We start from the raw sequence: 55,803 nt of genomic DNA on the forward strand, positions 1-55,803 counted from the left end.
TACACCACTCAATGTGACTTAATTTACACTTACACTTTTTTTTTTGCCTCACATTCTTATTACTGGGCCCCCATAACTTAAAACATCTTAAAATAAAAGAGACTTAGAAACATCTTTAACTGCGTTGTGAGTTGTTCTCTGAGTCATATTTTGAATCAGTCTGTTTACCGGTCTAACTAACCTACCAACCCGTGTTCGTACCTGGGTCACTATTTCAGATACATTAGGGGGTGCGCTAGAGATGGACAGGGTGCTGGTGGATCTCAACTGCTCTCTAGCACTGGGCATCGCACCAACTGCACGCACTTGGTCTTGAGAGTCTGTAAGATTCGATGAGATGATTTGGGAGTCAGACTGAGGGAAATTAATTTCAGACCCTGGATCAGAATCGTCTGATTTACTCTCAGGCTTTCCAGGATCCATTACACTCTCCTGTTCTCCCGCATCTAATCGCCCTCCCAAAGAATTATCTGTGTCAGGTAAGGAAGCAACCCACTCAGCAGTACGCTCTGTTTCAGGAAGGTCCCTCCCCAGTGCAGAATTATGTGCCAAAGCTTCACCTGACTGCTCCTGGCTGGCTAATGAGTCATCATGGAAAGACTCATCTTCATGTTCTCCTTCTTCAAGAGGCAGAAAGTTGGCTTGCAACATAAGGTTACGGTGTACTACCTTCTCTTTGACCCGTACTGATATTCTTAACACGATAAATTGGCATCGGGAGTCTTTAGAAACCACCACATAGGGCACTGATTCCCACTTATCAGCCAGTTTTCTCCGTCCTCTTTCACCCTTGTTGGCTAACAGTACTCTGTCTCCTTCCTCAATGTCGCATCCTTTACTTCTCTATTGGTAGAATTCAGCCTGTCGTTGCTGACTGTGCAACTAGCATTAGCCTGAGCAAGGTTAAGAGCCTCCTTGAGATCATCTCTCATTTTTGCAACGTAGCTGCCTAGTCTGTGATGTCGTCATCTCTTCCAACACTATGGAACATAACATTATTGGCAGACGAGGGATCCTTCCATACATCAGATAGAATGGTGCGTAACCCGTTGATTCATGAGCGGTGCAGTTATAGGTGAACGTCAGTGTTTGTAACATTTGAGGCCACTTTTGCTTAATTCTTGGGGGTAGGGCTCGTATCATACTGCCCTAGTGTGCGATTAAACCGCTCAGTGTGACCATTCCCCATAGGATGATAAAGCCGTCGTTCTCGACCTCTTGACACCTGCAATCTGCAGCAACTCCTGGATCAGTTCACTCTCGAAGTTTGCACCCTGATCTGAATGGATCCTCTCTGGGGAATCCATAGATGCAGAAATATCTGTCCCACAGTTGGCGAGCTACTTGCTGGGCTGTTTGGTTTTTGCATGCGAAGGCGTGTGCCATTTTGGTGAAATGGTCGGTAATTCACCAACACATCAACACTTCCACCTTTACGATCTTCTGCAGACCAAAAGTCAATGCACACCAGCTCTAGAGGCCTGGTTGTCTTTACACTCTCGAGTGGGGCTCTTGCTTCTGGCTCAGGTGTCTTGCTCACCACGCAGCGCTTACAGCATCTAACATGTTCTCTGACATCCCGCTCCATGCCTACCCAAAAGAACCTTTCTCTGGTCAAATGAAGTGTTCTGGCCTGGCCCTGGGTGACCAGCATCGTCATGTACTCCCTGCAGGACTTGTTCGGTGAGTGAAGCTGGACGATATTTGCCAACGTTTCTTTCCTGTTAGCTGGTCTTTGCACACACGATACAAAACTCCGTCCAACATTTTTAACCTCTCCCACTGTTTGAGAGTCTTCAGGATTTTTAACGAATCTTTTGTCCTCTCACGTCTTGATGGCCTCCTGCCACGGGAGACATAAGAAAGAACTCGAGCCAAAACAGGATCTTCTGACTGTTTATCCTGAAGCTCTTTCAGTGTAAATACTGGCAGCACACTTTGGCCCAGCTGGAATTAAGTTGTGCACATCCTGAGTAAGCCAATAATGCACTTCTCCCATAGGGCCTGCATTCCACTCAACCTGGTTCATCAGTAGGGTCGACACTTCATCTGAGGAGAACGAGAAACCATTTGGCTGTTGGTCAGAGACAGGGGGTTCGACACTTTTGACACTTAGCACTGATTCTGAAAGCATGCTGTACTACATCCTCTTTGAAGTGATTGGCCTCCTCCAGCAGTCTCTCGTAAGGCTCTGTTACCAACCTCCGACTTGCACGTCCTTTGACAAAAGGTTGTCGACTCATGGCATCTGCCACCACGTTCTTGCTCCGGGGATGTACTGGATACTAAAGTCATACGGTGCCAACTTGGCGACCCACCTCTGCTCACACGCATCGAGCTTTGGCTTCGTCAGGATGTATGTCAACGGATTATTATCCGTCCAGACGGTGAAGGAATGACCTTTCAGCCAGTGGCTGAATTTGTCACAGACAGACCACTTTAAAGCCAGGAACTCCAAGCGGTGGGCAGGGTAATTGCTTTGTGCACGTGAGAGGGCCTTACTAGCGAAAGCGACAGGACGTGCTCTAGTTTCGCCCTCCGAGACTTGAGAAAGTACAGCGCCCAATCCATCCAGAGAGGCGTCTGTTGACAGGATGAAGGGGCGGTTGAAATCTGGGTGTGCAAGCACTACTGACTCCAAAAGGGCTGACTTTAGATGATTGAAGGAGTCACGCTGTTCCCTCCTCCAATCGCTTGGGTTCAGCCTCCTGAAGGCAGATGGCTTTGTTCCGCTACCCTTTTGTCCCCTCGGTGCAGCGGTCAGTGCGAACAAGGGTTTAGCTATGCTAGAGCAGTTCTGTATGAATCGCTGATAAAACATAACCATGCCCAGGAACGACTTTATTTTTTTTTGAGACGGCGTAACCCCATCTTCCATCATAAGGTCTGTTTCGGTTATCGCTGCAATGGCTTGAACTTTGTCGGGGTCGGCCCGTTACCCCTCTCTCATCAATCACATGACCAAGGAACCGTACACTCCGACGTAGCAGGTGGCACTTTTTCGGGGCAAGTTTTAGACCATGGGTTCTCAGGCGGCTGAACACCATCTCGAGCCTTTCCATCATCATACTCTCATTTGGTGCAAATACTAGAAGGTCGTCTAGGTAACAGAGAATGGTAAGAAAGTTCTGGTCCCCGAATATGCCCATCATTAGACGCATAAAACTTGCAGGACTGTTGCACAAACCTTGGGGGAGTCGGTTGAACTCATAGAGTCCCATTGGTGTTGTGAACGCAGTGAATGTTTTATCTTCCTCTGCCATCTCTATATTGTAGAATCCTGAGGTAAGATCCATAGCACTGAATAGGCATTGCCGCCAAGCGCAGCTAGACAATCTGCCTGGTGAGGCAAAGGATGGGCGTCTTTAGTAGTGCGGGCATTCAGCCATCGATAGTCGACACAGATGCGTAAATCTCCGCTTTTCTTCCAGACGAGCACCAGCGGGGAGGCCCACTCACTTGAGGATTTACGAATTATCTCAAGCTCCTCCATTTCTGAAAGAACATGTCTGAGCTTGTGGTAATGGGCGGGTGGCACACGTCGGTAAGGCAGTCTAAAGGGGCGACTATCTGCAAGATGTATTCGGTGAGAGAAATCCTTTGCTTTGCCACAGTCTAATTTACTCTTTGAGAACACGTCCTCATATTTACATACTAGCTGTACAAGTTGTTCTTCCAATGCGATGACACCTCACAAGACCCAACATCAAGGTCGCTTAAACCGATTTTGCTCAGTCTATCGCAGAAACTTGAATCAGCGGGTCTACTGTCAGAGACTGAAACACCTGCAGTTTGGTTCATGACTTTTAGCTCATTACTGGCTAGATGCTGGGGACTGATATCCAAGTCCTCCAAAGCTACACAAGGGTATACATCAGCCAACTTGGGTGTTCCTCCGCAATGTTATGGCTTTTCTGTAGCATTTAGCACCTTGACTGGCACCCATCTGTCACCACTCATGGAGGCTACCACCCCGCCCAATGACAATGTTCTTATGTGACTGAGACTTTGCAGGCTCCACAAGGACAGCACTTCCCTCAGAAACAGGTGTGGAAGCAGGTAAGCGTCCCCAGACGAGATGTTCTTGCTGAGGACACAGCACTACGGCCTGGGTGAGTTTGGCCGTTCCTATCTTGTCGGGCATTTCGGTGCCTTTCCACCTGTGTAGGCCAGACAACATATCCAGAAACTGCATAATATCTTCATCTCCTGAACTTTCAGGTCGATTTAGGACACGCCAGTACCCATGTGTACTCTTCATCTGGCTGATGATGTATTTGATAACATTAGTGCCCAAGATCATTTCGTCTCGCTGACCAGGTACGACAAGAGTGGGAACACTAACCTCATGTCCATACACTTCCATTTCAAGCTGGTAGATACTCTCTGGTTGAATGCTAACACCACCGCAACCAACAAGGACGATATCAGGGCGCATTTCACTGGGGGTGAGCGCAACTCCTGCACTCTTCAACTTGCGTTCGGCCTCCACATTCATAGTACAGGCCATGGACCCACTATCAAGCAGAGCACGTAATGTAACTGGGGCCCCTGAAACGACAACATCAGTGTAAAACAGGCTGTCAGCTCTTTCTAACTTCATTACATTTTGATATAGAACACTTTTATCAGGAATTGCTTTGCAGCTTTCTTCATACACCCGAAGGTCATCTTTGCTGTTGAGGGTTTCACTTTTCCCGCTCACATAGTCCCCTCCCCAATGTGAGCAGGAAAGTTTTCCTGAGGGTGAGGCACCATGTTCGGCTGGGAGGCTGGTTCTGTAACATTAGGACAATCTTTACGCTGGTGTCCAACCCTCATGCAGACAAGACACCGTCTCTCTCGCATGCAATGTGAGTGAGTGGAGTGTGTTGTGTCTCCACAAATGCGGCAAGACAGAAAGCGAGCTCCATGTGTTTGGATGGGCCTTGAAGGACCATACGCCGGCTGACTAGTCCGTTCAAGCACTCTCTCTAACATGCTGAGGACACGTTCTAATGCATCAGGATTGACTGCATCACCTGTCTTAGGATGGCTACTTGGAGTGCATGCTGCGGCATTGATAGCAGTTATTTCACTTTCCACAACTTCAACGTTAGAAGTTGCTGTAGCTGTCGATACTTGAAGGGTGCGAGGCATAACTGTACTGGGTGCTCTGCAAAACTGACTTTCCCTCTGATGTTCATCAATGGCCTCCTGTATCTCTTCGACCCGACCATTTGCTCATAGGCTTGCATTTAAACACACTGGACAGTTCTGGGTCAGGGCAGTTTCGTATGAACATCATGGCTACTTCCACACTCATGTTCTCCATGTTACTCCCACTACGTTCTAAGTGACCCTTGGCTCGTTCAGCTGCAGAGTTCAATCTCACCCAATAGTCGACGGGGCTTTCCTTAGCTTTAGGCTGTGTTGCGTAGAAATCTGCCAATGGCAACAGTGACACTGGGTGATCGCTAAAGTAGTGTCTCAACATATCATAAATTTTCTCAACACTCGCTGGACTGGTAGAAGCTGTGCTTTTTAGTCCCACTTTGATTATATTTTTAGCCCTTCCTAGGAGGTGACTCATGACGGTATCGGCTTTCTCTGCTTCGGGGCAACTGCTTTTCTGCAAGTACAGTTCCATAACATCTATCCATTCTTGTACTGTGTACTTGTCACTCTGGTCTCCCTTGAACATGGGTGGCTCTTTGATGTCAGACCTCACTATAAAGTTGACTTTGGGGGATTCAGAATGGAGCACACTCTTGGTTAGCTCTGGTGGACTTGTAGGTAACGGGTTGACTACACTCTGACTGGCTAGCAAGTGGCTGATTATGGACTCACCAATCTGACTACCCAGCTCTCCTATTAACTCTCGTAGCTGCTGTGCGACGTTGGGGCTGGGGTCAGATGGAGTGGAACACGTTGGCTGTGCTAACTCTGGATGGGGATTTACTTTTGGCTCTGACAAGGTACTTGGAAATAACAGTTTTGGTATGGCCCCTGTATTCTCTCTTACACTATACAGACCCCTACCCCTACCCCCACCAGCTAATGGAGTGAATATATCAGAAGTGTTTCGACCTCTTCCAGCCATTCTGAATGGTAAGATAAAAATGAAACCCAAATAAAATAACAGAAATTTGTGAAATATGTAGATATACAGTGGTTACAGATTTCCAAAAATGAACTCAATCTTCAAAGGAATGTAAATGTGAATGTCAACGTCCAATTTGTGCAAATGTCCGATGTACGCTTGCGTGTAAAGTGTACGGCGCAGTCTGGAATTAAGTGGAACTTCACGGTGGACAGGTAAACACGTGTGTGTGTGTGTGCAAGTGCAAATGTCCGAATAACTTCACTTGAATATCTGCTGTGCAGATCCTCTGGCCACGCAGAACACGTCACAGCACACTGCTAGACCCCGGCGATCGGCTGCAGCTGACCAAGTGGATCCGGGTCACGGCACCAGTTTTATGTAGCAGACTTCAAGTGGTAACCACAGGACACCATGGAAACACGACCACTCAACGACTGAAGTGATGATATTAAGTGTTATTTATTCACCTTAAACAGAGAAGTGAGGCAAAATTAGGGACATTCAAGAAGGCCTAACGTTACTCTCTAATTCCTCCGCTTCCCCGTCTGCAATACACCATGCGCCTGAGTGCGAACGCTTAAAGGAGAAGCGATATATAGCATTTAACATGTAAACAATGTTGCTGAATTACCCCACATAACAGGACAGCACTCACAGGAAAAATAAATGGAAATAAAATAACAGAAAATGTTAACATACAAAAATGTTATAAATTCACTCAAATGCACATATAAATGTACTTTAAACTGATTGCTGAAACCACTGTGTGTATAATAAAGTTCCTATTTTACACAAACAGTCTCATTGTATGAAGATATACAACAAGGCATTTTAGAGTGAAATTAATATATACTGGAGGTACACAACTATCAAGTTAAACTCACACATTACATAGTAAACAGTCAAATAAATGATCACAGATTGGAAAAACATACCTTAAACAGAGAAGTGAGGCAAAATTAGGGACATTCAAGAAGGCCTAACGTTACTCTCTAATTCCTGCATTGAAAAGACGCACGTGAAAATGAGGCTCTAACTTTAACATGGTTAAAAGAGCAACTTACAAAGAAAATAATCGAATCACACTGATACACATTATGACATAACCTCTTAACAGTGTTTTGACATCATAAAGTGATTTCATTACCGAAAATTAGTCAATACAAGACAAATAGAAGAGAGAAAAACTACCTCCGCTTCCCCGTCTGCAATACACCATGCGCCTGAGTGCGAACGCTTAAAGGAGAAGCGATATAGTTAACGTAGGTGTCCCACTAATTAAAGCCCCACATAGAACAATTGATAAGAACTCTCGATCGGAACCATTGAAAACAGTACATTGAAAACAAGTTTTGCTGAAGTTAACAGTATATACTACATTTCTTATTACACAAAAAAATGATATCAAAAAAACAAAACAAAAAAAAAACAACTCAAATGTCTAAATTGACCGGCTACACACGCACGCATGCGAGATTCGCAGCAGCAGCAGAGATGGCGAGTCGGGAGAAGTCCGATGACAAGTTGGCATTTTCAAGGAGGAGATATAAACACTACTTCAAATTCATTGTGGTCAAAGGCAAGAACGTGCATGTAATGTGTACATGTAATATGTGACACACGCATCTACAAAGCTAGTGGCCAAAAACACTTTTCTTACAAAGATAATACTTGGAAGTGCAGGATAAAACTCTTGCTGTCTGTTGACGTGCAATAAATATTGAAGTTATGTACGAACACCTGTCGGTTCTACTCATTTTAACTGACTTGTGAAAACTGCTCCAAAAAATAAAACAATAAAATCTAATATAGCCTATAGCAACTTTTTTTTTTTTTTTTTTTTTTTTTTTTTTTTAACAGTAATGCAAATAGTTACTTTCCCTGGTAACGAGTTACTTTTATTATAGAGTAATTCAGTTACTAACTCAGTTACTTTTTGGAACAAGTAGTGAGTAACTATAACTAATTACTTTTTAAAGTAACGTTCCCAACACTGGTTATTACACTCCCTCCTCCACCATAAGAACTACACTCAACACAGTCTCACTTTTGTTGTTCCTACTGTCACTATCCAAAAAAAATTATGAATAATGAATGAACTGTGTAAATTCAGACAGAGAGAGAAACATATTTTATTTGATACCCAGGAAATGGACAAATGTCTGCTCAGGTCATTGATTCAGTATTAATTTATTGGTCTGCTATTTCTTTGCACAGTAGCTAGGTGTCACTAGTGAGCAATAATGAATGAAGCTTCGAGTAATGAACCTTTTGTCTGTCTGTCTATCTATCTATCTATCTATCTATCTATCTATCTATCTATCTATCTGTCTGGTGTGGGTTGTGTGTGTGGGTGTGGGGGGGGGGGGGAGGGGGCCCAACTGCAATGAACCAGCTTTGGGGGGGCCCAGCTTCCAAAATGTTGAGAACCCCTGCTTTAACCGGTTCTTTGTGACAAGCTTTATGTGCACTTATAGGCTATAGCCTATTTAAGTTATTCAATTAATATAAAGGGGCGACACATTTACTACTTTAAAAAAAAATGCAGGTTGGTACAATATTTTCTTTTTCTTTTTGTGTGATCAGAGTTGCGGGCGGGTTAGTTGAAAACGTCGGTCGGGTGCGGGTTGTTTATACCTTGACCCATGCATCACTGTTGTCTTCCTCTCTGATCACTTCAGTCTAATTAACCTGCTCTCTGCTGCATCCTGCTGGACTGGACGGCAAATAAACCAGATATACAAGAATAAAGTATAAAATGAAAACAAAAATGGTTTTGAAAAAATGAAACAGAAAAAAAGTAATTCAACTCTAAAGCAGTTTTACAGACACTCAATTTACACTCAATACACTTTTACTGTGAGTTATTGTCTCCTTAACATTTCAGAGCAACAAATGAGATTCACGATAACAATTAGAATAAAATAATTTTAAAATAGAGCTGATTGTGATGGAGCAAAGCATGAACACAATCACAGGTTTGGAGTCTCATATCACCCTGATACACACCACGACGAACAGAAGACTATTAAACCTTTACGGAAATAATAATAATTTAGAATGTTCCTTCACTGATAGTTTTTTAAAGAAAGGGACCTCAATCTGAAATTATGAATTCGCAAAAAGAATGACTTTATTAAATAAAGAAGCAAAACCACAACAAGATGGGATTAACCCTATTTCTCACAAATAAATTCTCTCTTCTCTGAGCATGGCAGATCATTCCAGTTGTTCAGGACCAGATTTGAAGGCATCAGTTCAATACAGTCCTCAGTTCTGTGTTGGTCATTTGGCTCACCTTGAAGCCAAAACCTGAATAACATTTATCATGTTTAGTTTTTCAGGACCACAACTTTATGAATCAACAATACTCACAGTATAACAGCATGTTTTGAGAGTAACCTAAAGTAATACAGAAGCCTAAGCAGAAGTGGAAATGCAGAAAATAATAAGACAGAAGAAAAGTTTTCTTAATATAATTTACAGGTTTTTTTTTCAGCTATTTTCTGGAGGTTCATTTTAACTCTTACCCTTGATTCAGTGGGGAATTATCCACCCATTTCATGATCCCCTCGTTCTCAATGTCAGACAAACCCATCCACACTCTCTCCTTGATGAATGAAGATATGTGTATGTAAGATATGTATGTAAGTGTGATTATTCTCATTCATTAACAGACACTCACACAAACTCACCTGCTTCTCTACACTCTTGATAATGATCAGATCAGATCCACGCTCCCTGCAGTACTGTCTGCTGTCAGACCAGCTCTTTTCTCAGTGGACATGAAAAACCAACCTGAACCACACAAAAGCATACATTTTATAAAACTGTGCACATGAAACATAAAAATGAACATTATAAAAATGTCAAAACGGACCTCTTTTAGATGCTTCTTTCTTCAGTTCCTCATTCAGAGACGTGACTCTGCGTTCTAACTTCAGTTTCTTCTCATTCAGAGAGACAAAATCACTCTGTAACTGGTTTTTCGCAGCAGAGTGATCTTTGACTCTGGTCTCAAGCTCCAGTTTCTTTAGACTCAAAGATTCAAATTTTCCCTGTAACAGGGTTTTCTCAGCAGTGAGATCATTTACTTTGGCCTCCAGGTCCAAATTCTTCTGACTCAAAGAGCTGAAGATGTTCTGTAGTTGGTGTTTTTCAGTCATTAGATCAGTGTAATTGTCCTGTAACTCTTCAACTGTGTTCTTGTAACTCTTCATAAGGTCTCTTTCTGCTCTGATGGTGTTGTGATCAACACTGTGATCAACACCAAACATCTACTTCCTCCTGACAAACAGGAAGAGAACACACATTTCATAATGATAAATACTAACAACATATTTTTGCAGATTGTAGACAAGCCTCTTTTTTTAAAGCATTCTCTTTTTATAAAATAAACATCTGCATTTCCTATACAGTAAAATATGTATACAGTAACATGTTTAACAGGTAGAAAAATAATCAATGTTAATACACTTAATGTAAAAGCAGAATCTCTGATATTGTTCCTAGACTAGATGTTAATTTGTATGTCACATTTTTCAGTTCTGCATTATTAAAATTATGTGTGACACTATATCTGGTTTAAAATAATGTTCAGCTTACTGTGCTTTAGATCTTTTCCTTCATCCTGGCCGTGACTCTGAGTTTGAGGTCCAGGTGTGTTCTGAATATCTCGGCGTTCAACATTTTTATAAATAGCGTCTAAATCCATTATTCACGGTGTGTGTTAGTATGTCTTCACAGTGAACTGTGATATTTAGAATGATTTGTTTTTAAATACTGTAAAATTTTCACAGGAAGCGGTTTTATTTCACACTGGCCTTTGACAAGAAGTCCTTCAGTTGCCCTTAAAAACTCTCTGCAGAGCCATACTACTCTTTGTGTTTTGTAAATTCAACAACATCTTATCAGATTCAGAAGTCAACAAGAGGAGTCTGTGAACACTCAAATAAACTAAATGAACCCTAAACAGGCCAAACTGGACCTTTATATTAAAGATGCAGGAAACTGATGTTCTGATGTTTGTTTTCCTCTCTGATCACTTCAGGTTGATACACCTACTCTCTGCTGCATCCTGCTGGACTGGAGGAAATATCTCAAAATAGTAATAAGGTAGATAAACAAGGACAAAATTAAATTCAGAAGCCATTTCATAACAGCTAAGATTGTTTTAAAAAAGCTGCTTGTGAGGAGCTAACATGAACACATCAGACTGTTTACTCTTTATTAACACTTATCATATGATCTTCAACAGTGGTGTCAATAATGTTTCACACTGCAGTGCATCTACACACGCATTTCCTATCATGTATGCCTATGAAAGAAGATCGAACCAATCAGAATAGGTACACGGTGGGTTAACATGTACACCCCTTTTTTCCATTGGTCTCTGGAATTGCCAGTCTGCTGTAAACAAAGCCAATTTCATTACTTCTATTATTATTCATTCAAAGCTTAATCTCATGCCCCTAACAGAGACCTGGATCAAACCAGAGGACACTACTACACCTGCAGCACTCTCCAATAATTTCTCATTTTCCCACTCCCCCCGTTTGTCTGGAAGAGGTGGAGGTACTGGTCTGCTCATCTCTAATGACTGGAAATTTAATCCTTTACCATCTTTGGGTATCAACAGCTCCTTTGAATCTCATTCAGTTACAGTTACATACCCTCTTAAAATACATTTTGTAGTTCTCTATCGACCCCCAGGACCACTAGGTAACTTTTTGGATGAATTAGATTTGTTGCTCTCAACCTTACCTGAGGATGGTACTCCCCTAGTTATGCTTGGAGATTTCAACATCCATCTAGATAAACCTATGTATGCTGATTTCCACACTCTGCTTGCCTCTTTTGATCTCAACTGAGTGTCAACTACTGCTACACACAAAGCAGGCAACCAACTGGACCTTATTTATACGCTCCACTGATCATGTTCTGGTTACTTTACTGCACACTTAGGTGTGGCGCCAATCCAAAAATACTACTGACCTTAATGTGTATCAGTCACTCCTAGCTTCTTTCTCTGCTAATGTCCCCACTGCTAAAATAAAATACTACCATAACAAAATTAACAATTTGTCTAACTTTGCTTTTTAAAACATTTACTTCACTTCTTTGTCCTCCTCCCCCTCCTGCTTCATCTCTAATAGCTGACAACTTTGCAATGTTTTTCATTAATAGAATTAAACAAATTAGTCCACAATTTTCCAAACCACAATCAATCAAGTTCATATCACCAGCAAACATACACCCATTTACATCCTTCTCTTCACTCTCTGAGTCTCCAAACTCATCCTTTCTAATCACCCTACTACTTGCTCGCTTGATCCTATTACATCTTATCTCATTCAAGCCATTTCTGTTGCAGTTGTACCTGCACGCACTCACATCATCAACACATCCCTCCACACTGGTGTTTTTCCCTCATCATTTAGAAAGATTCGTATAACTCCATTACTTAAGAAACCCACCCTCAAACCATCTCTTTTAGATAACTACAGATCAGTTTCCCTTCTTCCTTTCATTGCAAAAACACTTGAACGAGTTGTATTCAACGAAGTCTCTACATTTCTCACACACAACAACCTCCTTGACAGCAACCAATCTGGCTTCAGAAGTGGACATTTAACTAACACTGCCTTGCTCTCAGTTGTTGAAGCTCTAAGACAAGCAAGAGCAGATTTCAAATCTTCAGTACTTATCCTGCTTGATCTGTCTGCTGCTTTTGACATGGTTAAACACCAGATCCTCCTATCAACCCTACTGGCAAAGGGCATCTCAGGAACCACACTTCAATGGTTTGAGTCTTACCTATCAGATAGGTCCTTCAAAGGATCTTTGAGAGATGAGGTGTCCAAGTCACAACATCTAACTATTGGGGTGCCTCAGGGCTCAGTTCTTGGACCACTTCTCTTCTCCGTCTACATGTCATCATTAGGTTTTGTCATTCAGAAACATGGCTTTTCATACCACTGCTATGCTGATGACACTCAACTCTACCTCTCATTCCATCCTTATGATCCAACGGTAGCTATTCGCATCTCAGCTTGTCTAAGAGACATTTCTTGCTGGATGATGGACCATCACCTTGACCACCCAACTCAACCTTGACATTATAGAACTGCTTGTGATTCCAGCAAACCCATCGTTTCATCACAGTTTCACCATCAAGTCACTAACAAGTCTGAAGTTAAATACCAAGTCATCAAAGAGTTAAAGTTAATGAGATAATTAAGTGACTAGTTAAATGATGATTGTGCATTAGTGATGAACACCTGCTGTTATTTTGAATTACAGATGATCACATGTCAATGTTTTATTGGTTAAAATGATGCCACCATCATGGAGATCAGTGTTTGATTTAGTTGTGCTCTTGACTCTTTATTTGTTGTGCTAGATCTCTCTCTGTAGCTCTAGACGTGGTGTTGTGGAGACAAGAGATCAGTGGTATACAGTAAACATGTAGGTGCCATGTTTATTCATAAGTTTCAATTTTGAAAAATTGTCCCAGTGAAGCTACAGTGTGCAAAAAAGGTACTCCAACATTTACAGTAAATGATTTTTAAATCTGTATAATACATACAGAAATTTAAACTCCAAAGCTTTTTAGACACATATATATCAAGAACCAGCATATGAATCTCTGCAATGGTGAGAATCAACAAAATGCTTTATGTTGCAATACATGAAAAAATCCCATAATGCACTGCAGTATGATTAATTATTTGTCATCGTTGAGGATCAAATGATAAATGATCATCACTAAACGCATAATTCTAAACAGTTTTTTTTCTCTTAATATTGAAGTATTAGGGTGGCAACATATTGTGTGTGTGTGTGTGTGTGTATATATATATATATATATATATATATATATATATATATATATATATATATATATGTAGTTTTAAATATAGTTTGCTTCTACATTGCACAAATGTTTTCAGTGAAGCTGCAAAACTGTTAAAAGTCTCAAGTTCACAAATTAAGCAAATACTGACCACAATTAGGGTGACAAAGTTATTTTTTATTTTCCTTCCAACTGATTTCATCCAAGGCTGTGCTTAAAGTCACTTACAGCTAGTGATGACAAGATGAAGCCTCATGAAGCTTTAAGCTTTTCAGCCAAGTGGTTCACAAAAGGGTTAATTTCTGTAAACTTCATTTGCTCACAATAACACCTGCTGGCCAACAAGTGTAAAACAAGCAGATATATTACAGACAGAGGTGTAAAGTCCAGGGGTCAGAAGGTAAAAGTCCTGCTATATTTATGTTCCACCCATGAACTCAGCAGCTGATTTCATTAGAGGAGGAACCAAGTCATTCCTTCCAATCACAAATGAGTCTCAAGTTAAATCCCAAGCCCTAAAAGAGTTAAAGTTAGTGAGTTAATTAAGTCACTAATTAAATGATGATTGTGTATTAGTGATAAACACCTGCTGTTATTGAGAATTACAGAGGATCAGATGCTGATGTTTTATTGGTCAAAATGATGTCACCTTCATGGAGATCAGTGTTTGATTTAGTTGTGCTCTTGACCTTTTTAATAATTCAAAGTAATTTTCTTTTAACCAATAGCGATTTTTTGTTGCACAGTAAACTTTAACAAATTGCTGAAATAAAAGCTTGAGATAACAAATTAAGTTGCCCTTTATTTCTTTTAAAGGCGTAATATGTAATTTTTCTGCTTAAAAATAGCAGAAATCACTATATCTATGTTATATATATATATTTTAGTTGTGTACTTACACCATCCTGACAGTTTCCACGATCTTTCAAATCCGGAAAAAATTATAGTTTAATTAGAAAACACGGCACGTTTCTTTATTTCCGTTTTGTCGCTCGTCTATGGCGTCATATAAACTTTGACCCCTCTAGTTTATCTAACTTCCTGCGGAACCGCCAAATACAAAGGTGAACAGAAACAAAGATGAGACGAAGAAGAAAAAGTAGTAGCCTTGATCGAGACTATTATAGTTTATATTCGTATTTAAACCTCAATCAATAACTTAGTTATGGATCATGATTATGCTTTGTCTGCACGTTCTGTGAAGCGCAAACGTACGGGTGAAATAAATGACCCGAGATGGTTCTGGGACAAGAGAAGCTACAAGACACGGGTAAATATTGGAGTTGCATTTCCAAGATAGAGAGAGCTTCGTGACAAGCTGAGACTACAGAGAGATGCCGAACTCGCTTGCATTCTGATAAACAGGTATGCATCCATTCAGCTAACTGTATCTATCCGTATATTTTGTGAAACGATATGATGTCTTGTGTAAAACGCAGACGGACTAGCTCTCATGTAAATCTACATTTGTTCTATATCTAGCTGAATAAAGTAGCTTCAAATGCAGTTCTCTAACTTGTTCGATATCATAGTATAACGTAATTATAATTATTAGCGAAAGGCGGCCGTGTTTTTTAACATATATTACTACTAGCTAGATGGAATATTTATTTGATAGGGGTCTCATAAGACGGTTTCATCGGGCGCACGCGCCTGGACCTAAGTTAACTTCCGGTCTGTGTTGTGTATATCGGTCTGGCTGCAGTGCCTTCTACAAACGCAGTTAAAGGCAAGGTGATGAGTAGCCTGAAGTTGAGCTCAGGTGGTTGTGCTGTGGGATGTGTTTCCCATACATTAATTTATTTTTGGAGACTCACCACAATTTTAAAACTGATTGTTTTTTTTTCAAAAAGACTTCATTGAGTAACGTTAAACACTACACGTTTAATAATAATAATTCCTTACATTTATATGTTTAAATATCAAAGCGAGGCACCAGTGTTTTTATATCGCTGTATTTCTGAATGAAGACTTGCATGTTATATGCCTGATAGCAGCGTATGAGCGTACCAGCTCTGCTTCGTTTACAGCTGTTACTGGGGAAACCTCTATTTCTCGAACTTTATGTCTATGCTTTAAAACATCTGCTGTTGGCAAATAATGAATTGCATTTTCATTAAGTCCGCCTGATCCACGCAGCAAACATTTTGTTTGTTATCAAAAAATATCTACTCTAGAGGGACTTGGCTGTTGTTATTGATTCTATTTGGAAGTCTACCGGAAGTTAAGTTAGGTCCACAAAAGTGCTCATGTGCAGCACGTTTGTTTATGTTGTTGCCATTGAAACCGTCTATATCTCTCCTTTCGAAAAGACGTGATTGTCAAAATACTAAGTTAGAATGAGTTAGGAATGATAGGGAGCGACAGAACGTGTGTTCCAATGAACAACAACTCCCATGAGCCTTACGCTCTTTCCCGACATCATCAAAGTACGTCTTATGTTATTATTTTGATTGAGTGACCCCTGGTGGCCAAAAATTCCATACTGCGCGTTTAAAACATTTAAATGAATGTCATGAAGGGGTTTCTCTTTGGTTTGTTAAATGATGCTCAGCTATTTTAGAACTACAAAAAAAATCATATTAAAGAAAATATTATTGTAATGCTTAAATATTGGGGAGAAGTTGTACAGGCTTGAGAAAGCCAACTTACTGAAATCCTATTTAAACGTATTCTTCTTCTTCTTCTTATTATTATTATTTTTCTGGCCGGAAAATGTATCTATCTATCTATCTATCTATCTATCTATCTATCTATCTATCTATCTATCTATCTATCTATCTATCTATCATAGATCATAAATCATGGTAAACTATGATAAATCATTCTAGAATCAGTAAATCATACTTGAACGTGGTAAATAATGGTAAATTATGGTAAATCGTGGTAAATAATGGTAAACTATGGTAAATCATGGTAAACTATGGTAAATCGAAAGCAACATGCTAATAATGCTAGAAACATGCTAATCATGCTAGAAAAATGCTAGCGACATGCTAGCAAACATTCTAATCATGCTAGAAACATGCTAGCAACATGCTAATCATGGTAAAATCATGCTAGCAACATTCTAGTCGCATGCTAGTAATGCTAGAAACATGCTAGCAAGATGCTAATCATGCTAGAAACATGTTAACAACATGCTAATCATGCTAGCAACATGCTAGTCGAATGCTAGACATGCTAGAAACATGTTAACAACATGATAACAACATGTTAATCATGCTAGAAACATGCTAGCGACATGCTAGCAACATGCTAATTATGCTAGAAACATTCTAGCAACATGCTAATCATTCTAGAAACATGTTTGTCGCATGCTAATCATGCTAGAAAAATGCTAGCACCATGCTATTCATGCTAATATCATACTAGCAACAGGCTAGTCACATGCTAGAAACATGCTAGCAACATGCTAATCATGGTAAAATCATGCTAGCAACATGCTAGTCGCATGCTAGTCATGCTAGAAACATGCTATCAACATGCTAATCATGCTAGAAACATGCTAGTCGCATGATAATCATGCTAGAAAGATGCTAACAACATGCTAAAATCATGCTAATCATGTTAGCAACATGTTAGTTGCATGCTAATCATGTTAGAAACATGCTAATCATGCTAGAAACATGCTAGCGACATGCTAGCAACATGCTAATAATGCTAGAAACATGCTAACGACATGCTAGCAACATGCTAATAATGCTAGAAACATGTTAACGAAATGTTAATCATGCTAGAAACATGTTAGCTACATGCTAGTTGCATGATAATCATGCTAGAAACATGCTAGCAACATGCTAGTCATGTTTGAAAAATGAGAACAACATGCTAGCAACATGCTAATCATGCTAGAAACATGCTAGCCACAATGCTAGCAACATGCTTATCATGCTAGAAACATGCTAGCAAAATGTTAATCATGCTAGAGAAATACTAGCGACATGCTAATCATTCTTAAATCATACTAGCAACATGCTAGTCGCATGCTAATCATGCTACAATCATGATAACAACATGCTAATCATGCTAGAAACATGTTAGCAACGTGCTAGTCAAATGCTAATCATGCTAGAAATATACTAGCAACAAGTCATGATAACAATATGTTAGCAACATGCTATTAACATGCTAGTCATGCTAAAAACATGCTAGCAACATGCTAGTCATTCTAACAAAATGCTAGTAACTTGCTAATCATGCTAGAAACATGCTAGCAACATGCTAGCAGCATGTTAATCATGCTAGAAACATGTTAGAAACATGGTAGCGACATGCTAGTCATGTTAACAACATGCTAGTAACTTGCTAATCATGCTAGAAACATGTTAGTCGCATGCATTCTTTCTGTCAAACTAATCTATCTATCATTTTTTCTTTTGAACTAATCTATATCATTCTTTCTAACTAATCTATCTGTTATTCTTTCTGACTAATATATCTTTTTTTCTTTCAACTAATCTATCAATCTAACTTTACACTATAAACTTCTAACTTCTTTAAACTTCTTCAAACTTTCTGGTCAGGCTTTCTCAAGCCAACTTAAAGTTTGTCTTAACAAACTTTTTTTTCTAGTTCATGCTACAATGCATGATGGGAGTTTTTACTATGGTGTTACCCAGCATGCATTTCAGCATGTTGCATTTTGTTGATTGTCACTAGTGATGGGAAGATGAAGCCTCATGAAGCTTTAAGCTTTTCAGCCAACTGGTTCACAAAAGGGTTAATTTCTGGAAACTTAATTTGCTCACAATACCACCTGGTGGCCAACAAGTGTAAAAACAAGCAGATATATTACAGACAGAGGTGTAAAGTCCAGGGGTCAGAAAGTAAAAGTCCTGCCATATCTTTGTTCCACCCATGAACTCAGCATCTGATTTCACCAGAGGAACTGAGTCATTCCTTTCAAGTCACAATCTAGTCTCAAGTCAAATCCCAAGTCATCAAATAGTTAAAGTCAATGAGATAATTAAGAGACTAATTAAATGATGATTGTGTATTAGCGATGAACACCTGCCATTATTGTGCGTTACAGAGGATCAGATGCTGATGTTTTATTGGTTAAAATGATGCCACCATCATGGAGATCAGTGTTTGCTTCATTTGGGCTTTTGACCTTTGGCTTCTTATGCTAGATATTTCTCTACAAAAGTGCATGTGCTTTTGTGCAGTGCAAGTGCAATCAGTGCAGTGCAGAAAACTCTTACTAGCTATACATGGTGAAGTAATTATTAGGTATCAGCCTGTTTTTTTCCAAAAATAAATATTTAACATATGTTCAGTTTTTAAATAACCTACATTGTGGAACTACCACATGCAAATTAACTGTTGGTTTAAAATTGATAATTAATTTGAAATGTAATGCATATACATTTTTGAAACCTTTTCCTAATAAGACGCACAGACATTATGACCCAGCATATGAATCTCAACAATGGTGACAACCAACAAAACGCTTCAAGCTGAAGTGCATGCTGGGTAACACCATAGTAAAAAAAACTCCCATCATGCACTGTAGCATGGATAGTTATTGTATCCACTGTTGAGGATCATATGATAAGTGCTCTTGTCTAAAATCCTGAGCCTATGCAATTTTTCCCCCAATATTTAAGCATTACAATAATATTTGAACATCATGTAACAAACCAAAGAGAAACACCCTCATGAAGGTCACTTAAATGTTTTACATGATAAAAGGGCAGTTTAATTTGCTATTTCAAGCTTTTAATTCTGCAATGTGTTAATATTTACCATGTAACACAACTGCAAGTGTTTAAAAGCAAATTACTTTAAATTATTAAAAGGGTCAAAAAGCCCAACTAAAGAAAACACTGATCTCCATGATGAAGGCATCATTTTAAACAATAAATAATCCGATCCTCAGTAATTCTTAATATCAGCAGGTGTTAATCATTAATGCACAATCATCATTTATTAGTCACCTAATTATCTCACTAACTTTAACTCTTTTAGGACTTGGGATTTAACTTGAGACTCGTTTGTGTCTTGAAAGGACTGACTTGGTTCCTCTGGTGAAATCAGCTGCTGAGTTCATGAGTGGAACAAAAATATGGCAGGAATTTTACTTTCTGACCCCTGGACTTTACACCTCTGTCTGTAATATATCTGCTTGTTTTTACACTTGTTGGCCACCAGGTAATATTGTGAGCAAATTAAGTTTCCAGAAATTAACCCTTTTGTGAACCACTTGGCTGAAAATCTTAATGATTCATGAGGCTTCATCTTGCCTTCACTAGTTACAGCTCATGTGTTTCTCTTTTCTTCAGTGATGTTGATTGTTAATAGTAGGTGTTCATCACTAATGTACAATCTTAATTATCTCATTAACTTTAACACTTTGAGGACTTGGGATTTAACTTGAGAGTTGTTTGTGACTTGGAAGAAATAACTTGGTTCCTCTGATGAAATCAGCTGCTGAGTTCATGGGTGGATCAAAAATATGGCAGGAATTTTACTTTCTGACCCCTGGACTTTACACTTCTGTCGAGAAGCACCCGGCTGCAGCCTGCAGATTGAGGCGGGGCTGCACCTGGGGCAGGGTTGCACGTGCAGCCCCACCCCATACCTACTCTGATCGGTTAAATCGTCTTTCATAGACTTACACATGGGCGTAGGTTTGGTCTCAGCTTTGGTGGGGACACCCCCATACACCCCCCCCCCCAAACTCTTTTGTTGTAATATATCAGTGATTTAATGGTTTTCTTTTTTATTTCAAACTGTTGGCAATACAGAATATCACAGTACAGAGCTGAATCTACTTCATCTCACTATATTGTGCCCTGACCCCGATATACCATCCTGTATACTGTCCCTAAAGAGCTAGTATAACTGTATAATCTCAAAAATGCACTCTCAAAAAATGCAGAAAAATGCTAAACAACCAAACGTTTATTAACATAAAATATTATGTACATTAGTATTTACACTAAGAAAAAATACAAATCTAACAAATCTAAATAAATAAATATAATAACCTTTTTCTATTATAAACATATTTACCCTAGAGTAGACTCACGTTTATGTTGACTGCAAGATTCAAAGTTAAGGTAAAGGCTAATTGATATTCAGTTACTTGCTAACGTACTATTCTATCATCCTGGGTAATACTATCACAGGTTAAAACTATTTTCCACAGTAGAATCTGCATTTGAAAGCCTGGTCAGTCACTACTTCTAGTTTATTTGTGTGGCTAGCTAGTTATTTTGCTTACTTACACTCTGACTCTGCTTTATGAAAAAGATTCTTATGTCCCTTTTGCATAAGGCATCTACCAAGTAAAAAAAGGGCCAAAAAAACGGAATATTAAAATGTTTTTACTCTGGCCTTTGTATGTGGCAGAGAGACAGCCCTGGTAACTTACTGTCGGCGTCGTCAACATGCGTGCGCACACACACACACACACACACATCACGCGCATCACCCGCTCGCTGCTAGTGCAAGCACAAAAGTAGTCCCGGCCCGCGCGTGTAGCCTGTCATACCCCGCCGTCAATCAAATTACAGTGTTTCTTGTACTGTCGTCATCCTGGCCATTAGAATCGATCCAAATAGCAGTTCAAATGAGCTTTGTTAAATACTGGTGGGGACAAATTTGTCATCTCAAAATATTGATAGGGACTAGTACCTAGCGTCCCCCCCTAAACCTACGCCCATGGACTTACATGATAGGAAATGTGTGCGTAGTTGGTGTAGGACGGACAATGCTGTTTAAAAAGCTAAAAACACTGTACAGTTTTATAAAGCCTTCATAATGCACAAAAGAAGAAGAAAAAAAACATTAGCCTAACTCGCCATGTCCCTGAAATGCTTGTTTTGTTAAATTAAGCTGATCTTTAGGCTAACATATGAATATAGTAAATTAATTGGGTTGATTATCCACAGTAAGACGATCAGGTCTTCGGATAGAAGAATGAATTATGAATTAAATAATTTTAGAAAAGTTTATTATTTCATATCAGAGTATGAGAAAGGACTTTTTCTCCCCTTTATTTCAGGAAAATACGCTGCTCCTCGTTATTTGAAAGTGAATAAATCGATAAACTTTTATTTCTATCGGCCAGTGATGATTCTGAAAGGACATACCTGTAAACTGTTGCTATAGTAACGAACACAATTTCATGATAATTGTGCTCTTATTTTAGTGCAGTCTCACAGCCACTGTCAAATATTGAGATAAACTCTATAAAGTATCATCTATTTATATTAAATTGGTATCTTCTCCGATATCCATTTTGTGACCATTGAGCCAATTCTCTTCAATCAGCTGTACACTGAAAAAAGTAATAAGTAAATTTACTTAATTTTTATTTGGCAAGTTTTTGCACAAGCATTTTTCAAGTAAATTTAACACATTTGGAAATTAAGTAAATCTACTTAACTAAGTTAAGTAAAAAAATAAAATAATAATAAGTACATTTTATTGAGTAAAATTTTATTAAATAATATTAAATTAATGCATTTAGCAGACACTTTTATCCAAAGCAACTTACAGTGCATTCAGGCTAAAAATTTTCACCTATCATGTGTTCCCGGGGAATCGAACCCCAAACCTTGCACTTGCTAATGCAGTATTCTACCACTGAGCTACAGGAACACTTCAAGATCTTGTGAAAAATACGTGAAAACGTCACTTACTTACTTTTTTATTTCTGAAAAGTTTTTACACTAACAAAAAACCCGAAACAGATATTCTAGAAATTTCTAAATGTAAAATAATTTTTCTCAAAACAGTTTTATCAAATGAGGGTAAATAAGTCTCTCACTTCTGTCTCTTTAAACCAGTTTACAGCAAAGACAGCACGAAGGACTGGATGCACATGATAAATATTCTGCAGTTAAGAAAACAGACAAAAGAAATTGCACTGTAAAACCCGATAAGTAAACTTTACTCAAACCGTTTGAGTAAATAGATTGCCTTGATTTAAACCATGTAAGTTTTAAAACTTTGCATTTAAGTAATTAAGTGATTAACTAAGTGCTGATTGAGAATTAGTGATGAACAGCTGCTGTTAACAAACAGAATCACTGAAGAAAAGAGAAACACAAGAACTACTACAACTGACTTCAGACACAGCCTTAGATGAAATTAACTGAAATAAAATACATGAAATCTCTCAAGATCTGATTAAACAACCTCACCAACAGCATCAGCAGCTCCACTTATTAATAACCAGACTGACTTTATTTCTGTCAGACGTCTACAGAAGATCTTATTGAGAATGAACTAAGGTTTAAATGTTGATTTATTGTTTCATTTGAAGTAACCATGTTAGAGATCAGTGTTTGCTTTAGTTGGGCTCTTGACCCTTGACTTCTGTCTCAGCGTTTTCTCTGGCTGTTATAACCGTGTGTTTCTAAAACACATGTGTTGTAAACCAAAAGCCCAGAAGAAAAGCCATCAGGTGTTAACCTGTATCTAGATGTAGGTTGTTATACTTTAATCATCAATTATTTATCTGTATGGCGTCTAATGAAGTAGGTGTTGTGTAATTAGTAAAAGTGATTCTAGTAAAAGTGACATTAAGAGCCAGTGATTCTGTGATAATCAGTTAATATAAAAATGACTGTCTAAACATTTTGGTACACAAACATTTTTCTTCTATGCCAGTAACTGGTCAAACACAGACATTAATAATCAGAATATGAACCTCTACAATGGTGACGAAAAAAACATGCTGCAATGCATGCTGGGTACTATTGTAGTACAGAACTCATCCATGGCTCCCAGCATGCACTGCACCATTTTTTTTTATGGTCACCATTGTTGAGGTTCATATTCTGATTATTGATGTCTTTGTGTGACTGTTTGACACCGTAGAAGACCACACTGTTTGAAAAGTCATTCATATTAACTGATTATCACAGAAGCACTGGCTCTTAGAATCACTTTTACTATAATCAATCAAATTAAACACATATTTCATCAGAAACAAGACTTCATACAGTTCAATAATTGATGATTATCATCACCAATATAAAGTATAACAACCTACACCTAGGTACAGGTTAACACCTGATGGCATTTCTTCTGGGCTTTTGAGTTACAACAAATGTGTTTTAGAAACACACGGTTATAACAACCAGAAAAAAAGACTAAGACAGAAGTCAAGGGTCAAGAGCCCAACTAAAGCAAACACTGATCTCTAACAAGGTTACTTCAAATGAAACAATAAATCAACATCTAAACCTTAGTTCATTCTCAATAAGATCTTCTGTAGACGTCTGACAGAAATGAAGTCAGTCTGGTTATTAATAAGTGGAGCTGGTGATGCTGTTTGTGGGGTTGTTTAATCAGATCTTGAGAGATTTCATGTATTTTATTTCAGTTGATTTCATCTAAGTCTGTGTCTGAAGTCAGTTGTAGTAGTTCTTGTGTTTCTCTTTTCTTCAGTGATTCTGTTTGTTAACAGCAGCTGTTCATCACTAATTCTCAATCAGCACTTAGTTAATCACTTAATTACTTAAATGCAAAGTTTTAAAACTTACATGGTTTAAATCAAGGCAATCTATTTACTCAAACGGTTTGAGTAAAGTTTACTTATCGGGTTTTACAGTGCTATTTCTTTTGTCTGTTTTCTTAATTGCAGAATATTTATCACTTGCATCCAGTCCTTCGCGCTGTCTTTGCTGTAAACTGGTTTAAAGGGACAGAAGTGAGAGACTTATTTACCCTCATTTGATAAAACTGTTTTGAAAAAAATTATTTTACATTTAGAAATTTCTAGAATATCTGTTTCGGGTTTTTTGTTAGTGTAAAAACTTTTCCGAAATAAAAAAGTAAGTAAGTGAAGTTTTCACGTATTTTTCACAAGATCTTGAAGTGTTTCTGTAGCTCAGTGGTAGAACATCGCATTAGCAAGTGCAAGGTTGGGGGTTCTTTCCCCCGGGAAAACATGATAGGTGAAAATTGTTAGCCTGAATGCACTGTAAGTTGCTTTGGATAAAATATACTTATTCGTTTTTTTGATTATTTTACTTAACTTAGTTAAGTAGATTTACTTAATTTCCAAATGTGTTAAATTTACTTGAAAAATGCTTGTGCAAAAACTTGCCAAATAAAAATTAAGTAAATTTACTTATTACTTTTTTCAGTGTAATGATTCGGGACATTCTACGTTTAATGTGGCTTAATGCATTAAAACAGTGTTTTTAAAAGACAAAACTCAGTAAACAAATTAATAATAAAGCACTCTATTCACTGACAGGCAGATGAGTCCAGAATAAGAATGCAATGCGTTTAATTACGTTTTAAGCGTTTTCCTCCCATAGAAAACCATTAGACTAAAAGGAAAACGCCTAAAGTGGCGTAATGCATTTAAACGTGTTTTAAAAAAGACCAAACTCAGTAAACATTTTTAATAACACATTTTATTTACAGACAAGCAGGTTATGGGTTGGAAATTAAACGCTTTGTGTTCATATTCTGTGCTCATATCTGCTTGTCTGTGAATAGAATGCTTTATTAATAATTTGTTTAATGAGTTTGATCTTTTTAAAACACTGTTTTAATGCATAAAACCATGTACTTTTACGTCAAGCATGCTTTTTGAATGTCCCAATTATTCATTTGTGAATTAATCTGGTCAAGAAGAGTAAACTTGCTGCAGCTAACATCTCTTTATTCAATTAATCAGACATAGTGAGTCAAGTTAACAATAAAAAACTGCATTATAGTAAAGGCTTTGTAAAACTGTACAGTGTTTTTAGCTTTTTAAACAGCATTCTCTGTCCTACACCAACTACGCCCACATTTCCTATCTGATTGTTTTACTCTTGTTGGCCACCAGGTGGTATTGTGAGCAAATTAAGTTTCCAGAAATTAATCTTTTTGTGAATCACTTGGCTGAAAATCTGAGGCTTCATCTTGCCATCACTACTTCAAGTCATATCCCAAGTCCTCAAAGAGTTAAAGTTAATGAGATAATTAAGTGACATATAAAGTATGATTGAGCATTAGTGATGAGCACCTGCTGTTATTAAGGATTACAGAATTTCAGAGCTTTATGTTTTATGGTTAAAATTATGTCACAACCATGTAGATCATTGTTTGTTTTAGCTTGGCTCTTGACCCTTGATTTCCTATATCAGACCTCGTTCTGTTACAATTGTATGTAGCGTTTTTTATGTAATGAGGTAGCCGTCGAGGACTTATTTGTGACTTGAAAAGAATGACTTTGTTCCTCTTCTGGGGAAATCACTTGCTGAGTTCATGGGTAGAGCAAAAATATGGCAGGACTTTTACTCTTTGGCCCCTGGACTACCCACCTTTGATTACATCTAAGATAAGATCATATTAATATAGAGCTGCCTATGATGGAGCAAAACATGAAAACATCAGAGGTTTGTATTTGTATTTCCTTCTAAAAAATCACATAAACTGACAGTTTTTTAAAGACAGGGACCTCAATAAGAAATTATGAATTCACAGTACGAATGACTATATTATATAAAGCAAAACCACAACAAGATGGGATTAAACCTATTTCTCACAAATAAATTCTCTCTTCTCTGAGCATGGCAGATCATTCCAGTTGTTCAGGACCGGATTTGAAGGCATCAGTTCAATACATTCCTCAGTTCCACCTTGGTCATTCGGTTCACCTTTGAGCCAAAACCTGAATAACACGTACCACATTCAGTTTTTCAGAACAACAAATGTATGTATCTAACAATACTCACAGTATAACAGCATGTTTTGAGAGTAAACTAAAGTAATACAGAAGCCTAAGCAGAAGTGAAAATGCAAAAAAGAATAAGAAAGGAAAGCTTTTCTTTATATAATTTACAGTATTTAAAGTGGTTTAAGTTGTGGCATTTTGGAAGAGTTTTGTCCAACTATTTTTTTTAGGTTTATTTTTAACTCTTACCCTTGATTCAGTGTTGAATTATCCACCCATTTCATGATCCCCTCGTTCTCAATATCAGACAAACCAGTCCACACTCTCTCCTTGACCAATGAAGATATGTTTCTCTGTGTGAATAGGAAAAACAAAGAATAAGTGTGATTGTTCTCATTCATTAACAGACACTCACACAAACTCACCTGCTTCTCTTCACTCTTGATAATGATCAGATCAGCTCCACACTCCATGCAGTATTGTCTACTATCAGACCAGCTCTTCTTCTCATTGGATATGAACAAGGCATCTGGAACACACAAAAGCATACATTTTATAAAACTGTGCACATGAAACATAAAAATGAACATTATAAAAATGTTGAAACTGACCTCTTTTAGATGCTTCTTTCTTCAGTTCCTCACTCAGAGACGTGACTCTGCGTTCTAACTCCAGTTTCTTCTCATTCAGAGAGACAAAATCATTCTGTAACTGTGTTTTCTCAGCAGTGAGATCTTTGACTCTGTTCTCTAGTTCTAGTTTCTTCCGACTCAAAGAGTTGAAGCTATTCTGTAACAGGTCTTTCTCTTTTTGATCTCTTGAACTGGACTGTAACATGTGTGTTGCTTGTACTTCTCTCTCTGCCATGAGCTTTATATGCAGAACTACAATGGCAGCCACCAGGAAAATGCACATGAGGCTAAAACAAACGGTGCTCAACACAACACACTTATTTCCAATTGACAAACCTCCTGCCAAACAGGAAAACATCAAAATTCAAATAAAAATTTTAATAATTTCTTGTTGAGGTAGGCCTTTAAGAAACATGTTCGCTATAACAAATATCTTAAAGTGCACTACTGAACATACACTGTAAAAAATGTTGCCGTTAAATAACAGTAATTTTCTGGCAGCAGGGGTGCCAGTAAAGTACTGTTAATTTACAGCTCTTAACCATTAATTTACCACTCTTATTTTTTAACAGTATTTTACCGTAAATTCTACCATGGAAATTAACTCCACTCCCACTGCTTCAAACAGTTCGAGTTTTTAAACTAGCATTCCTACGATGTTAGTACTATGAACTTATTTCATTTGAGTCCACTGAGAAGGAATATTTCTTACACTTAATGTGCAGTAATAAAGTAACTAAATACATGACTTTTACTCAAATCACTGCAGCTTATTGTCAGCTGTATTACACATGTATGTGCTGAAGTACTTAACACAGAGATCACCACTGTATCAGTGACTCCACATTTACTGCCTTTATATAAAGCAGCAGAAAATCTGAATTTGTGGCTCATCATTGACTGAAGCACCGGCTCTACTCTACAGCACAATGGTGAACAACAAAACTACATTAAACTAAACGATCTCTCTTGTGCAAACACACATTAATACAGTCAAGTTCAGTATTTACTCTCATTATCAGTGTATGACTTTGCCTAATTTTTTTTCTATGGATGTTCACAAATATTTTAGTTAAATTAACTTATTTTTCATTTGGTAAATCTGACGTTTACATTTTACAGTATATTACTGTTTTTCCTTGACTTGACGGCAAAAAAACTGTATAAAAACACTTTTTTTTTGCTGGCAACCATTAATTTACGGCAAGAAACAGTAGAAAAACAGTTATTTACTGGCAGCAGGGGTGCCAGTAAATAACTGTTTTTCTACAGTTTGTTTCCTGTAAATTAATTACAGTTTATTACTGTTAAATTATGTTTCATTCTGTTTTTTCTTCATCTTAAATCTTTAACCCTTTAAACCACACAAGAAAATCCTCAGTTTTAAATGAACACTTATAATGTGTGCACACTACAGAGTGTTAGAGTAACACTGAATCAGTGAAGTTAATGAGATAATTCGGTGATTAATTGATGATTGAGCATTAGTGATAAACACCTGCAGAATCACTGAAGGAAAGAGAAACACAAGTGACTTCAGCCACAGCCTTAGATGAAATCAACTGAATAAAAGAATACATCAAATCTCTCAAGATCTGATTAAACAACTATTAAAACAGCTTCACCAGATTCACATTACTAACGAGACTGACTTTATTTCTGTCAGATGTCTACAGAAGAACTTATGGAGAGTTAAATAGGTTTAGTTGTTTTTTTCACTACCATGATGGAGATCAGTGTTTACTTTAGTTGGGCTCTTGAACGTGACTTTTCAACAACTAAGGTTTTTTTTTTTTTTTCATGCTGTAACAATGCGCCTTTGGAACCTGTTATAGCAAAACAAAAGTACACAGAAGAAAAAAAATCTGATATTGTTGTTTATAGGTTGACAAGAACAAATACTATTATTTCTGATCTAATCCCATATCTCTTCTCTTATTGAATATTGATACTACAGCATGAGAAGGAACACTGCCGAGCCATAAGTTATGAAAGACTGTTAAGAAAATGTCACTCATAATAAATAAAAAAAAACCTTCGCTGAAATTTAGACAGAAATATCAAGAATCAGCGTATGAATCACAACAATGGTGACAATCCACAAAATAAATGAACAGATCAGTTCTGAACATCACAACACATGCTACTAAAACTTAAAACAAATGCAAAATTATAAGCACATAAGAATTCAAGAAAATAAGTGAACAATTCAGGGGCATAATTTATTCATGCTGCAATGCATGCTGGGAATCATGGATGAGTTTTATCCTGTGCTGGTACCCAGCATGCATTGCATCATGAACCTTTTGATTGTCACCATTGTTGAGATTCATATGCTGATTGTTGATTTCTCTCTTTGAGTGTTGTGGGGACTGCTGCCCGAAATACTTTTTAACTAAAACTAGTCGTTAAATCCATAAATACTGGTTATCTCACTACTTTTCAATCTTACTAAATTGAAGTGTCATTGACTCAAATATTTCAACACCAAATTAATTCAATTCAAGTTTATTTGTATAGCGCTTTTTACAAAATAAATCGTTACAAAGCAACTTTACAGAAAATTATGTTTCTACAATATTTAGTAGTAGCTAGTAGTTTGTGCACATTTGACAGGATTTTAGAAAAAAAAAAAATAATAATACAAGACGTAGTCAGCTAGACGATGAACTATCAATATTATTAATTAAGTTATTATATGATTCAGTCACACATTTAGCAATAATTGTTAGTTCTGTTTGTTGATTCAAGGTTAGCATTATCTGGGGTCCTCTGAGGGTCTTTACACCATGACAACAACCATTCATTTAAAGCAAAAAGTCTACTGAACCTTTCGTGTCCTCGTCGATACGTGGGCAGTGGTCCTGACACGACGATCGTCGCCGCGGGCGTCGTGCTGCGAACCGTCTCGATCAGGCTCCTGAAGTCCCTCTTCAGCGTCTCCGTCTGCCGCAGCGTGGTGTCGTTAACCCCGGCGTGAAGCACGACCGCTCTGGGGCTCTCGCCGTCCTTCAGGATCGCGGGTATCTGCGCAGAAACATCGAGAACACGAGCACCAGGCAAACAATGAGTGTGCACTTTACCTTCGGCTAACGTAGCACTTACGTGTCGGACGATGGAGTCTCCGATGATCACAGCGTCGCGTACTGTCTCGCGGAGGGGAGCGAAGCGGTTCTGGATGGAGAGCTCGAAGGCAGGAGGGGGAGAAGTAGTCGCCCGGGACCCAGCTCGCGTCCTCCGCTGTGGATGCACCCAGGGTCCGTGGTGTTCCGGCGTCGCAGTGAAGGACATCTGGGAAGATCGCGTCCTGGGTGCACCGGGCCTGCGCAGAGAAACACACGGAGTAGACGTGGTGGGACTGTTAACAGCACGCTGTATACTTACCCCGGACTTGTGAGCGTCAGCCCGGGATGATTCCAGCGCGGCTCTCTGCTCTCTCAGCTGGGCCTGCCTCTGTTCCAGGTCGCGAATCTGCTTCCCCACGGCCTCGAGCTCGAGCTGCACAGAGTGGAGACATTCATCCGCCATTAAAGCAAGCAACAGTGAGTACAGCAGTGGTAATGTGTGAGAATAGAGTATTAGCAATGTAAGCGCAGTTAGCAGCAAACACATGCTTGCTGATGCTAACTGGCTAAAAGCTAATAGCGGACCCGGGAGATCAAAATAAAACTAGTGATAGCGAGGCGCTCTGATTGTTTTTGTTGTAGAATACAATAGAGGATATATTCACGCGTTATATAAACGGAAACAATGATGTATAAAATTGATTTTTAAGTTAAAAATAGTCAATGAAAAGAATATAGTGACGGAGCTCAAACGCAGTACAGGCGTCAACAGCAAACAGGAAGTGACGTTTAATCAGCGCAATATTTGATTATTATAGCAACATTTTAAGTCAGTCTAGTAGATCATGCCTGTTAGAAACAACCATAAATTAATACTGCTGTAACAGATGCATCATAAAGATACAAATACAGCAATAAAACAAAATGTAAAGTGTAAAAGTCAATGGTCAGGAGCCCAACTAAAGCAAACACTGATCTCCACAATGGTGACGCTAAACGAAACAGTAACATTATCATCTAAATCTCTTTAATTCTCAATAAGATCTTTTGATCTCTATTCTCTGATCTGACAGAAATAAAGTCAGTCTGGTTAGTAATGTGTGAAGTTGGTGAAGCTGTTTGTTGATCGTTTAAATCTTCAGTTGATTTCATCTAAAGCTGTGGCTGAAGTCAGTTGTATTTCATGTGTTTGTCTTGTTATGTTTTTTTTTTCTTCAGTGATTCTACTCATTAACAGCAGCTGTTGATCATTGTCTGAATTCACTCATTAGTGTTCATTCTCTCTGTCAGGTGGACTATATTAGTAAACTCATGTAGGGAATAGTGAATGAGGGTGTAGGGTGTGATTTGAAACACAGCCGCTGAGTGTCGAATTTGAACGTTGTTATTTTACGATATATAGCAGCAGGCTACTTCTCGAAAACGATGAATATTACCCAGAATGCACTGTTTAAATGAAAAACAGTATTTTACTGTCGAAATTTGGCCGTTTTTTTACAGCGATTTTTAACAGTGTATGCATATGGCTTGTGCATCATACTACATGTCTTACTTTGGTTTCGAGCTCTTTCTTCAGTGTAGCTGAGTTTTCGGTCCTTGTTTGCATAAGCAGCCCCATCTCTGTTCAGTCCAATCTTATCGTACTGGCTGCAGGTCTCATGGTTGTCACTTTCATAAATGTTTACTAGTTCCATGATCACTTCACTTCATCTGTGGACTTTGGGAGGACGAGTGCAGGGTTAAATATAGAGAACTCCCCCTAGAATTAACATAATGCTGACTGACAAGAATGCAATCTTTGATGAACTACATCTTCACCAAAAAAAAAAAAAAAAATAGGGTTCCAGGAGACCCCTTTCCTTTATTTTGAAGAAAAATAAAAAATAAATAAAAAAATATATTAACTTATATTATATATATTTTGTTTCTTTAAAAACTGATATTCAAAGTCCATTCTGACCTTTCTACATCAGTATTATTTGCGCTCAGTGTCACTGTGAGGTGATGAACTACAGACTGATGTGCTGTGCTATACAAAAATGAAAATTTCTCTCCAAAAATACGGATGCTATTTTGCTTACATTTATTTGATTTTAACTCTAAATCTTGCTGAGCTTGAATAGCTGGAAGATTGAACTTGCACAACATAAGGTTACTCTGAAATAAACATTAAAATCAAGAATCGGAGTAAAAAAAATAAATAAAATAATAATAATAAAAATGTTTATAATCGCCATCCATCATATATATATATATATATATTTTTTTTGGAATAGTAAATAAGGGGATGATCAGAACAGAGGATATTGCTTAACCATATTTATTATGGAAATTTGCTTAGACATACATATATCCCAACACCTTAATGATGGTGGTGTAGCAACTGCTTAAGTATACATTAATTCATCACCGAATAACAGGATAATTGCAGGAAAAAAGCAATAGTCAAAATGGACTCACAACTCATATGTAACATACATTTAAAGTTGAAAATGAAGCTAGACTGATTTTCTGTTTTATAATGTTTCGTTTAGTCACTGAGCATCTCAAAGCAATAATCTAGCATTTGACTCATTAGCTGCAGCCGAAGCGCAGATCCTGCTGGAGACTCAACATTCCGTTATATTTTTCTTTGAGTTCTGCGCTAGTCTTGCTCTCCTCCAAACTGGGCCAGAACTCCAACCACGTCCTCTCTCCCAGAGCATACTGACCACTGGGAGACATCAGAGGAAGAGCATGTTAAAGAAGGACTTACATCAAAACAGGCAAAAGAGGTTTATTATACAATGTGGAATGTTCTCAAAAGTCAGTTTTATCCTCTTTGCAGCACTGTGAAGAATAATTAAATACTGTGAATAAATAGGTTAATGGAGTATGTTTAACAAAAAAAAGAATACTTTTGTATTTCTACTTAAAATTTACTGCCAATTTCTGAGTGAAAATTGTTACAAAATTAACCCTATACCATGCCAGCATCTATACAATTTTACTTAAAAGAAACGGCTTGTATACATTTGACCATTCTAAATGTATTTCATATTTCAAGCTCTGTTATTAATACAGATGCACATCCATAGATCATGGCACACACACTTTGGATCAGAGGTCAAATGAACTTACATTCTGCCCACAATTTGGACATCATCAGCCAGGCCCATGATCAGATAGCTCTCACCTCGCTTCATATTCAAAGCTTCTTTGCAAGACATCTGTAAGGAGAAGGTACGCTCCTCACCCTCCACGTTGATTTCTGGACCTACACAAATTCATGTGTATGACATGTGACATATTTGATTTTCTCTCTCTTCCTCTGAGTTATCACTGACACAACATTGCAAAAAAAAAAAAAAAAAATCACCAGTGTCCGGTAAGATAAAGACCAGTAAGACAAGACGTGAATAGATTGTTTTGTATGGATTAAATGTAAACATTTATCAGAAGAACATCTGTAAATCACTTTGCATCTTACTTCTGAATTAAGCAGAACATTAAAATGACAGAATTTACCAACGTTTACACACTGTGGTTGGAGTGAGGAGTTATACCTGTTTTGAGGGCAAGTTCAATCCTCACATCGTAATAGACTGTTAATTCATCCTCACGTTCTCTCAAAATGACAGCTTTATAAACTGTAAAAAGATTTTGATTGATGTAGTATCTTACTGATCACCTCATTAAATATATACACATGCATACATACATACATAAAAACTCACTCACTGCAAAACATGCACACACATAATATTTTACCGTAATATATTTTAGGATCACAGGCTTTCGTATTGCGATGAGCCTCAAGAATTTTCTCCTTCTTTTGAAGGCTGCAGTTTTCTGTTACAGCAATGGAAAGAAGAATTACAATGTTGTAGATTAATGGTAGAACTTTTAATTTTTTAATTATTATTACACTGAAACGCTACCTTCGGCACACTGACAGACATCATTCTTACAGATTTTCTGAACAGCTCCCTCCTTCCTGGTTGGATGATAAAACCTCACACAGCGATTTTCTAAACATGGAAGAATGACATGGGTCACATGATGTTCATTGTCCTGCAGCATCAGCTATATTAAAGTAAAAAGCTGTGAAATATTATAAATATTATTATATAATAATATTATAATGTCAGTGGCTCATTGAGATTTTCTTTTTGAATTTATGTAATAAATTTGTTTATTTTTTTTTTTACAAATAAAGTTGTTGCTCAATAATGATTCAGTAGCTATGTTTGTTTTAATAGATTTACTCTGGAATGCGTTTTGCAACAACATTATAGAATTATATTACCATAGACATTAGGGAAAACATGTAAATAGTGGTGCTCTGTGAAGAGCAGAGTGAAGAGAGAAATGTTTAGTGACATGTTGGTTTCAAATGGCTAAATGTAATTGTACTCGCATTAGAAGAGTACCAAACAAACAGACACAGGCGCGACGTCCACAATGACTATTTAAACGATAATGGTTTTTCCATAACTGAAATCAAAAGTGTAATCTGCATGTAGGTTATTAGTTTCTTTACTCACCTATAAATTTTTAATGTTCTAGGAATGTTTTCAGCGGCTAGTTTTATTTTAATTCCCAGAATGTTCTGCTAAAAGTTAGGATAACATTCTCTAAAAACATTCCAAAAATATCTATTGATAACATTGTTACAACATTACTGACATTGGACTGCCTTTTCTCAGAAGTCAAATGTTGGTTGAAAGTGAAAACCCAACCTCTGTTTGGTGTAAAACTCTAGCGTAAATGACTCCAAAAACAGTATTACCAACTTCACTTATTATAAACAAGATTTATTTCTGTCATAAATATAAAAAACATTCTTATTGAGATTAACAGAGGTGTTTGATGTTTAAAATAATAGTTTAGTTTGACGTCACCATTATGGGGATCAGTGCTTGATCAGTATGACTTGATCAGTATGGCAGTATGACTCTTTTTAGTGTTACTGTTCTTTTAACTGCTGATGTTGGATACTTGCTAACATTAATAATTTTCTCATCTAATGATCTGATCAACTGGTTTCATATGGAGTCAAGTCTATGCTATCAATTTAACATTAGTGACTGTAGCAGTTGTGTTGAATAAGAACCTGCAGATTTATATTGTATAGATTTTATTTACATCGTTCATAAACCACTTCTTTCTTATATATATATATATATATATATATATATATATATATATATATATATATATATATATATATATATATATATATATATATATATATATATTTATATGCTTGACTTGTCACATTTTCAGACTAAATAGGCAAGGGTGACTGCTTAACCAGTATCACATGTTTGCATGCACATCAGCTTCATACCTAAGGAGTAGTATTCATATACAGTGACAGCTGCTGGTTGAAGGAAGCCTCCATTCATTATTCTGTGCAGCCGGAATGAAATCCTGTCTTCCCTGGTATGAGAAATCTGCAGAGAGTTGAAGTGCAGAAAGCAGAAACCTTATAGTAAGCATGCAAGTATGTGTGTGTGTGTGTGTGTGTGTGTGCACTTGCAGATGTACTTGTGTTACCCCAAATCATTTTAATTTAATACAGATAACGTTAATAGAATTTATGTTGAATTATATAATTATAGTAATTGGGTCTTTATCTCCTGTTCTCTTGATGACAACCTCACTAAACCTTTGGTAATGATGGCGCCATTTATTTATTTCTTAGATTAAAACACTTTTATTCTACTGTTTTCAATGTAAAACAGAGACGGAGACCTTGTCCAGGTAGAGGATGAGGGATCCTCGCTCTGAAAGCTGCTTGTTCATCTCAAATTTCTGAATCATCCTGTCATGTCCAATTGACAACTACAAAAAGAAACAATAAGTTAGTATTAGAAAGTTTGATAATGGGCCACTGTAATAACCAGTTGAGCACAGAGTATGACATTTGTGAGAAGATCAAGCAAACGATTACACCCAAGAATGTCAGAAAAAAAGCTATATTAATAAACCCACCTTTACACTAATGGTGTTTTAATAAACTAAAATGTTTTTCTTGCTATAGTTAAAATATACAGTATTATAATAGAAGATAGTTATTACAATACAACATTGTTATTGAAAGTAATTAAATAACAGAAAGAGTTTGCTACCACAGTTTGTACAGTTGGTGTACATAGAGTCTGTGTTTCTACACTTTTTTTGTAGTGGAAAACTATATGCATATTGCAATTAAAAGCCTCTGAAGTTACTAATTTAATTTTGTCAAAAGAAAATAATAAAAATGTGGTTCATACCGCCTTAAGATCATTCTCATCCACAACAAATCCTGTCAGTAATGATATGTCCAATATAGACATGGTGGCATCTCTGTCAGCAGACAGATATCTGTGATCAAAGCAAATGTGAGCTTTCTTTAGCATCACCGGCACTGCAAAAAATAAGGGGTTCAGAAAGAGCTCCAAAACTCACCTGGTACTGATAATGAGTCTGTAACTCTCAGTTGCTCCTTGATATGTTACTAAAAAAAAATTAAAGACAAATATCCAAGATAGTAATGGACAATTAGTACAAAACAAATTGTCTATTATAATAATGTATATTATAACTTCGTATAAGTTACTGTATATTATAACACACACACACACACAAAGGCCTTCATTTTCCTTTTTATGCAAAACATAACCACCAAATGACAACAGTGACACAGCAGCATGAAATTATTAACCTGTATTAGCCCTTTCTAAAGCCAAAGCAAGCTCAAAGTTTTTGCAAGTGGTTTTGCTTTCTTTTGGTTTTGCATAGTACTCAGTCACAACCTGCAGAAGAGAAAACAACACAAAGCACAATTAAAGACAGTATCTACGGTCTAATGTAAGGTCAGATTTAGCTCTGAGTATTGCTTTCTTCAGTCACTCACAGTTACAGAGGCCTCTCCAGAACCCTTAGCACTGATTGTGATTTGCCTGTTGGATGAAATCTGTTGATAAAACAAATAATAATAATAATAATTGTAGTATCTGCTTAGGATAATTGATGATTGTTTAGGCTTTATTTCCATTTATTATATTTTTGTGTGAGCTATACCTTCAAACTGACAGACACATCTGTGCTTCTAAAGCTATAGGCCTACTGTTTTACTAATATCTGGATAATCTGTTAATATAATATTTCATACATCAGAGCTTGGTAGACATTATAATGTTTTTAGCCGTAATTAACCAGACAAATTAATAAATTATAATTAAAGATAGGCCCTATTTAATTTAGCATTTATATTAATTATAAATATATACACAATAAATAATCATGTATGACATAATTTTAAAAATAAAAAATGCTAAATTGTTTAGATAAAAATGTGTGATTACATGATAATGTAGTCCTAATTCAAGCAAATTGATTAAATGGATAAATTAATAAAAATCCATCCCATCTGTAACAGCTGCAGAACTATCAACGAATCCTACTACTACTAATAATAATTATTATTAATAATTATAAATAAGCTATTTTAAAATAAATAAAAAAATATTAATGTGTTCTGCTGCAAGTTCACATACTTGATCATGTTTTCTCATCGTTCATTGTTGAGCTATGAGTTACTCACGGATTATTTTGTCATTTTTATTTTCTTTTTTTTTTGGGGGGGGGGGGGTCATGAATGGGTGTCCCCTATTTTCTTATTTTGCCTCACTAAAAGTGGCAACCCTACCCCCTAGTTCTCTTAAGATATTACTGGCGAACTCACCTTTTCTGTTTGTGCCAGATAAGATTCATCTTTGCTGAACTTCCACACAATCGGCTGCCGGCTGCCATCGACTCGGATCGTCATCTCCAGGTCCAACTGCCTCATATCTTTCACTTGAATCCTGTACTCTGCTACAGCCTGAAACACCATGATGGTGGCCTGGGATGGAGGAGACAAGTTTGAACGGATGTGTAGGCTTCACCTGAGGGGTAGTCTTAAATTGTTATGTTCTTTTCTTAAATGTTGGATATTGATCATGTGGACAGTTTGTGTACATGCGGGATGTAGACTACAAACCTGAGTCGTGCCATATCCTCCGTTGTACTGCCTCTGGTCATTGAGCCAGTTTACGATAGGAGCTGCACTCTGGAAGTCTTGAGCTCTTACGAGAGCCAAAAGTGCATAGGCCGAAGCCTCTAAAGTAAAGCTATTGCTTCCAGGGACAGGATAGTGACTTCCATCTGTTTGAGAATAATTCATTTAAGTTTTATTTGTAAAGTGCTTTCAAAATACAGATTATTTCAAAGTATCTACACTTTTTGTTTATGAACAGCAAATGTTAATACGATTTTATACTAGTTGATATTTAGTTGTTGATTTTTTTTTTCTGCCAGTCATCATGCATTCCCTTATAAGCTTGTATCCCTGTCTTTATTGCTTTAAACATAATGTACTCTAAATGTCATGTTGTTATGCATCTTAAAGACTAAGGAATGTACAACAAGAAATATTAATGATGTTGAAATGAGTGCAACAATGACTTTTAAGCACAAATAAAAAGACAAACCACATTGTTTTTAGAACAGGACATGAATTCAACAGAAATGGCTTTATCTTTACCTGCAGAGGCTTTTCTCAGTAGGACTTGTTTGTCAAGTGAATTTCCATTGGCAAGAGCATACGATGTCATTGCCACTGCGTAAGGATTTGTCAGACCATGAAACTGAGATTTGAGGTATACAATGGCTTTATTTATGCTACTGTCAAGACTCTAAAAAGAAAAGAAAAAGAAAAAAAAGAAAAGTTGATTGGAGAGAATTAATTTCATGGAATTGCATAAAAAGAGCTAAAAACATGTTAGCTTTTTCAAGTATTGCATTTCTCAAAGACTAGCAGGACCTACTGAGATTTGGTCGACACAAAGGGCTTTCCCCACCTGCAGGGCAATGAGCACAAAAGCAGTCATGGATGCTTGAGAATTTTCCCCATGTACATTCCCCTGTACAGAGTGATGAAATTGTGATATTAGAAACAATTAAAGGTGCAAGTAAAGGTATGGGCACATTTACAATTGCTCTGTGAAATTTTGTGAGTGAAATCCAGTCATGTCAATGAGCAATAGAGCAATATAGAATTACACCAAATAAACATCCAGCAACAAAAAAATCTCCCTATGCAATCTGGTAGTGCTGACCACGAACAAGCTTTCTGGTTGGTGTTCATGGATGACTTCTGTGTGGAAGGAAACTCAAAACTTAGCAACAAAGCAAAACAGAACTGCAGTTGAACAAGTGGCATCTACTCTGCCAGTTTCAGTACAATGCTTCAATTTAATGTTATAAAATGATCCATAAAAAAAGGCTGTTTGGACTGCACTTGCCGAGGTTGGTCTGTTTGCTAGCTGGTACACTATCACTGTATGTTTATTTCATCATTTTTAATTACTGTATTTCTTCCATGCTTTTTTGTCACATTCAGCTCTGTTTTTATCATTTAAAATGTTTTTAATGCTTTCATCTTGCCATCACTACTTGAGCTTGTTAATCAATGTATTTCGAATCATTAGAAAATCACAGGTAGGTGGGTTTTGATCAGGGATGGAGCTAGTGATGGCATGATGAAGCCTGATGAAGCTTTAAGATTTTCAGCCAAGTGGTTCACAAAAGGGTTAATTTCTGGAAACTTAATTTGTTCACAAAACCACCTGGTGGCCAACAAGTGTAAAACAATAATATATATTACAGACAGAGGTGTAAAGTCCAGGGGTCAGAAAGTAAAAAACATATTTTTGTTCCACCCATGAACTCAGCAGCTGATTTCACCAAAGGAAGAACCATGTCATTCCTTTCAATTTACAAACTAGTCTCAAGTCAAATCCCAAGTCCTCAAAGAGTTAAAGTCAATGAGATAATTAAGAGACTAATTAAATGATGATTGTGCATTAGTGATGAACACCTGCTGTTATTGTGTTACAGAGGATCAGATGATGATGTTTTACTGGTTAAAATTATGCCCACATCATGGAGATCAGTGTTTGCTTCAGTTGGGCTCTTGGCCTTTGGCTTTTTGTGTTAGAAGTTTCTCTCTAAAAATGCATGTACTGTTATAAAGCAGTGCAATCAGTGCTGTGCTGAAAACCATTACTAGCTGGATTTACATGATAGAGTATTTTTTTATGTACAGTTTAAATAACCTACTTTATGGAACTGCCACATGCAAATGAACTGTTGGTTTAATAGTTTATAATGAATTATTTTGAAATCTAATGTATATAATGACTATACATTTTTGGAACCTTGTCACAATAAGACATCATGACCCAGCATATGAATCTCAACAATGGTGACAATTAACAAAATGCTTCATGCTGAAGTGCATGCTGGGTAACACCATAGTAAAAAATACTCCCATCATGCAATGTAGCATGAATAATTATTGTTATTGACAAACATGTCTTCTAATATCCTCAGTTGTTGCGTATACCGAGCTGCAACGAACACATTTGTACATTATTTTCCTTGAAGCCATTGTGCGAGTTCACTTTAATACCGCGTGCTTTGTATACATGCTGCTACTGATTGGACTGCAGTTCTGACACACCCACCAAACAAGAGAAAACGCATCTCAAACCCTGTTGCACACTGGTGCACGCCGTTTCCAGGAAACATGACGTTCAACCCGGAAACAGTAGCAAAACGCTGCGCACCGTTTTGAACTTGAACATGCCCCTGATCGTCTTACTGTGTATAATCAACCCAATTCATTTACTATATTCGTATGTTAGCCTAAAGATCAGCTTAATTTAAGAAAACAATCATTTCAGGGACATGGTGAGTTACAGGCTAATGTTTTTTTCTTCTTCTTTTGTGCATTATGAAGGCTTTATAAAACTGTACAGCGTTTTTAGCTTTTTAAACTGCATTTTCCGTCCTACACCAACTACGCACACATTTCCTATCATGTAAGTCTATGAAAGACGATTGAACCAATCAGAGTAGGTATGGGGCGGGGTTGCACGTGCAGGCTGCAGCGGGTTGCTTCTTGATATTTTTAACAAGTTAAGTTTCCAGAATCACTTGGCTGAAAAGCTTAAAGCTTCATGAGGCTTCGTCTTGCCATCACTAGTTGCAGTTCTCATTTCAGTGATGTTGATTATTAACAGCTGGTGTCCATCACTAATGCACAATCTTCATTTAATTAGTCACTTAATTATCTCGTTCACTTTAACTCTTCGTGGACTTGGGATTTAACCTGAGTCTCGTTTGTGACTTGGAAGGAATGACTTGGTTCCTCCTCTGGTGAAATCAGCTGCTGAGTTCACGAGTGGAGCAAAAATATGGCAGGACTTTTACTCTTTGGTCCCGTGACTTCCCACCTCTGGCTGTATGGACTAGGTGAGTTAAAGATGGGCAATGTTCATTTTGGGTGAACTATCACTTCAGTGTTACAGTTTTTAAAACAGGTCTCACTTACAGTCATTCCTCCCGTAATTACTGGGGCATCTTCTCTGAAAACACCATCAGGTAACTGCTTATTCAGTATGAGCCACTTGAGAGCAGAGCAGATCACATTGCGCTCGATGTTTACAATGTTACTGGCCATGGCAAATACTTTAGCAACATATGCTGTCAGCCTTTAGGAGAAAGAAAACGAAACTTGAGTCTTAATTATGGTGAGATTCTTGAGTAACAGCTTTTACTAGGGCTGGACAATTATGGCCTAAAATCAAAACCTTGATTAATTGAACATTTTACCTGGATTACGAATAATGAACAATTATTATTTTTTTTTTTTTTTTTTTTTTTTTTTTGCCCTCATAGTTCACTGACAAGGTTTGTACTGTAAATATGATTGACTATCAGCAGTTATTTTGTCTACATTCATAACATTTCTTAATAGGGTTGGGTATCATTTGAATTTTATCGATTACGATTCTTATTGATTCCTAGTTTCGATTCCAATAAGATGAAAAATCCAATATATAAAAAAAAATTAAGTCAAATATTTAGATGTCAAACATTTATACAAAGAATTCTGTTGCAGCTGAGTAACATGAGCAAAAATCAGCAGCCTACAAAACACTGCAAGAGGAATTTTGCCTGTGATTAAAAAGAAATACCATAGCAAAAACAACTAAATTAATATAAATTTCAAATGTTAAATTGTTAAAGACAAGTAATGAGATAGGTCAGTAATAAGAAAGCAACAAATAAATCAATAAGTAATATCATAAATAAATACAACTAAACTAAATTTCAGGTACAGAAACTGTAATTAAAAGTTTAAAACCACTGCATAGTTTTCTTTTTATAAATAAAATAAAGATTAATCAAGTAAAGTTATTAAATATATTCAGTCAAGATCAGTGAATGATTTTCTTTTGTTCTTTGATTAACATTAATGACAGGCAGCGCATTTATTAGGCTGTGTTCTCTTTAAGGAAAAATACTGGACATGTGTTTTCTTTCTCATCGGTTTATGTTCATGTAAGACAAAAACGGCTGTGTTTATGATGATATACTGATGTAGTTTTCTGTATCGTATTTTCGACTCAGAACAACCTTTTCTACAGTTAAAATACACAGAACAGTCCGAGAATGGACACAAACCAGGAACCCGCAGCACGACCGCCGACCGCTGCTCTCTGTGCACGTGCTTGTGCTTCATGTGCGCTGCACACAAATATGCTATAATAAGTTTTGAGATTCAAAGCTACTTTAGTGATAAATCACAGGACCGTGCTGACAACTAGTTTCTGTGTTCCTTGCGCGCAATCTTCACATCTACTGTTTATATGAGTGTTCGTGCCACAATGCAGCTGGATACACATCCGTTCATCTAATCGCTTGAATGTCCAAACTAGGGCTGTCACTTTTAGTTTGAAAATCTATTGCACAATCGATCGGACCAACCAAAAAAAGTTTCGAAAATGAAAATAGGGTATCGATTTTAGCCAAATATGTACACTATTCATTTTAAAAGAATTAAAGAATTATAAAGAATTCCGAAAGTGCAGTATGCGTTGCGAAAGCTAGACAGAAAATACCAGCAATTTTACGCGCCTATAAGACCCAGTGATGTCGAAAGCGACCTCTTATGCTGCGTTCACACCAAACATGAAATTGAGCGTCTGGCGCGAATGATTTCAATATTAAGTCAATGTAAAGACGCGTTTACCCGCATCTGGAGGTCCACGCGTGGTGGAAGCGAATTCGCCTCATTCGCGCGTCTACTTACAGGAGATTAAGAGTTATGAAAAGGACCATTGCAAGCTGACAGCAACCGGCTTTTGTGGTGGAAAATTGGTAGTAATACCCCCACCTTGCGCAGCTGTACCTGTGTGTCCCTGGGACATCAGTGTGGTCGGAGCGCGGCTTCGCAACAGCTGGACATATAGTGAATACAAAACGCCCTGCTCTGGACCCCGAAAATGTTGATCGACTTGTTTTCCTGTCCAATAAATTTGTAATAGCTGCCTAGTGCCGCCTAGCCTAAGTGAAGGTTACGTTCAATAAAAATACAAATAAAAAAAACACACACATTGCCTGTTTCTCAAGTCCATTTAAAGTTTCATTTTTTGAACAGTTGTTTGAAATGGATTGAATCATTATTTAAAATAATCTTGGAGATTTTTGAATTGCCTAAATAAATGAAGCTGGGTTGAAGCCTGCAGTGATGTGTTTCTTTTGTTATGGCAGCCGTCCCCTCTGCATATATTATTTTGGAGAATGTTTCACTCCTGTTGCTGTTTGTTATTCTTCACGAAATTTCATGCCAATAAAATATAAATATTGCTCACTTGTGCGTTTCCAGCGCTCTCTTTACGTTCGTCCGTTATTTGACGTTGAAAAAGGAAAAGGAAACATGAATGCATTTTAGACATGGAAAATCGATTTTACAATCAATTCAATGAACACTTATGTCTTAAAAATCGAAAATGATTTTTTCACAAAAGTGACAGCCCTAGTCCAACCAATAAAACAAATACAACTGACAAAGTTTAGTGAAGACGCAAGGCTCACCGCTCACGTGCCATCAGTATGTGTTGAACTGGCGTTCACCTCCATGTTTTGCTTTAATGCCACTGACTGGAGAGCAGAGTCATGTGGCTACACACGCGCTAGTATGCTTTAAAGGGGGAAGTGTTAACAGGATAAAAAAAAACGAAATAACCGGCATGGGAAAATTACTTCGGTTAGAGGTTATGAATTTCGGTTTTGATTATTTTTCGATTAATCGTCCAGCCCTAGCTTTTACTGACCAAGCAGAAATATTGAGGAATATCTTAGTTACCAGGTGCTACTTGGACGACTTAAATATGCAGCATAGGACCCATCACTTTTACGATATGCCAGCTGTTGATTGTAACCTGTTCATCAAGACGATAAGAGGGGTATACTATATGAAACAAACATTTAGGAGCAGGAAAGTTGACTTTGGAGTGTTTAGTTTACCTCTCATGATGTACATAGCAGCTGTCTCTCTAAGCCCAGCCTTCACTGTATGCCACTGTTTAGTTTTGTCCAAGTAATGTGTTGCAATGACAGGCAATGTTAGGCCAACCATGTTCTGCTCCCCACAGCCACCAGGCAGGATAATCAAGGAACCCATGGCCTGACCACTAATAGCCTTCTCTATTGTTATACTGATTGTATCTCCTGTGCAAAAGAGATTGACATACTGGTAAAAACAAGGTTTTTTATTTTACAAACTCATAGCAGATGTTAGAGGAGTCACCTATTGCAGATACATATGTGTTTGCAGGTGTGTTGGGCGCCTGGTCCCTCAATATAAGGCTCTTGATAACCTCTAAATGTTCACCACCTGTTCCAGAAAGACAAGAACCAAGACAAGAAGACAATAACATTTGACACAATAAATCATGAGATATTATTTAAGAAACTGGAGCGTTATGGGATCAGGGGTGTTGTTTTACAATGGATAAAAAGTTATTTAAGTAACAGGCAACAATTTGTGAAAATAAGTGATTTTCAGTCATGCTTGGACATTGTTTGTGGTGTCCCCCAGGGGTCAGTACTGGGTCCTAAACTATTCATCTTATACATGAATGATATATGTAAGGTATCAAAAATACTGCAATATGTTCTGTTTGCTGATGATGCAAATATTTTGGGTATTGGGGAAAACCTGCAACAGCTTATGGAGGACATCACTTCAGAACTGATCAAAGTAAAGAAATGGTGTGACTTAAATAAACTGTCTTTGAATTTGGATAAAACTAAATTTTTGTTGTTTGGGAAGTATAAGGGGAACAGTGATGCAAAAATGGTGATAGATGGTATAAATATTGATAGTTACTGAAATTAAGTTTCTGGGGGTGATGATCGACCGCAAGATCAGCTGGAAGCCACACATTCATCATGTTCAGTCTAAATTATCCAGAAGTATCTCCATTCTTGGTAAAGGCAAACAGTTCTTGAATATAAAAGCATTGCATATATTATACTTTTCATTAATTCTGCCTTATTTAAATTACTGCGTGGAAGCCTGGGGTAACACCTAAAAATCCTCACTCCGACCGTTGTGCACACTCCAGAAAAGAGCCATCCGGATAATACACAAGGTAGGTTTTCAGGAGTTATTTAGAAATTCCTGCCTACTAAAATTTTTAGATCTGGTAGAATTTCAAACAGCTCAGTTAATGTTTAAAGCCAGGAACAAACAACTACCAGATAATATACAGAAACTTTTTACGGATAGGAAAGGGGGTTATGATTACAGGGGAAGGTGCAACTTCAGGATATAGAGTGTCCGAACAACCATGAAGAAGATGTGCATTTCAGTCTGTGGTGTTAGGGTTTGGAATAACTCTGTCAAGAACTTAAGCTATGTCCAAGCAGAAGTTTGTTTAAAAAGAGATTTAGACTAATGATTTTTATGAAGTATCGAGATGAAAGCTAGAGGTGAACTGAGGTCTTGTACGGTGTAGATAGAACTGTACATGTGAGTGGGACAAGATATTTGTCTTGTGTATGTATGTAAGTGTTTCTATATGCATGTTGGTATGTATATGTACCTGTATATGTATATGGGTATGTATGTATGCACGTAGGTGAGGGTATGTGTGGATATATACATATATACATGTATGTTCATATGGATATGGATGAGGGTTTCGATGCACATGTGTGTCTATGCGCTCAATCTCATGTGGGAGATAAAGACTGGCTGTATGTGATAGAAACAAAGTGTAGGAACTTATTAACATGTCTGAAATAAATTGAAAGAAAGAAAGAAAGAAAGAAAGAAAGAAAGTACAGTCACACTTCACTCTTATTTTTGCATGCAAGACATGCATTTCAATGACTGGTGTGGCTTTTATTTAGTATTTGATTGAGGCCAAGAGAGAAACTGAGGTTCATCCAAAAATTCTAATTCTGTCATAAATTACTCATTCTCATGTCGTTCCAAACCTGTAAGCCTTTATTCATCTTCAGAACAAAAAATTTCATATTTTGATGAAATCCGAGAGCTCTCTGACTCTCTCATAGACAGCAAGTATACTGGCACAGTTAAGGCCCAGAAATTTTGAAAAGACATAGATAAAAAAGTCCATATGACTATTTTACATCAGTGGATAATACTTTTTGTGCTCAAAAAAATACAAAAAATAAAAACAATGACCTTATTCAGCAAATCTTCTCATAAATAATGAAAAAACAATAATAAAACTCGCAAAATTCATAAATGATAAGAACACTCTTCTTGCAACTCCTAATATTAAGAAAATAATGGGTTTTGTTGGAATCTCCTTACCTTTCTTAGAAGGACTGAATTGTAGATTTTCATTAAGTTTGGTCAAAACACCTTCAGACTTAAGAAATGAAGTGAAGAATGAGTGAGAAAGAGAACAAAGGGTATATAGTTCAGATTCATATGTAATAATGCTAAACCTTTCATTGTAAACCAAACAAGTAACCTAACTCAAACCTCAGAATAAGAGTTCAGAATAAGAAGATATACAATGTATTTAATTTTTAATAGTTAAAAGTAAAACGTTATTAATTGATGATTGAGCATTAGTGATGAACACCTGCTGTTAACTAACAGAATTACTGAAGAAAAGAGAAACACAAGAACTACTACAACTGACTTTAGACACAGTATTAGATGAAATCAACGGAAATAAAATACAATAAATCTCTCGAGATCTGATTAAACAACCCCAAAAACAGCATCACCAGCTCCACTTTTTAATAACCAGACTGACTTTATTTCTGTCAGACGTCTGCAGAAGATCTTATTGAGAATGAACTAAGGTTTAGATGTTGATTATTTTTTTTTAATTCAAAGTAACCTTGTTAGAGATCAGTGTTTGCTTTAGTTGGGATCTTAATGTCAGTCCTTCAGAATAAATGTGATCAGGAGTTGGCTGTACTATTTATGAGAACAATTATCATTTAATTGACTGATTTGTATCTAATTGACTGAAAATATATATTATATTGACTTTAGTAAAAAAAAAAAATCTAATAGCCAACAGTTTTGTGAAAATCTGTTAATTAAAAGTAGTTCTTAAACAGTTTATACACAAATGTTTTATCTACAGTATCACTCACACAGACATCAAGAATCAGCATATATACCTCAACAATGGTGAAAATTAACAAAATATTCAGATAAATCTCTGAACATCACAAAACAAGCAACTAAAGTTAAAGCAACATAGCAAACATAAAATCACCTGTAGTATTTATTCATGCAGCAATGTAAGCTGGGAGCAATGGATGAGTTTTGTATGCTGTATGATAGTGACCGACTGACCGTCTGAGTCCATGTATGAACATAAACTTTTTGGAAAGCCCTTTGTATTAATTGTTGTTTAATAATCTAGGTTGTTTAATCAGATCTTGAGGGATTTAATTAATTTATTTAGGCTGATTTCATCTAAGGCTGTGTCTGAAGTCAGTTGTAGTTCTTGTGTTTTTCTTTTCTTCAGTGATTCCGCTTGTTAACAGCAGCTGTTCTTCACTAATGCTCTATCAGCACTTAATGAATCACTTAATTGCAAAGTTTTAAAACTTACATGGTTTAAGCCAATGCAATCTGTTTACTCAAATGTTTTGAGTTATGTAACTTGTTGGGTTTTACAGTGTACACTCTGCAATGAACTGTCTTGTTATTTGATCAAAAGGCTTCAATTTCTTACCACCACTAGGAGATCTTTCTTCACTCCATCACTGCCACGTCCTGCAGCAGCTGCCTTCACTTCAATGGCGTGGCGTCCAAAAGCTAATGGCACGATCACAAAAGGTACAGAGTATGATGATTTGGCATCTACTGTCACAGTGGTAGAGAACTTTCCCCGCTTGCTAGCCGGGCTGCAGATGTCTTTGGTTTCCATCAGTTCCACGCGTACCTGCAAGAAGAAATAAAACTCAAATATTCCTTATGAATAATTACAGGCTGATAGTGGCCAAAGCTAATTCTTTCATCATACTGAGGGCCTGTGTGATGGGTAAATCATTCTTTCAATCTGACCTTTAATTTTTTGCTGTACAAGTTGTGGATAATGGCCTTGATTTCAATTTGCTCGTTGCGCACAGCTGAATATGGCAGCTTTAGGTCAATAAAGAAGTTTTTCACCACTGTCATCTCATGGACATCTGCCACACAGATACCTTTTAAGAGAAAAAAATAGAGGAAAAATTTTATAGAGAGCATGTATTGCAGTCCTGTGAAATCAAAGAATACAGAGAAAACACGCAACTAAATTATTGTCTGGGGTAATCAGCAGCATGCCACTAATGCAGCATGCCACTAATTTCCAAAAGATTGTAAATGGCTGTGAATATTACATTTATGTGTTCACATCAACAAATTGTGTTTACAACAAGAGTGTGTACCATGAGTGCTGGACAAGCTGATGGCTGTAATTTCCCAGGTTGTTATAGAGTCTTTCAGCTTGAGTCCATTCCTGGGTAAGGTGGTTGTTTGACTAAAAGAGAGATCATCTTTTAGTAAAGCAGAAACATCACTGGCTGACCAATTACTGTTGGAAACTGCAGGTCAAACTCACCACTGGCGGTTCATTGAGGAACATTTGGGCAAAACCAGTTCCTCCCAAAGCCAACTTTCAGGGAAGAGTGAACGTGTCACAATGTCATCCGAATTGACAAACTCCTCGCATTCACCTGAGGGTCAAAGAGTGGTTGATATATTTATGCAAAACAAAACCAACACTTTTTACAAAATAATTTCTGTAATTGTAGAACCAAAACTTCTGACATCTCTGGGGTAAATTATCCTTCTCAAGAAACACCTGAAGCACGATTTGACTTCAAGCAGATTTGCAAGAGTGAGTTTAAAAAAAAAAAATTTGTAGACTATTATTGAGAATGCTCTTACTGCGGGCTAGAATCTGTTCTTCAACTGACTTTACGCGATGGTCGGCTATCACATTGCAGCAGTGCAGGAAAGCCTGTCTGCACTCCTCTCCATCCACAATGAAAGATGCCCGATACTGACAGGTGATGCTCAAATCCTCAATATTCTTCAATCCATCCAAACAGCATTCTTTCTCAATGCCAGAGTATTTGTTCGCTGGAGGTAGATTACATAAAATATTACAGTCTCTTGCCATCACCTATTGCACTGACTGACAGTCTGAATAGATATTATCACCATATAGTCAGTGCCATAAAATGGTCTTAAAATGACAATAATATTGTTCATCACGGCTATTTCTGGGGCAATATATAAGCCAACAAAAAGTAGCTATTGGGACAGGCCTGTGGACAGGTGGCTTCAAAAACTGATTGGCCATCTACCAATGGATAGTGATGGCGAGATGAAGCCTCACTGCTTTTCAGTGAAGTGGTTGACAAAAGGGTTAATTTTTGGAGGCTTAATTTGCTCACAATGCCACCTGGTGGCCAAAGAAAGCAAACAACAACAACAACAACAACACAAAACAGATATATTTATTACAGGCAGAGGTGTAATGAACTCAGCAGTTGATTTCACCAGAGGAGGAACCAAGTCATTCCTTTCAAGTCACAAGCAAGTATTAAGTCAAATCACAAGTCAAAAAGAGTTAAAGTTAATGAGATAATTAAGTGACTTATGATTGATTTATGATTGTGCTTTAATGATAAACACCTGCTGATATTGAGAATTACAGAGGACCGGATGATTTATTGGCTAAACTGATGCCACCATCATGGAGATCAGTGTTTGTTTTAGTTGAGCTCATGACCCTTTTAATAATTTAACGTAATTTGCTTTTAAGCACTTGCAGTTGTGTTACATAGTAAACATTAACACACTGCTGAATTAAAAACTTGAGATAGCAAACTAAATTGCCCTTTTTGTCTTCTAAAACATTGAAATCAACATCATGAAGATGTTTCTCTATGGCTTGTTGAAATATGTTCAGCTATTACTAAAAAAAAAAAAAAAGTCCTATTAAACAAATATTACTGCAATGGGGAAAAAGAAAATTCTTTACAACTTTTAAACCAATGGTTAATTTGCATGTGACTGTTCCAAAGGTAGGTTATTTTTAAAACTGAACATATGTTAACATAAATAGAATTGTTTCAGAAATAAACAGGCTGATGCCTAATAATAACTTCATCATGTAAAACCAGCTAGTAGCGATTTTCTGGACAGCATATGCACATTTCATGCACACATCAAGAACCCAACTGAAGCAAACACTGATCTCCATGATGGTGACATCATTTTAACCAATGCAACATTGACATCTGATCCTCTGTAATGCACAATAACAGCAGGTGTTCATCACCAATGCACAATCATCATTTAATTAGTCTCTTAATTACAACTCTTTTAGGACTTGATTTGACTAGACTCATTTGTGACTTGGAAGAAATGACTTGGTTCCTCCTCTGGTGAAATCTGCTGCTGAGTTCATGGGTGGAACAAAAAATATGGCAGGACTTTTACTTTCTGATCGCTGGACTTTACACCTCTGTCTGTAATATATTTGCTTGGTTTACACTCGTTGACCACCAGGTGGTATGGTGAGCAAATTAAGTTTCCAGAAATTAACCCTTTTGTGAACCACTTGGCTGAAAATCTTAAAGCTTCACAAGGTTTATATATATGTTTGTGGCCTGTGATACTTTTTTTCAAGATTCACTGCTAAATAAAAAGTGAAGGAAAAAAAAAAACATTAGTAATTCAAAGTAAAAGTTTTGGGTTACGGTATACAATACTATTCAAAAGTTTGGGGTCAGTAAATTGTTTCTTTCTTCACGCCATCACTGCCACATCCTGCAGCAGCTATAATACTATAATAAAGAAAATAATACTTTTATTTGGCAAATATGTGTTAAATGGATAAAAAGTGATATAAAGATGTATATTGTTAGAAAAGATGACTATTTTTAATACATGCTTTTCTTTTTACACTTTAAATCATCAAAGAATATATAAAAATAGCAGCACAACATTTTCAATACTGTTAATAAATAAGCATATTAGAATGATTTCTGAAGGATCTTGTTACACTGAAGAGTGGAGAATGATGTTGAAAATTCAGTGGTGCATCACAGAAATAAATATTCACATAGGAAACCAAAATTTTATATTTCAAAATATTATTTTCTTCTGTTTTCTTTTTTTTTTTTTGTTATCAAATACAACTTTGAGGAGCATAAGAGAGAGAGAAAAAAGATTTTGAATAGCAGTGTATATTAAAAAAGATAAATTAATGCACCACATGCACACACACTCACACACAAATCAGAGCACAGAAGTTGCAAGGCAGTGGGCCATAGACAACAAGTTTCTATTAATACAATATTATTGATACTGGAACGCCACAATAAATTACCGGTACTCAAAAAAAAAGTACAACTTTTTTTTTTTTTTAAGTAACTAAACTCACAGCTTATTTTTTTGTAGAAAGATGCATGGATGCAGGTAATTCACAAACACAACTTTAATCTCTCTCTCTCTCTCTCTTTCTCTGTCTCTCTCAAAATGGCCATATTTCTAATGAACAAATCAGTTGACTGATATTAAATTATTAACTTCCATATCTTATTTCACTGTCTTATTTCAACATGAAACTGTCATTTTGTGCTGGATTTTGCGCTCTGATATCTTCAGGCTGGAGGTATAACTTTTAAATGTTTTTGTCAAACTAACAAGAGCGCTGCCTAATGGAGTGCAGCAGATAAGTTCAAGAATTTCAAATATTGGGAGTAACAGTTTGGCCACTTCTAATTATTGGGGGGGGGGGGGACTTGTCCACCTCAATGTCAATTGTGATTACAGCCCTTCTATAACGCTTATTAGCTATACCTTGATTAATCAATCGAACAGTTGTTTAAAAATGGCATGCAACTTTCTTACATAGAGAACGCAGAAGAACTATTGAGGTTATATCTCGTCTTTTTCTTTGTGATGAAGATTGGCATTGATTATCTGGAAAAGAACAAAATCAAAAGTGGAGATAGGGTGGTCATTCATGCCATTTTCACAGGACACATCCTGGCCAGGAATTCCATATTGCATAAAACATCCAGGTTTTGACTTTGGTTTCCTGTTTACATACTTAATGATGGTAATGATCACTTGACCAATAACCTGCAGACATTGTACGTAAATCGACCAATCTTGGTGCGTGAGAAGGTGGTACCTACAGAAAACGGTCAAAGCGATGCAAATACATGTACATTTTATTGTTGAACTGGAAAGCAGCACTGATCGGTGTATGAAATCAAAGAAAGCGATTCAAAAGCACAAGAAGCCATTGGTCTGTGCAGTGCAAACAAAGCCAAAACGAGGATATTTTTGGCAATATAAAATTCCTGGCCAGGACGTGTCCTGCGAAAATGGCATGATTTGCCACCCTAAATGGAGATTAATTCCTTGATAGGTTATACAAATCAAGTTATAAAAGTCTGTAAATGGATGTTTTTGAATATGTCAGAAAAAACTAAAAAATGTAAGTACTTGTCCTGACATCAGTGCCTCCAGCAGAGCTGGACTCAAACAGCAGGCCGGCATCGCTGAAGACTTGCATGCTGTCTTTTCCACTTCCTGCTGTGCAGCCAATGTCATGTGACTCAACAACATCCCAGATCTGTTGGGGAAAATGGCAATATATTCATGTAAGAAAATGTAAATACTTTTCACTTACAATGGTAAGATTAAATGCTGATCTTCAAACCTTTGTTTGAGTTATCCTGTTCTTATTGTTCAGAACATAGACACCTTTATCCACAGCCACCAACCCAACTTTAGCCCCAGGATCTCCTGTTATGCTTAGGCTAAAGTCTTTACCTGGCTCATACACATCGACCGGATCGTGAACTTCCACTTTAAGCTGGGAGATCGAAGAACATCAATCAACTATACAAGCTAAGATTAATTCACAGAGTTTTGTCACCAGAGCTGAATTACCGTTCCCATGCATGTGTCCTTCACGTCAACCCAGACTGAATCAGACACCACCTCAGACGATCCCACATGATAATAAGCCACAAAGCGGAAGGATGGCACCATGTCTTTGGTTACAGGCAGAGACAGAGACACTAGAGATTGTCCTCTTCGTATAAACCTGTCTGCTTGAATGATCTGACCTTTACTTAAGATCTGAAAATGAGGCAGATGAAACATCACTAATACATTTAAAACATTTAACAAATCACATAAGAACAGACTGCATACTTAAAGGGTAAGCACACGCGAAAATGAAAATTAGTCCTTTGTGATACTCTCCCTCAAGGCATCCTAGGTGCCAAAGCTACATATTTAAAATTATATTAACATGGTTCTTTAACTTCTGCTAATTGTTGTACACTATAAAGAATTGTGCCGTTAAATAACACTAATTTACTGGCAGCAGGGGTGCCAGTATAGTACTGTTCATTTACAGTTCTCATCCATTAATTTACTGCTCTTATTTTATTTATTTTTTACAGTATTTTACGTAAATTCTACCATGGAAATTAACTCCACTCCCACTGCTTCAAACAGTTCGAGTTTAACAAACTAGCATCCCTACTAGGGGTGTAACGGTTCACAAAATTCACGGTTCAGTTCGATACGATTCACTGGTGTCACGGTTCGGTATAGTTCGGTACGTTTCAGTACGTTTAAAAAAAAAAACAAAAAAAATTGGCAGATAAATTTCCTCGATTTTAAAAAATGTTTTATTTATTAAAACTAACAAAGTATGTTTTTTTTTTTACATTGAACAATGATGGAGCTATTCTTTACCCATCTTCTATGGTGTTTTCTTAGTAGCATACTGTATAAAACAAAAACAAAAAAAAATGAAAATGTTACATTGTTGTAGTAGTTATGAACAAATACAAAGATGTAACTTTTTATATGGAACTCTATAACTCTTTATATTGAGTGTGTTTTTACTCAATTGGCTTATGTTTTTTGGAACAAAGCAGGAATTACGGTCTGGCTGAAATGGGCGCGTGACGGAATATTGTAACGGGGCTCAATTACGCATGTTCTTAAAACCTGCGTTTTCACTACAGAGTAAGGTGCTCACTCACTGTGAGTGCGTGCTGAAGGCTCGTTGCAAAATGGCTAAAGGGTCTTTCACACAGGACGGGGTATGCGCTGCGCTGGACCCTGGGCTCAGGGTTGCCTTTCAGATACAATGCGATTTGCACTGCACTATGCCAAGAGCAAAGTAGGTGGAGTTTTCAAAACTTCCCATGCATACGTTCTATTTATAACAGTTCTTCTATCTAATAACATGCAGGCCTGTTAATTGTATCGTACTGCTCAGGAAATTCCGACACAGTACAGTACTAGTCCATTTTGATTTCCGTGCTTGTTTGGATGCCCCGATCGATTGGTAAAGTGCACCAAAACACCAGACCTGTTGGTTATTGGAGGATCTTCTATTTCTGGTCTGTTAAACGCATTGGCCAGTTTGCAACGAGCCTTCAGCGCGTACTGAGTGAGCGAGCGCCTGACTGAGTAGCCTAACGTAAACATATAAGTTGGTGTTTTTTTTTCTTCTTCTGGGGTGTCAGGGGCTTTGCCTGTTACGTCGTTTGGGTTATTGGGCTACCTTGTTGAATGCATATCATTATATTTCACAATTTTTTAATTTCCAAATATAATTAATTAGTTCAACGAACCGTTCGGTACATAATCCGTACCGCGTACCGAACCGAAAGCCTCGTACCGAACGGTTCAATACGAATACGCGTATCGTTACACCCCTAATTCCAAATATGTTAGTACAATGAACTTATTTCATTTGAGTCCACTGAGAAGGAATATTTCTTAATATAAAAATGCAAACACTTAATGTGTAGTAGTAAAGTAACAAAATGCATGACTTTTACTCAAATCACTGCAGCTCATTGTCAGCTATAGCACACATGTATGTGATGCAATACTCAACACAGAGATCCCCACTGTATCAGCAGCCCCACATTTACTGTCTTTATATAAAGCAGCAGAAGATCAGAATTTGTGTCTCAAAATTGACTGAAGCACAGGCTCTACTCTCCAGCACAATGGTGAACCACAAAACTAAATTAAACTTAACAGATCTCTCTTGTGCAAACACACATTAATACAGTTGAGTTCAGTATTTACTCTCTTTATCAGTGTATGA

The 55,803-nt window shown here is 37.2% G+C and overlaps 1 protein-coding gene and 2 long non-coding RNA genes across 3 annotated transcripts; all 3 read right to left on the minus strand.

Annotated features, from left to right (window-relative positions):
• Nucleotides 1-5,984: 5,984 nt before the first annotated feature.
• Nucleotides 5,985-7,510, minus strand: LOC113097368 (uncharacterized). Its single transcript, XR_003288826.1, has 2 exons — nt 7,021-7,510; nt 5,985-6,552 (listed from the first exon to the last, which is right to left on the minus strand). It is a non-coding gene; the product is annotated as an uncharacterized LOC113097368 (long non-coding RNA).
• Nucleotides 7,511-26,428: 18,918 nt separating this feature from the next.
• Nucleotides 26,429-27,043, minus strand: LOC113097358 (uncharacterized). The gene is made up of 3 exons (XR_003288823.1): nt 27,003-27,043; nt 26,827-26,930; nt 26,429-26,574 (listed from the first exon to the last, which is right to left on the minus strand). It is a non-coding gene; the product is annotated as an uncharacterized LOC113097358 (long non-coding RNA).
• A 5,492-nt stretch (nt 27,044-32,535) lies between these two features.
• On the minus strand, nt 32,536-53,796 carry LOC113097364 (complement C3-like). The gene is made up of 29 exons (XM_026262614.1): nt 53,610-53,796; nt 53,377-53,532; nt 53,160-53,289; nt 52,557-52,628; nt 49,578-49,772; nt 49,249-49,363; nt 49,076-49,167; nt 48,711-48,850; nt 48,379-48,588; nt 46,986-47,043; nt 44,946-45,032; nt 44,663-44,866; nt 44,502-44,577; nt 41,682-41,841; nt 39,112-39,207; nt 38,829-38,979; nt 38,286-38,449; nt 37,989-38,147; nt 37,158-37,217; nt 36,966-37,056; nt 36,710-36,758; nt 36,535-36,625; nt 36,014-36,103; nt 35,607-35,712; nt 34,195-34,284; nt 34,025-34,105; nt 33,820-33,903; nt 33,395-33,530; nt 32,536-32,987 (listed from the first exon to the last, which is right to left on the minus strand). Exons 1-29 carry the CDS (start codon nt 53,709-53,711, stop codon nt 32,849-32,851), a joined length of 3,384 nt encoding a protein of 1,127 aa, XP_026118399.1. The 5' UTR covers nt 53,712-53,796; the 3' UTR covers nt 32,536-32,848.
• Nucleotides 53,797-55,803: the final 2,007 nt, after the last annotated feature.

Source organism: Carassius auratus, unplaced genomic scaffold (genome assembly GCF_003368295.1).
Source record: "Carassius auratus strain Wakin unplaced genomic scaffold, ASM336829v1 scaf_tig00216192, whole genome shotgun sequence".
Taxonomy (NCBI): Eukaryota; Metazoa; Chordata; class Actinopteri; order Cypriniformes; family Cyprinidae; genus Carassius; species Carassius auratus.

What these genes read in the sequence shown, in the direction of transcription:
- LOC113097364 (XM_026262614.1), bottom strand. Translation starts at nt 53,711, where the DNA reads ATGGTGCCATCCTTCCGCTTTGTGGCTTATTATCATGTGGGATCGTCT. An exon ending in TCCTCAATGAACCGCCAGTG is followed by an intron (nt 49,168 to 49,248) that starts GTGAGTTTGACC and finishes TCTCTCTTTTAG; the next exon opens with TCAAACAACCACCTTACCCA. An exon ending in TAATTACGGGAGGAATGACT is followed by an intron (nt 39,208 to 41,681) that starts GTAAGTGAGACC and finishes CACTCTGTACAG; the next exon opens with GGGAATGTACATGGGGAAAA.